The sequence below is a fragment of the Humulus lupulus genome, chromosome 7 (assembly GCF_963169125.1).
Source record: "Humulus lupulus chromosome 7, drHumLupu1.1, whole genome shotgun sequence".
Taxonomy (NCBI): Eukaryota; Viridiplantae; Streptophyta; class Magnoliopsida; order Rosales; family Cannabaceae; genus Humulus; species Humulus lupulus.
Window position 1 is genome coordinate 87,358,601 of NC_084799.1, and position 68,097 is coordinate 87,426,697.

The 68,097-nt window shown below is 42.0% G+C and overlaps 2 protein-coding genes across 3 annotated transcripts; one reads left to right on the top strand and one right to left on the bottom strand.

Moving 5' to 3' along the window:
* Nucleotides 1–39,582: 39,582 nt before the first annotated feature.
* Nucleotides 39,583–43,377, top strand: LOC133788424 (protein DEHYDRATION-INDUCED 19 homolog 3-like). The gene is made up of 6 exons (XM_062225903.1): nt 39,583–40,006; nt 40,658–40,889; nt 41,340–41,482; nt 41,783–41,860; nt 42,351–42,610; nt 43,023–43,377. Exons 2-6 carry the CDS (start codon nt 40,814–40,816, stop codon nt 43,129–43,131), a joined length of 666 nt encoding a protein of 221 aa, XP_062081887.1. The 5' UTR covers nt 39,583–40,006; nt 40,658–40,813; the 3' UTR covers nt 43,132–43,377.
* Nucleotides 43,378–43,634: 257 nt separating this feature from the next.
* Nucleotides 43,635–51,386, bottom strand: LOC133788423 (uncharacterized). Of its 2 annotated transcripts, XM_062225901.1 has the most exons (10): nt 50,922–51,386; nt 49,641–49,917; nt 48,574–48,663; nt 48,227–48,301; nt 47,950–48,027; nt 47,795–47,860; nt 47,606–47,686; nt 45,401–46,918; nt 44,362–45,292; nt 43,635–44,169 (listed from the first exon to the last, which is right to left on the bottom strand). In XM_062225901.1, exons 1-10 carry the CDS (start codon nt 51,113–51,115, stop codon nt 43,913–43,915), a joined length of 3,567 nt encoding a protein of 1,188 aa, XP_062081885.1. In that variant the 5' UTR covers nt 51,116–51,386; the 3' UTR covers nt 43,635–43,912. The 2 variants fall into 2 exon arrangements, with proteins under 2 accessions (XP_062081885.1, XP_062081886.1); XM_062225902.1 differs by lacking the exon at nt 47,606–47,686.
* Nucleotides 51,387–68,097: the final 16,711 nt, after the last annotated feature.

Genomic DNA, 68,097 nt, shown 5'->3' on the forward strand with positions numbered 1-68,097 from the left:
GCTGCCTACAATGCAATTTTGGGCCGACCAACGCTCGTTGCTTTCGAAGCTATCACATCCGTCCGGCACCTCGCCATGAAGTTCCCTACTTCGACAGGGGTCTGCACTATCAAGGGCGATCAGCTCGCTGCCAGGGAATGCTACAACATTTCCATGAAGGGAAAATCTAAACCCGGGCAGGTGGCGATGGCCATTCAGGATGAAGAGGAATCGCAGGGACCCAAGGCGGCCCCTGAGATTGAAAGACCTCGGGTTTCCGAAGACGAAAAGCTCGCCTTAAGCGAGGACATTGACCCCCGAGTAGGCGAGGACAGGTCCGAGCTCCAAGCTATTGAAGATCTCGAGGAGGTAGGCATCGATGAACAAAATCCTTCACGGACGGTGAAGCTCGGAAAGAACCTCTGCGATAGAAGAAAGGCGGATCTGACTGCGTTTCTGAAAAAGAACCTAGACGTATTCGCATGGTCGCACGAGGACATGATAGGGATCAGTCCGAGCGTAATCATGCACACGCTCCACCTAGACAAAAGCGTCCCTCCAAAGTCTCAAAAGCAGAGGCGTTTAGGGACAACCCGAGCCGAGGCCCTTGAAGAAGAAGTAGCCCGGCTCAAAAAATGTGGCTTTATCCACGAAGCCAGATTTCCCATTTGGGTTGCCAATCCCGTGTTAGTTCCAAAGCCCAATGGCAAGTGGCGGACCTGTATCGATTTTTCTGACCTGAATAAAGCCTGCCCCAAGGATTGCTTTCCGTAGCCGAGGATCGATCAACTGGTGGATGCCACGGCGGGGCACAAGCTCATGTCCTTCATGGACGCGTACTCGGGCTACAATCAGATCGCGATGAATCCAGCAGACCAGGATCATACCAGCTTTATGACCCCGACTAATGTCTATTGTTATAAGGTCATGCCGTTCGGTCTTAAGAATGCCGGGGCAACCTACCAAAGGCTGGTAAATAGAATGTTCGCGGATCAGATCGGGAAAAACATGGAAGTGTACATCGATGATATGCTTGTCAAGTCAAAGACTGCCACCAACCACGTCGCTGACCTGGAAGAATGTTTTAACATACTGCGAGAATATGGCATGAGGCTCAATCCTCAGAAATGCACTTTCGGTGTCGCATCGGGGAAGTTCTTGGGTTTCATAGTCAATACCCGAGGAATCGAGGCAAATCCCGACAAGATCAGGTCACTGCTCGAGCTTCCATCCCCCAGGTCGCGGAAAGATGTCCAAGGCCTCACAGGAAGGGTGGCAGCACTGAACCGGTTCATTTCCAAATCGACCGACAAGTGCCTGCCTTTCTACAACCTGCTCCGCGGAAACAAGAAGTTCGAATGGACAGTAGAATGCGAGGGCGCATTCCTCGACCTAAAAACGCACCTAGCTGAGCCACCTGTGCTATCAAAGCCCAGGGTAGGAGAACCTCTTTTCCTCTACATGGCCGTGACTGAGGACGCAGCTAGTGCCGTTCTGGTGCGAGAAGAGGACCAGGCTCAGAAACCGGTTTATTACATCAGCAAGAGACTCCTCGGAGCTGAGTCAAGGTACCCGTTGATGGAAAAGCTGGCGTTCTGCCTAATCATGGCCTCGCGAAAACTCAGGCCATACTTCCAGTCCCACTCTGTACACGTCATGACCGATCAGCCTCTAAGGCAGGTTTTGCAAAAGCCTGAAGCCTCGGGACGCTTGCTAAAGTGGGCGGTCGAACTCAGTCAGTTCGAGATTTTCTATACTCCCCGAACTACCATAAAAAGTCAAGCCTTGGCCGACTTCGTGGCAGAATGCGCGGGATTCCGTGAGATCCCATCGGAAGATTCACAGCAGCTCACCTCCTCAGGTTCATCGTGGAGGATCTTCGTTGATGGCTCATCTAACGAGAATGGCTCCGGGGCCGGAATCATTCTGATATCCCCAGAAGGACATAGATTCCATTCGGCGCTGAGGTTCGGGTTCAAGGCGTCCAACAACGAGGCAGAGTACGAGGCCTTGTTAGCCGGACGTAGGATAGCTAGCGAGCTAAAGGCAAGCTCTGTCCAATGCTTCAGCAACTCCCAGCTCGTGGTGAATCAGGTCTTAGGCGAGTATCAGGCGCGGGGTCCCAAGATGGCCTCTTATTTGGCTAAGGTAAAATCCGAATTGTCTACGTTTGGGCAAGGGTCGATCGAGCAGATACCTCGGGAGCAGAACGCCAATGCAGATGCTCTCGCCAAGCTCGCCACCTCGGGGGAGGCAGAAACCCTGGGGTTGGTGCCAATTGAGTTCTTGGACAAACCAAGCATAGACGGAGATCGAGCAGATATTGAGATGATTGACATCAGGCCGACCTGGATGACTCCCATTGTTGAGTACCTCGTCGAGGGCAAGTTACCCGAAGGGCGCAACGACGTACGGCGAGTCCTTTATCAAGCTCCGAGATATACGCTAGTCGAGGGGGTGTTGTACCGACGTGGGCATTCATTACCTCTCCTCCGGTGTGTTCTTCCAAGTGAAGCGAAGGCCATCCTGCAGGAAGTTCATGACGGATTCTGCGGAGATCACACTGGGGGGCAAAGCCTGGCCTTGAAGATCCTTCGGCAGGGTTTTTACTGGCCGACTCTGTCCAAAGACTCGATCTCATATGTAAAAAAGTGCGACAAATGTCAGCGGTTCGCCGCGGTTGCACGAGCACCCCCGACCGAGCTAAAAATGATATCGTCTCCCTGGCCCTTCGCCATTTGGGGCATAGATCTAATAGGCGCCCTGCCCACCGGAAAGGGCGGGGTCCGTTACGCCGTGGTAGCCATTGACTACTTCACAAAGTGGGCCGAAGCAGAGCCGTTGGCGACAATAACATCGAAAAAGGTGCTAGACTTCGTGGTTAAAAGCATCGTTTGTCGATTCGGCCTACCCAAAAAGATCGTTTCCGACAATGGCACTCAATTTGACAGCGACCTGTTCACCGAATTTTGCGAAAAGCACGGAATTGTGAAAAGTTTCTCATCCGTGGCTTATCCCCAGGCGAACAGCCAGGTCGAAGCTGTTAATAAAACTCTGAAGGCAAGCCTCAAGAAGAGGTTAGATGAGGCAAAGGGGATCTGGCCAGAACAGCTCCCCCAAGTTCTGTGGGCCTATAGGACCTCACATCGGACTCCCACGGGTCACACTCCTTTCTCCCTAACCTTTGGAAGTGAAGCGGTCCTCCCCGTGGAGGTGAAGGTCCTATCGCACAGGGTCCGGTCCTACGAACAAGACAAGAACCACGAGCTCCTATGCCACTCCTTAGACTTGATGGATGAGAGGCGAGAGGATTCACAACTCCAGCTCGCCCATTATCAACAGAAAATCACTCGCTACTTCAACACTAAGGTCAAAAGACGTGCCTTTAGCGTCGGCGATTTGGTCTTGAGGAGAGTTTTCCTGGCCGGGAAAGATCCCAAAGATGGGGTTTTGGGACCAAGCTGGGAAGGACCATACCAGGTCATCGAAGTCATCAAAGAAGGGACGTATAAATTAGCTCGACTTGGTGGAGGGGCGGTCCCGCGGACTTGGAATGCAATCCACCTAAAGAAATATTATCAATAAACATTTGTAAGACCTAGAAGGTCACCTTCCATGTATAAATAAAAATCAAATGTTTCTCGTTATTTGCAAGTGTAATTTTAAAGTAACAACGAAAGGCCCTTTCCCAGTTACTTGGGGGGCATATGGTACCTGGATATATCCAGGTCTCCTTAACGACTTAGGTGTTAATTTTTATCTACGGATAAGAGTCATCACAAACTAAGTCCTATCCTGGTCTTAACCGGGTCATCAAACTTAGAAGTTAACAAAAATTTGTTGACCGTGGTTCTTCTTTAAAGAGCTCGGGATACGGATAAAAGTTAACGCGATCTAAGTTTTTTCGAAATAAGTTCCTGGTCTTAACCAGGTCATAAAACTTAGAAGTTAGCTAAAATTTGTTGACCGTGGTTCTTCTTTAAAGAGCCCGGGATACGGATAAAAGTTAACGCGATCTAAGTTTTTTCAAAATAAGTTCCTGGTCTTAACCGGGTCATAAAACTTAGAAGTTAACAAAAATTTGTTGACCGTGGTTCTTCTTTAAAGAGCCCGGGATACGGATAAAAGTTAACGCGATCTAAGTTTTTTCAAAATAAGTTCCTGGTCTTAACCGGGTCATAAAACTTAGAAGTTAACAAAAATTTGTTGACCGTGGTTCTTCTTTAAAGAGCCCGGGATACGGATAAAAGTTAACGCGATCTAAGCTTTTTCAAAATAAGTTCCTGGTCTTAACCGGGTCATAAAACTTAGAAGTTAACAAAAATTTGTTGACTGTGGTTCTTCTTTAAAAGAGCCCGGGATACGGATAAAAGTTAACGCGATCTAAGTTTTTTCAAAATAAGTTCCTGGTCTTAACCAGGTCATAAAACTTAGAAGTTAGCTAAAATTTGTTGACCGTGGTTCTTCTTTAAAGAGCCCGGGATACGGATAAAAGTTAACGCGATCTAAGTTTTTTCAAAATAAGTTCCTGGTCTTAACCAGGTCATAAAACTTAGAAGTTAGCTAAAATTTGTTGACCGTGGTTCTTCTTTAAAGAGCCCGGGATACGGATAAAAGTTAACGCGATCTAAGTTTTTTTTTTTTTCAAAATAAGTTCCTGGTCTTAACCAGGTCGGAAAACTTAGAAGTTAGCTAAAATTTGTTGAACGCAGATCTTCTTTAGAGAGCCCGGGACACAAATAATGTTAACTTGAACTAAGTCATAAAAATAAAAAGATAAATTGTGACCAAATGCATACAAGTATATATATAAAACTGGCTGAGCAAGATGTCTCGAGGCGGAAACGCCCCACACAAAAAGAGAATTACAATAAAAAAAAAATGCTCAAAGTGCGTAACCGAGGAGCATCCTAAGCCCCATCAGCTGGCCCTTTGGAGGTCGCGGTCTCGCCCTGTTCCGCCGCGGCAGAAGCCTCTCCAGTCTCCGAAGGAGGAGCCTCCTTATTCAGGCGGGCTTGAAGCCGCGGCAACAGGAATGCCCAGAGGTCCGGCAGAATGAAGGAGAAGTCCGCGTCCGGATTGTGGGACCAGCAGTGATAGAATAGGTCCTGTAAGGACTGCTCCGACATGACCCGCTCGTCTTTCAGGGCGGCCTGGGAGGTCTGGACTTCGGCCTTCACCACCTCAAGGTCTGCCCGCGATGCGGCCAGGGAGTTTTTAAGCTCTAGGTTCTCGGAGCGAAGCTTCTCTAGCTCGGATGCGGCCAGGGAGCGTTTAAGCTCTTGGTTCTCCGAGCGGACCTTCTCTAGCTCGGCTTTGGAGGCCGCCAGGGCGTCTCTCGCCTCCTGAGACTCCTGGAGGGCAGTCTGGCGATCTGCTTCCAAACCCTCGAGCTGGGCCTTGGTCCTAACGATGCCTCTATAGGCGGCAGCCATGCCCTGCAAGAAAAGAATGATAAATTAGCAAACTGGAAGGAGAAAGGCGGCGTGTGAGTGTCAAAGCCTTAGAAGAAGGGGGCACTTTACCGTTAAAGTCATGTCCATAGCAGATTCTATAACTCGGACCGGGCTCGTTGTTTCGATGGCCCGGAGCTCCTTCTCCCTGATATTGTAATAGTGGCTGACGGCGTAGCTGGCCGACTCGTACACCGTACCCCGGAATGCTTCGGGCATCTTCTCCAGAGCCCGGGGGTCGACCGGGATACGCACGTCCGGGGCTGCCGCGGCCAGATTCCCGACCTCTATTACCCCGTCCTGGGCGGCCAGTGGAGATCGTTGGGGTGGCGGATGCATGAGTCCTGTCCTAGCGACAGGGAGGTTCGCCCCCGCGACCTGGGATGGCGGGTCTCTCTCCTTCTCCATAGCTGGGGATTTGGTGGAGACCCCGGTCGAGCTCTTGGACTCGCGAAGCCTCTTTAACCTCGGCCCCGCTGGGGGATTCCCACCGAACACAACGCCCCGCAGACTATTCCCGGGCTGAGACATCTCTTCTGCCAAAGAGCAAAAAACACGGTTATTAGCAATCATACAGAAATAAAGGCAATAAGAAAGCAAATACTAAGGGAGCCCTACCCCCCGAGCTGGAAGAGCCTAGGACGATTATCTCACGAACTGGCGAAGGTTCTAAGTCCGGTTCTGAATCGGGGCTGGACTCTTCTACGTACTGCCTAATCCCCGGAGCGTAGACGCCCCTCTGGAGCGCAGGCCACGTGCGTAAATTGGTCCCGTACTCCTCAAAAATGGCCAACCTAAAGGCTAGGGTATTATCTACTACTACGGTACCCTTGGGCCGACTCTCTTGGTTGTCCAGCACGAGCTGGTCAACGCAGTGGAGCAGAAGCGTGTCCAGGTTCGGATTCCTTGGGTGACGATGGACGAGCTGCCTAGGGTTGAACCTAACCAGCCGGGGGTCTGCAGTGGCCCTATCTACGTTCTTAAATAAGTAAGAGTTACCTTGACCGGAAGGACCCGCGGCTGCTCCGGATTGGGTCCTCTCCTCGCTCATCCCCTGGGCGACCTCCAAGCTCCTCTTCCTGTTCCTCACCAGAGGAACTTCCTCACCTTCTTCCTCGCCTTCGTCATCTGCGACCTCCTCCGCGACGATCGGCCTGTTGTCGCGGGCTGGGGGAAGACCCCGGGGCCTTTTCAAATTCAAAGTCTGATTTGGGAAAATCAACTTGCAGAATACCATCGCCTCGTCCGTCACGAGCACGCGGTATTCTTTCTCACTGGGGGGCAGGTTCGCCAGTGTATCGTATTGACCCCCGAGGGTCACGGACTTTTCGGTCCTCGAGTAGATGGCTGCAAGGTTGGTTGAAATCAGAATTGGAATAAGGGACGAGCTAAATAAGATAACTGTTAAAAGGCGAGCTAAATGGAGGATTACTTACGAGGGCGGTTGAAATAATGATGATCGCAGTTTCGGAACCCAGTAGACATAAAAAACTGGTCTTTGAAGTCGTTTGGATGGCTCGGCAGCTCGATCACTGCTGCTGTGTTAGGGAAGCGGGTTAAGTAATAGAACTCGTCGCCTCGCCCCCGCTGGTCCGGGCTGGCTTTGAGGCAGAAGAAATATAGGATATCAGCAGGAGTGGGGACCTCCCACTCATGCTTTTGGAACAAATACCTCAGTCCCGCCAGCAGACGGTAGGAATTGGGGGGGAGCTGAAATGGGGCCAACCCCACATAGTTCAGAAAATCAGCAAAATACTGATCCAGGGGGAGGAAGGCCCCTGCCTTGAAGTGTTCCCCGCTCCAGGCCGCGAACGACTCGTCGAGCGGCGTGCAGCTCCTCTCCCCATCCGCAGTAGGTCGGGCGATCACGGAGGTCTTCCCCAGAGGAATGTTGTGGTTAAGGAAGATTTTGGTGATCTTTGCCTGGCTGGTTATCTTCGAGACGATTCTCTCCGCCTCGAAAAACGCGTCAGGAGCCACCTCGGCCTGCTTCTCCACCGCCGGCCCAAAGTGAGGAATTGGCGAGCTGGTCACCACCGCCTTTCCTTTATCCTTCTGGGAGGCCGAACTTCCCACATTCTTCTGTGGCAGATTTCTCTTTGGAGCCATCTGGTCGCCTATCGAACAAAAGAAAACACTTTAGAAAAGGCGACCCAAGCAGGAGAGTGAAGCAAGTATTAAGTACACGAGCTGGGGTAAGCCCAGCCCGTGGAGAGTGGTGCCACGCGTTCCAAGGAACACGCGCCTATGCCCTCAACAGATCCCAGATTACTCAGAATTCGTGTGTCAGATGGCTCAGAGTAAACAAAAATTGCCTTGGGGGGAAAGTTTCAACAGGCAAGGCGTGGCAAAACCGCTTTTAAGGCGTATTCCCTAAGCTACCCGGTTTTTGCACCCAAAGTTCCTAAGGATCCTACCCAGAAATTGTTCCTAAGAGAGAATCATGGAACCCATGTTCTAAGGCGATGTCCCATGGCAAGTGTGCCCTAATCTAAGAAGGGCCATCACCCTCCATATCCGCGCGACCCAGAAAACCTCTGCATGTGGCTACAGTAAAAATTTTTACCTAGGCTACAGTGGCATGCTTTCAAAAATAAACAGGGACAGAAGACTTACAGTATAGGGTTGGATGGTGAGCGAGGTTGTTGCGCTGGTAGGAGCTTCGTTGGCACAGTAGTCTCCAAGGCCTTGAAGGAACTCGCACGCTTAAGCTTCGTGAACGGAGAAGATGAGAGCAATGGAAATGAGGGTTTTGTTCTTCGGAAGGTCAGAGAGAAAAGAAGGAAATTTGAGAGGTTCTGAATGGTAAGGTGGCCCGTGCGTGGGATGACCACCCCCTTTTTATACAAGGGGGGATCACGTGTAAAAGGCTCCTGGGAGACCCTCCACTCGAAATGTGAAACAACGGCTGGACAGTAGGCTAGGCCATTTAATGCGGTTCTCGTAGAGTGTACCGTCGCCACCCACGGCGTTCCACGTATCAGACACATGCGAAAAGCATGGAATGCGAAGGGTTGTGGGAGAAGTCTAAAAGCTCCTACTGTGGTCTCCCATATCTGACGTCATGGACCACGAGCAGGAGCTTGGGGGGCAGATGTACGCCCTGGCTTTCCCACGGGCTGTTTAGCAGGACGATCCTCGGACTAAACATGATTTAGCCCGAGGCTCCCACAGGCCAGAGGCTTTATCTTCAGGACGGGCCCTTTCTAGCTCGAGGGGATGGAGTTTCCTGCTCCCTCTTGTTGTTCCAGGAGCTGGGAACAACATCCGGCGACCACTGACGGATCAGCTCGGGTTATGGATTGTTCCGACAGCGAGCTTCTCAAGAAGCTCTGACCCTATGGGAAGTCAACACGCAAGATAAACGTGCATAATCCTGCCATCACGTGTCCGATATCCCCCTGACTTCTCGGACACGCAGCAGGAACGTGCGTATTCAGACACCCACGGACGGGTTGGGCCGTGCGGCCCATTGTTTCCTTCCATACTGATTAGACCGCACTTGTGTGTCAGGTTTAGGAATTAATCATGAATATCACAGACTTGATATGACAAATGGAAAGGTCACGGGATGACCTCCCTACCAATTTCCAGGTGCCTTCTCCTATAAATATGGAGACCCTGGGAATTGATAGGGGTTGGAAAAAATAGTCTTGTAAGAACTATATATTTTGTAAACCAATTACCCAGAAAAGATCAATAATATTGACTAGTGGAGTAGAAGGATTTTAACCTTCGAACCACTTAAAAACGTGTTTAAGGTCACCTAGTTCTTTTCACAAAGATTTCATATCTGCGGCGGTTCTACTTTTAAGTACTAATCTCTTTCTCTTCTTCTCTTAATTACCTGTTGCCGAAGAACCGCGTCAACAGGTTAGTACCAGGGATGGAGTTGAATTGAGAGCATTGTATCGAATGGCTTAGTGGAGTTGTAAGAACTCGAGGCTTAGATACTGAGTGAGAAGGAATTCTCAAGAGTTGATCTTTGATCCGGTTAGTACCAGTTAAGGATCAAGGGAAAAGAATATGCAGAAGGCTGTGTTTATAATAGATAAAGAGCACTAGGAGGTGCTGGATTGTATTTTGGGAATTTGTTTAACGCTAAGTGTTTATGGATCAGATGAACAGAGCGTTCAGGGGGTTATTTAATGGAACTCGCAATCGTCTGGGACGATGATATTGTGATGTATTCTTTGTGGAACTTGCTAAGGTCAAGGGAGGCCTTAGAAGGCATGAGTGTCCTTGGATGGGCATGGCATTATATGTGATTTGTGGAAAGAGTTCTGAGTTTCTTTATACAGATCGGAATCAATTGATAGGTTGTTATGACACCTCAGTGAAACAGAGAAAAGATTGATTATGTAACACTTTGGTGAAAGAATTTGACCAGAACTAGAGTAGAGTTTCTGGTGGGTCAATGGCCAGTTTTGTGCTCGGGATTATTATCTCAGAGGAACTAAAAGGAATAAATGACTAAGTGAATCTCATATAAGAAAGTTGAATGGAAGTCTTAGCTGGGTTAACTAAGAGTGTTACAGTGTCTTGTCATATAAGGATCAGACTTGGGGTCTGATGGGCACTGGGATTTAATGAGAGGTTCTGGATGAATCTCATGTCACTTTCTGATTCTCTTCGTTCAGGCATCATGGCGGAGTACCAGAGTATGAAAGTTTTACGATGATGGCCTGAGATGAAGAGGGGCATAATGGAATGTGTGGTTGAGTCCTTAACCTGTTAACAGGTTCAGACAGGGTATCAGGGATCAGTAAGGTTATTGTGGCCTTTGAGTATTGTATAATAGAAATAAGAAAGCATCGCGATGGGTTTCGCGATGGGGCTACCCAGGAAGGTGGGTCAGCATGATTGACTTGGGTCATTTTGGACCAGTGTTGTGAGTAAGATTCTTTTTGGTTATAAGAATAAGTAACACAGTGGATTAGTGTTCAAATCTCTTTGTGAGAGAGATAGTGTACCTTCTTGAGAATTAAAGGCTTATCTTATTAGATGAAGACTTTATTGTTACTTCCAGGTTATGGAAGAGTGAGGGAAGGCGATGAATATATAGATGGAACCCAGTACGGTTCATTGTTCTTAGACTAATGATAATCAGAGGGAGAATTGTCCAGAGTTGAAAAGTACCTTATGAGGTAAGGTATGGTGGAATATGTTCGTCACCCTTTCATTGGAGTGAAATGGGTGAGATGTTATGTCTGGATCATGTGATGGTTCAGGGGACCATAGAGGTTATTAGATGTTAGAGCATGGATGCTCACTTCTCAGACTAGATGGAAAGGTGTTATTGAATTGTAAAGCAGGAACGTGGAGTTCCAGGTAGGAAGCTGTGTCTTCTCAAATGAATCACCATGGTAAGGGGTGATGAGTAAAGGCAAGTTGAGCCTAGATTAGTATGACAGTTTGAGTCCTGGACAGGACTGGTCAGATTATCTTTTGCTGGACCATAGTTTTGGTTCTGATGGTTGTACATTGTGTTATGCATTTCCATGCAGTGGACATGGGTTGAAAGAATTCATAAGTTGAGTTATGAGGTTCTGGGGAACAAAGTGTACCTTGATTTAAGGTATGTTGCAGAAACAGTGAGGTCAAGAGAATGACCTGGGAAACTGGAATCAGTTATGCGGAATTCATAGTCCGAGCTATTCAGATAAATTTCGAGGACGAAATTTCTGTAAGGAGGGGATAGTTGTAATGCCCCAAATTTCCTAATAAGGTTTAGGACCTTGATTAGGAGGCCGGGAGGGCCATAATTGCTTTATTATGCTATTTAATGATAATATGCATGCTTAGGTGTATTAAATATGCATGTGAACCCATTTGTGATTGATTGGGTGATTTTCATATTTTGGCCATTTCGGGCATTTCTGGCATATATGTGAAATGGGCGTGGTGCTTTGTTATTATCTGGTTATGCCAGGGTTACCCAGCACAGGACGATCCTAAGAGGTAAGCTAGTGGGAAAGTCACAACGGGATTTAAGCTTAACTTGGAGTAAGTCAAGGGGTATTTAGAGCATTACCGGGTTATTGGGTAATGGGAATTAACATTTGGTGATAAATTGGGGAGTTAGTAAGACCAGGGGGAAATTCTGGAAGTTTTGACTATAATGTCCCCGGGGGTGTTTTCGGGACCCCGAGCATTAGGTTTTATTGGAAGTTACTTAAGCTTGAAGTAACCTTTTAAGGAAATAAAAAGAACGTTCTGTACATTCTCTCTCCCTAAAGTTCCCTTTACGTCCCTGATCGCATTTTGGAAGGTATCTTGAGTTCTAGGACTCAGAATCAAGCGAGGATCGAGGCATAGTAATCCTAAGGAAGATTAGAAGCTTATTAGCCGGAGGATTTAGTTGGAAACAACTCAATCGGAGGTAATTCAAGTTTAAGTTTTAAGTTTTTGAAAGTTTTTAAGCTTGAATTGGGCTTTGTGAATCGTTGAGTTTTTGGGTTGTTTGAACCTCGGGTTTTGGTGGTTTTGGACCATTGGGGAGTTTGGGAACTTTGATTTGATGATTTGGGAATGTTTAGACATGTTTTTGGGAGGTTTTAAAAGGTTAAAACAAAGGAAAAATGGCTGCCCCGAAGTTGGGCCGCGGCCCTATTCTTGGGCGCCGCGGCCCTTGCCTCAGAGAACCCTGGGGGCCGCGGCCCAAGGTGCTAGGGCCGCAGCCCTTGCCCTGTTTTCACCCCGTTTGCTCGTTTTGACCCTGGAAACATGGTTTTAGGCCTCGGGATCATTCCTACTACCCGGATTAGTGAGGATTGATGTCTTGGAGGCTAAGTTTTAGTTCAAGGGTTGGTTTTAGAACTTGAACTCATTGGATCATCATTTGTGGTTGTGACTAGGTTAACACTAGAGGCTTGGATCAGGATCGTGCTTGTGGCTCATTTGTTGGTAACCTATGCTTGGACCTAAGGTAAGAAAACTGCACCCCATATGTGACATGCATGGTTATGATTGATGCATGTTGAATGTTTAAATGTAAACATTGATAGCATAATGAATGCTTGGCAATCTTGCCCATTTTCATATGATTATTGTTGAGGCATGCTGGATGATTAAATGTGATGCATGTGATGCACGAGAAACATGTGATTAGGGCATGCCATGAATGATGAGGATGAGATTAGTCAGAGCTTGAGTCTCTGCGTTTGTGCATGATCATAATTATGCTAGAACTGTTTAGTAAGCATGCTGAATGCCCTATTCTGGGATAGTTGGCATATGATCCACATTGATAGCATTGCTTACCTGTGCATGGTACTGACTAATTAGTCAGAATGGTCTTAGCGTGTATCACGCAAGCCATCAAAGATGAGGTCTATTTGACTATCAGCATTGAATGACTCAAAGAGCATTAATGCCAGACCGACCCCGAGGGTCGATGAATGAAATAAGCGCTTGGAGGCTAGTGGCTTACTCAGCAGCCACTCTCCCATTTGAATTAGTGACGTGCTTGTCAGTCACTCAGTATGGTTTACCAGAACCTATTGAAGGTTAGAGGCTTACCCAACAGCCACCCTTCCATTTGAATTAGTGACGTGCTTGTCAGTCACTCAGTATGGTTTACCAGAACCTATTGAAGGTTAGAGGCTTACCCAACAGCCACCCTTCCATTTGAATTAGTGACTTGCATGGCAGTCACTCAGTATGGTTACCAGAACCTATTGAAGGCTAGAGGCTTACCCAACAGTCACCCTTCCATTTGAATTAGTGACTCGCTTGTCGGTCACTCAGCGTGGTTTATCAGAACCTCAAGTGTTGCGACACTCATTTGATGAATATTATAAGCGCTTGAAGGCTAGTGGCTTACCTAGCAGCCACTCTTCCATTTGGTTAGTGACTTGCTTGGCAGTCACTCATCTGATTAGGATTGACTGGATAGTCCTCCGATCAGAAGGCCAGGATTTCTTATCCTGGATACCCCAGCATCTGTTTGAATACATTTGTATGCTGAATAGAGCTATGAATGCTAGGCATGCCAGATATGATTTGAAATCATGATATGACTGCTTATGAGCATATGAGTTTTCTTGCTGGGCTTCGGCTCACGGGTGCTTTGTGGTGCAGGTAAAGGCAAAAGAAAGCTGGGCCATCCTTGAGTTGGAGAGCTTAGGTGATGACGTGTACATATGCAGCTGCTCGACCAATACTTGGGCGAGGTTTGAAAGTGGAACTAGGGCTGAACCCTGTTTTGCCGCTTAGAACGGCCTGTTGTAAACACTTTCTTGTAATAAACTCTGAAATTATATTTTTGGGATCCCAATGTATACAGTAAACGTTCTAGTGAAACGTTATATCTTAACCAAAGTTTTTAAGCCCTAAATCGCTAATCACACTTAGTTACACGTTTATGGCCAAATGACTCGATTAGCGAGTTTAGCACTGTTTGCAATGTGCACTGTAGCGGTCCCTGGAGTTGGGGCGTTACACTCTGGCTGGCGAAGAAGGCCATCGGGGGTGTAATGCCCCGAATTCTCCGATGTATTTAACGGCGTGAACAGTAGGCCGGGAGGGCCGTACTTGCTTAATTATGTTATTAATTGATTAAATGCATGTATATGTTGATTATATTATGATATGATGTGAAATGCATGCATATGTGTCCATATTTCTTTATACAGGGGTGTGATGGTAATTTGACCCGTTGAGGGTAAATTGATTATTTATTCACATGTTGGTGATATAATTTGAGACCACATTATAATGTGGGTTTGTTCGAGCTATTTGGTATGAGACGATCAAGGAATGTTAAATATCGGTTTGGTCATAACGGGCTTAAGCTCGGGGCTCGGGGTGCTTTTAATGTTTAGAGTGTTACCGGGTATTAAAGGGTAACGGAATGTGAAACATTGGTGTTTGAGAATATTGAGATTAGCGGGAATTGGGAAGCGTTAATTATCATTGACGGTGTAGGTGGAAAATGTCAAAATTGCCCTTTAGTGGTTTTAGAGACTTTTAAAGACCTAGGGGCATTATGGTCTTTTGGTATATGGATATATATGATGTATGGAAGGCTGTAAAACAGAACCCAAAACAGAGTTCCCTTCTTGTCCTTCCCGTACCTTCTTCTTGCTTCTTCTTCCTTGTGAGTTTTGTGAAATTGTTGAAGGTTTGAGCTTGGGAGCTAAGCCTTGATACTTTGGGAGAGTGTTCCACAGTGGAAGAGCATCATAACCTGAACTTGAGGTAAGATTTAAGCCATTAGTTTCCATGTATGCTCTGTTTTCGTTCATAGCTTTCAGCTTTAGATTTTGGTATGGAAAGTTGGCATCAAGAGGAGCTCTTGGGATGTTTTACTTGGGTTATGATGAGGGATAGTTATGAGTGATGTTTGGAGGTTTAAATGGGTGTTTGAGAGAGGTTTGGGTGGTGTTTAAATTGGGTTTGAAGGGTTGGTTTCAAGGGAAAACGCAAGGGAAGAAAAACAGGGGTTTTGGCTGAAATGGGCGTTGCGCCGCGGCATGGCCAGGGTGTGCCACGGCCCTTGGGAGCTGCTGGGTTTAGGCGCCTCTGTTTGAGGGGCGGGCCGCGGCATGGCCAAGGAGGGTCGCGGCCCTTAAGGCATTTTTGGCCAAAGAGAGCTTTTTGGCTCGGGGATGCAAGCCTAAGGCCTCGGGATTGAACCTACTACCCGGTTGAGTAGTGTTTGAGGTCCCGGAGGTTAGGTTTTGGTTTGGGAACCTTTTATTATTCATTTTATTGATGGAATCCCATGATTTGGTTATGACCAAGTAACCGCTAAAGGACCAAAAAGTCGATCGTTCTCAGGGTTGTTCTTTTATTCGTTCTTGCTCGAACCAGAGGTAAGAAAACTGCACCCCAAATATGACATGCGTGGATATACATGAGGCATGTGATTGTGAAAATATGGACATGGATTGAATATAGAATGCTTAGCATATGTTGCTCATTTGTGCATGGCACTGACTTATTAGTCAGGTTTGGCAAGGATGCTAGTATCAACTGTGAAGCTGTGACTTATTAGTCAGGTTCGGGGGTGGTACTGGGCACTGATCACTTTGAGCTGGCTTATTAGTCAGGACGGCCTTAGCGTGTGTCACGCAAGCCAACAAGTTTTGATCTGATAGATCACCAGCATTGAATGGCTCAGAGAGCATTAATGCCAGACCGACCCCGAGGGTCGATGAATGAAATAAGCGCTTGGAGGCTAGTGGCTTCCTCAGCAGCCACTCTCCCATCTGAATTAGTGACTTGCATGGCAGTCACTCAGTGTGGTTACCAGAACCTGTTAGAGGCTAGTGGCTTACTCAGCAGCCACTCTCCCATCTGAATTAGTGACTTGCATGGCAGTCACTCAGTGTGGTTACCAGAACCTGTTGAAGGCTAGTGGCTTACCCATCAGCCACTCTTCCATCTGAATTAGTGACTTGCATGGCAGTCACTCAGTGTGGTTTATCAAAACCTCATGTGGTGTTTACCCATTTGTTTGAAAGCTTTATGCTCAGTGTGATTATAATGATAATCATTTGATAATGTTATATAAAGTGTTATGTTTTCTTGCTGGGCCTTGGCTCATGGGTGCTATGTGGTGCAGGTAAAGGGAAAGAGAAGCTCACCTAGCCTTGAGTGGAGAGCTGATGTGGTGGTGTGTACGTATGCAGCCGCTTGACCACCACAGTCAAGGTGTTCTCAGAGGAACTAGGGGGTTTACCCTATTTTTGCCGCTTAGGTCGGCGGAATTGTAACTTTACAACAGTAGTGACCTTTTTGTACTGAGAACAGCTTGTAAACGTTTTGTTTAGCTCTGCAGAGCAGTTTGTAATAAAAATCTCCATTTCCTTTTTATTGGTTTTATGCCTTAACCTGTTAATTACACTTAGAGCACATTTTTGACCAAAGGACTCAGGTAGTGAGTCAAATTTTCGGTCCACCGTTCACCGTAACTGTTCTGGGGTAGCCAGGGCGTTACAGGGAGTGCCTCTAAGTCCCCCGCAAAGGGGAAAAACCAGGCTCCGGCAGCCCAGGAAAAAGTGCCTCCGCCACCCCCTGCAATGAATATGCCTCCTCCTCCCCAGCGAGTTCCCAACCCTGCTCGGGAAACGAAGGTGCCCACTGAGACCTTGTCCACCACCACCCCCGAGGTGCGCATCCCAGTGAACCCCCAGGCTCTGGAGAAGATCCCCGACGTCTTTTGGAGAACGGTCTACGAGACGGCGAACTACACCGTGGACCATTACTACAACGCCGCCGAGAGGGATCTACGGGCGATCGAGACGAGGAGCCCGGAGAACGTGATGGAGTCTTCATTGGGGATGGCTCTCACGGTAAGTTGGCCTTGCCATTTATATCCCATGCTCATTATGCATCACATGTTTGTTTGTTTTTTTTCTAAGGTAGTTGCCTTATTTTTTTTTTTGCCTTACAGGGTGCCCTGGCTCTCCATTGGAGCATATCCCGATCCAGGGCTCGGCTCGAGGATATGAGGGGCAAGCACTAGAAAACTTTGGCTGCTATTAAGACTGCCCAAAAGCAAGAATAGGATGCCAAGGATGCCCTAGCGGCTGCGCAGGCTGAGCTGGACACATCTCGCCCCAAGTTGCAAGAGACCGAGGCTACCCTGGCTGCTTTAGCCGCCGCGAGGACTGAGCTCGAGGAGGCCAGGGATGCATTGGACACCATGAAGGCCAAGGCTGAGGAAGCCAAGGCCACCCTGGTGACGGAGAGGGCAGCCGCTAGCTCCTCCATGGAAGCCATGTTGTACCACTGTTGGGTCTACACGCAGATGGAGACTTCTCCTTTATGGGGGCGGATGCATGGGACAGCTTCCTGGAGAAGTTCAAAGCTCGCCTTCAGCAAGAGGTGCCCTCCGAGACCGGGGAGACCTCCGCAGCCGCCGAGCAGGAGGGCGAGGTGGTGACTTCATCGGAGCAGCCTGGCGGGGCCTAGGACTTCTTTTCTTTCCACCCCTCGAACACATATTTTTTTTTTTTGTAACTTTGTATGAGGTTTTCTAACCTCGAGACAATTGGCTTTATCAATTTTTTGCTTTCTAATTGATTTATATCCTTCTGCCTCTATGCATTTTGGTGATGGTCTTAGCTTTTGTTGGTGCTGCGATTGACATTTTATGCTTTTCTAGGAAAAAACATAATCGCTTTTGATCCAACTTCTAAGATAAGTCCTGGTTACATCCTGGACATTACTTTAAAAACTTAGTTCACGTTAATTTTTCATTAATATCTCGTGCTTTTTTTAAAAAAAAACAATGATCAATCAATTTGAATTAACTTCTAAGTTTTAGGACCTGGTTACATCCAGGACATTAATTTGAAAACTTAGTTCGCGTTTATTCTTGATTAATATCTTGTGCTTTTTAAGAAAAACACCGATCAATCAATTTGAATAAACTTCTAAGTTTTAGGACCTGGTTATATCCAGGTTGTTAATTTGAAAACTTAGTTCGCATTTATTCTTTATTAATATCTTGTGCTTTTTAAGAAAAACACCAATCAATCAATTTGAATAAACTTCTAAGTTTTAGGACCTGGTTACATCCAGGACGTTAATTTGAAAACTTAGTTGGCGATAATTTTTATCAATATCTCGTGCTTTTTAAGAAAAACATCGATCAATCGATTTGAATCAACTTCTAAGCCTTTAAGGCGACCTGGTTATATCCAGGATACGACTTAGTTCGCGTTAATCCTTTATCAATATCTTGTGTTTTTTACAAAAAACATCGGTCAATCGATTTGAATCAACTTCTAAGTCTTTAAGGATCAATTTGAATCAACTTTTAAGTCTTTAAGGTGATCTGGTTATATCCAGGTGCCATATGCCCCCCAAGTAATTAGGAAAGGGTCTTTCATGGTTACTTGAGATTACATTTGCAAATATACACAATGATGAAAGAAGATTTAATTCTCATTGCTTAATACACAAAAAATGGCCTTTCTGAGTAAGCCTTACAAGGGTATTACTGATAATATTTCTTTAAATGGATGGCGTTCCAAGTTCGTGGGACTGCTTCTCCGCTTAGCCGAGCAAACTTATAGGTTCCTTCTTTTATGACCTCGGTTATTTGATACGGCCCTTCCCAGTTCGGTCCCAATACTCCATCTTTGGGATCTCTACTGGCCAAAAAGACTCTCCTGAGGACCAGGTCGCCAATGCTAAAGGCACGTTTTCTGACCTTTGAGTTGAAATAGCGAGTGACTTTTTGCTGGTAATGCGCGAGCTGGAGATGCGAATCTTCTCGTCTTTCATCAATCAAGTCGAGGGATGCGCAAAGAAGTTCATGATTGCGCACCTGGTCATACTCCTGGACTCTATGCGAAGATATCTTTATTTTGACAGGAAGGACTGCCTCACTCCCAGAAGCTAGGGAGAAAGGAGTATGACCTGTAGGAGTTCGATGCGAGGTCTGGTATGCCCACAGTACCTGGGGGAGCTGTTCTGGCCAGACTCCCTTGGCTTCGTCCAGCCTCTTCTTAAGGCTTGCCTTTAGCGTCTTATTGACGGCTTCGACCTGCCCATTAGCCTGGGGGTAGGCCACGGAGGAGAAACTTTTCTCAATGCCGTACCTTTCACAGAATTCGGTGAAGAGGTCGCTGTCGAACTGAGTCCCATTATCGAATACGATTTTCTTTGGCAGCCCAAACCGGCAAATAATGCTTTTGACCACGAAGATGAGGACTCTCTTGGAAGTGATTGTTGCCAAGGGTTCTACCTCAGCCCACTTGGTGAAGTAGTCGATAGCCACCATCGCGTAACGGACCCCTCCTTTTCCAGTGGGGAGGGTGCCAACCAAGTCGATTCCCCAGACCGCGAATGGCCACGGGGACAAGATCATCTTCAGCTCAACTGGGGGAGCTCGGGCAACTGTGGCGAATCACTGGCACTTGTCATATTTCTTGACGTACGAGATCGAATCCTTTGACAGAGTGGGTCAGTAATATCCTTGCCTCAAGATTTTCATGGCCAAGCTTTGCCCCCCAGTGTGGTCCCCGCAAAAACCCTCGTGCACTTCTTGCAAAATGGTATTTGCCTCGCCTGGTAGAACACATCGTAGGAGGGGTAGAGAGTGCCCACGTCGGTATAGCATCCCATCTACCACTGTATACCTTGGAGCTTGGTAAAGTATCCGTCGTGCATCATTACGTCCTCCGGGTAACTTTCCTTCGGTGAGGTACTTGAGGATGGGAGTCATCCAGGTCGGTCTGGCGTCGATCATCTCGACCTCTGCCCCGACTTCTTCTATGCTTGGTTTCTCAAAGAATTCCACCGGTACTAATCCCAAAGTCTCCGTCTCCCCGGAGGTAGCGAGCTTGGTGAGGGCGTCTGCGTTGGCATTCTCCTCCCGAGGTATCTGTTCGATGGAGCCCCTTTCGAATGCCGACAGCTCAACTTTTACCTTGGCCAAGTAAGCAGTCATCTTGGTTCCTCGTGCTTGATATTCACCTAGCACTTGGTTTACCACGAGCTGGGAATCGCTGAAGCACTGAACGAAGCTGGCCTTCAGCTCCTAGGCCACCCTTAGCCCGGCCAGCAAAGCTTTGTATTCGGCCTCGTTGTTGAATGCCTTGAATCTGAATCTCAGAGCCGAGTGGAATCTATGCCCCTCTGGGGATATCAAAATGATTCCAGCCCTGGAGCCGTTCTCATTAGATGAGCCATCCACGAAGATCTTCCATGACGCCTGGGCCGAGGTGACCTGGGGTGACTCTTCCACAGGGTCTCTTTCGAATCCTGTGCATTCTGCCACAAAATCAGCCAGGGCCTGGCTTTTTATTACAGTTCGCGGAGTGTACAAAATCTCGAACTGGCTGAGCTCAATAGCCCACTTCAACAGGCGTCTCGATGCTTCAGGTTTCTGCAAAACCTGCCTTAAAGGTTGATCGGTCATGAAGTGTATTGAGTGGGATTGGAAATACGACATGAGCTTTCGGGAGGCCGTGATAAGATAGAATGCCATCTTCTCCATCAACGGGTATCAGGACTCAGCCCCGAGAAGTCTCTTGCTGATGTAATAGATTGGTTTTTGAACCCGGTCTTCTTCTCGGACCAATACGGCACTAGCCGCATCTTCTGTGACAGCTAGGTAAAGGAAAAGGGGCTCTTCTGCCATTGGTTTGGACAATACGGGCAGCTCGGCCAGATGTGCTTTCAGGTCGAGGAAGGCATGCTCGCACTCCTCTGTCCACTCGAACTTCTTATTCCCCCGGAGCAGGTTGTAGAATGGCAGGCACTTGTCGGTGGATTTAGAAATGAACCGATTAAGGGCCGCCACCCTTCCTGTCAGGCCCTAAACGTCCTTTTCGCGATCGTGGTGAGGGAAGCTCCAGCAGCGACCTGATCTTATCGGGGTTTGCCTCGATTCCTCTAGTGTTGACAATGAAACCCAAGAATTTTCTGGATGCGACCCGGAAAGTGCACTTCTGTGGGTTAAGCCTCATGCCGTATTCTCTTAGCATCTTGAAGCATTCCTCCAGGTCAGAAACATGGTTATCGGCAGTTTTCGACTTAACCAGCATGTCGTCAACGTACACTTCCATGTTTTTCCCGATCTGGTTGGCAAACATTATGTTCACCAATCTCTGGTATGTAGCACCAGCGTTCTTCAATCCGAACGGCATGACCTTGTAACAATAGACGTTAGTTGGGGTCATGAAGCTAGTGTGCTCCTGGTCCGTTGGATTCATGGCGATCAAATTATAGCCCGAGTACGCATCCATAAAGGACATGAGCTCGTGCCCCGCCGTGGCATCTACCAATTGGTCGATCCTCGGCAAGGGGAAACAGTCCTTGGGCCAGGCTTTGTTCAGATCGGAGAAGTCGATGCAGGTCCGCCATTTCCCATTGGGCTTCGGGACCAACACGGGATTAGCAACCCAGACCGGGAACTTGGCTTCGCGGATAAAGCTGCATTTCTTGAGCCGGGCTACTTCCTCTTCTAGGACTTCAGCTCGAGTTGTTCCCAAGCGCCTCTATTTCTGGGACTTCACAAGCACGCTCTTATCCAAATGGAGGGTGTGCATGATGACGCTTGGACTGATTCCCATCATGTCCTCATGTGACCATGCGAACACATCCAGGTTCTCCTGTAGGAACTTGATCAGCTCCGCCTTCCTCTTGCCACAGAGGTTTTTCCCGAGCTTAACCATCTGTGAGGGATTCTGTGGATCGATATTTACTTCCTCGAGCTCTTCGATAACTTGGATCTCGGACTTATCCTCGCCGATTCGGGGGTTGATATCCTCACTAAGGACGATATTTTTCCCTTCGGCGCTCTGAGGTTTTTCAATCTCAGGATTAGGCAAAGGTTCTTGAGATTCCTCTTCTCCACCTTGGACGGTCATTGTTAGCTGCCCGGGTTTTAATTTTCCCTGGCAGCAAGTTGATCACCACAGACCGTGCATATCCCCGTGGAAGAGGGGAATTTCAGCGCGAGGTTGCGGATGGAGGTGATGGCTTCAAAAGCTACAGTCGATGACCACAAACTCGAGGAGTTTTGAGACCGTCCGAGGTCCCTTTCCTAAGGTGATCACCAGCTCGATCGTCCCTATAGCTGCTGATCCTTCTCTAGAAAAACCATAAAGCATCATGGAGGTTGCTTTCAGCTCGGCGATAGACAAACCCATCTTCTCAAGCGTCGATCGGAATAGAAGGTTTACCGAGCTCCCATTATCGACCAGCACTCTCCTAACCCTCCGATTAGAGAGCTGCACTGCTATGACCAGAGGGTCGTTATGAGGGAACTGAACGTGGCTGGCATCTTCCTCAGTAAAAATGATTGGTTGCCTCTCCAATCGTTGCTGCTTCGGCAGATGTTGTTCGGGGACGAAGTCCACTCCATTATGAGCCTTAAGTTCGTTGACGTACATCTTTTGGGCACCTCTGCTCATGCCAGCCAAATGAGGACCTCCAGAGATTGTGGAGATCTCTCCTCCTATCACTGGAGGAGGGACTTCCTGATCTATCCGAGACCCGGGCTGATTGACCGGGACTTCCGGAGCTGGACGGGCTGCGGGAACTCTATTCCGCACGTATTGAGCCAAGGGGCCGGCTTGGATGAGAGTCTCGATCTCATCCTTCAGGTGTCTACAGTCATCAGTATTGTGGCCAATGTCGTTGTGGAAATGGCAAAACTTGGAGGGCTCTCGCTTCCCCTTCTGGTGCTTTAACGGCTCCGGCTTCTTCCAGGGGAGGCGAGTAGAGTTTGCTAGGAAGATGTTCTCCCTAGAGTGGGTGAGCTCCGTATAAGTCGCGTAGACCAGCTTAAATTTTTCTACGGACTTATTCTTCTTTGGGCCGTGCTGGTTGCTCTCGATGTTCCCCTTTCTCTTGCCTCTAAACTGGTTATTCTGTGTAATGTTCTGGGTCACTATCACGACCTCCGTTCCCACTCCAGCAGGCTGCTCAGGGACCTGGCTGGTTCCTGCAGCTGAGGCTTGTGCCTCCTCCAAGTTGATCCACCCCTGGGCCCTATTCAGGAATTCATTTACGGAGCTGACTCCCTTCCTTTGTATCTCATTCCAAAGTCCCCCTCCGACGAGGATTCCAGTTCTCAAAGCCATGAGCTTAGAGCTGTCATCTACGTCTCTGGCCCGAGCAGCGACGTTCGCAAATCTGCTCAGGTAAGCCTTTAGAGGCTCGTCTGGTTGTTGCCTTACGTTTGCCAGGGTATCGGCTTTGACACGGGCAGCCTGGGAAGTTCGGAATGCCCTCTTGAAGTCAGTAGAGAAAGTTTTCCACGAGCTAATTGACTGTGTTTTTACTCTATTTGAACCACTGTCTGGCCGGCCCAGTCAATGTGGAGGGAAATATTAAACATCTAAGCTCGGGGCCAATATTGTGGGCCATCATCAGGGTATTGAACATACCCAGGTGATCTTACGAATCTCCATCTCCGTTGAATTTGGACAGGTGCGGCATACGGAAACCGGGTGGGTATGCCGTTGCTGCTATGCTGGGGGCGAAGAGCTCAAGTTTGTCCCCTGAATCATATTCATCTTTTTCTTTCTCTGACAGGAGCTTCCTCGTTAACTCCTGCATCTGAGCCAGGCGCTGAAGGGTTTTGTCCTGATTTCCTTGGTTATTCTGAGGCTGTTCAACAGCTCCGGATCCATTGTACACATTTGGTGGGTTATTGTCCCTCCTATCTTGAGATAGGTTATATGGGACATTCCCGCTGTCGCATACCTCGGACAGGTCTTCCCTTGGGTGAGCACGGTTGCCATTTCCTGCTGGGTCTCCCCTTTGAGAGGTAAGACAATCTCGGAGATCGCCCCTCGGGGTGGCTTGAGGACTTTGTGTTGAGCTTAGGCGTTGGCGTAGGTCTCCACCAGAAAGGTCACTTCGGCGGCTTCCGGTCCAATAACTCCCGTTTGAGAAGCTTGGAGCCCGCCTCTGGGGATGAGGATCCGGGACTTCTCTGGGCGCCCTGCTACGAGGGGAAGGTCCTGCGGAAGGTCGGTTTCTCCTACTGCTCCCATAAGCTGGAATATCTCAGACTGGCCGAGGAGGAGACGGATATCTTAACGGCGAAGGAGGATGTCTGATCGGGGATGCAATCCTGGTCCCGTCAGGGCGGATCAGGTTAGGTAGGGGCTGCTCAGCTCTGCCAACCTCCGGGTTCAGCGCTCGGTGGTCTGAGCGGGGTGCGGGACGGCTGGCCGGGACGGGCTATCGCTGTGAGCCCTCCCCGGACCTCCTTTGAGAATTCCCCAGAGCCCTCCTAGGCGCACTCGAGGGCGGCTATGAGCTGGGAGTTGAAGTTCGGACCGATCGGCTATACTGCTGCTCGGTCCTAGGTAGTTCTTCGAAGGTGGTCTCTCGGTGGTGCGATGAGGGAGTAGGGTTTGATGTCAGGAGTCTGCCCGACCGGCTAGGCCTGGACCGATTACCCCGGCGAGACTTATGAGTCTCGCCTTGCCTCTTTCTGACGTTAACGTCGGTTGTAAGAGGGGGTAGTCGAGCCAACATCTCCTTAATCTACTGGTTAGCTTTTGCCAGCTGACTCCTCAGCTGAGCATTCTCCATTTCTACCGCCGTGTAAAAATCTGGGTTCGGATTAGGTGGCCGGGGTGCCGAACTTCCAGTGTCATCTTGGCCTATTGGCTGCTTGCCTGGCCACTGCTGAACTTCAGGATTCTGATCATCGGAGATGGCGGCATGATGGGCCTCCTGCCCATCATGTTGGTCTGCCTCGTTATCGTGTCTTGAGCGAGTGACCACCATGGTTGGGTATTTGCGATAGCACCAATTTGACAAGCTCTCAATGAAAGCACCAAACTGTTGACGCGGTTCTTCGCCAACAAGTAATTAAAAGAATAAGAGGATGTGATTAGTTCTAAGTAATGAACCATAACAGATGAATGATCTTAGAATAAAATGGTGATACGAATACTTTTTTAGGTGGTTCAAAGGTTAAAATCCTTCTACTCCACCAGCCACTGTTATTGCTATATTTTTGGTATTCTTTACAGGGTATTTCTTTACACAATAGAATCCAACCCTTTGCAACTCCCAGGGTCTCCATATTTATAGGAGAGGACACCTGGGGGATGGCAAGGGGGGTAATCCCATGACCTTCTTACCCATCATGTCACTTCTGTGACATTCATGATTAATTCCTAAAACCTGACAAATTAAGTGTGGTCTAATCAATAGGTAAGGGGGATAATGGGCCGCACAGCCCAATCCAGTCGTGGGTGCTTGAACACGCACGTTTATGCTGCGTGTCCGAGAATTCAAGGATATATCAGACACGTGATGTCTGATATATGCACGTTTACATTGTGTGGTTGACTTTATATAAAGGGTCACAACTTCCAACTCAAGCTCGTACCTCGAGCTGGATGTCTTCTCAGTCTGTGGTGCCCATACTCCTGATCTGACTCCTTAGTAATCTTAGTAAGCCTTTGGTTACCCCGAGCTAAGGAGAAGGGGGGGGGGGGGGGGGGGAGCTGGTGACAGCAGCTCTGATCACGTGACCTCTATGTGGTTGATATAATTACGTCATACCTCACCTCGCTAATAGCCCGTGGAGAATTAGGGCGTACATTAGTAAACAGTCATTGTGGGTTCAACACTTTTTCACTATATTACATGTTTAATAATTGCGTATACTTGCGTATTGGATTTTTCACAACACGGACATGACATTATGAATTCATAAGTAATTACCACTTGATATCCAAACACACCTTGTATTTTAAATAATAATGTAATTACTAAGACATGTAATTACTACCCTAGTAATTACACGGCCTAGTAATTACATAGTTACTTCCAAACATGCCCTTAATCTAACTTAGATGTCCCCTTCGAAATCCCATCAAAAAGGCACAAAACCTTAAGCATATTGTTTACGCGGTTTTTCACCAACAGGGGATTAAGAAATCCAATTAGAGAGATTAAGCTTGATAATAAACCATAAATATAATCTCACCAAATTTTTACGTGGTTCAGTGATTAAAATTCACCTAGTCCACAAGTCAATCTTATTCTTGCTTTGGAACTCTTGAAGAAATTGTTTATGAAATTTTTAGCAGAGCTTTGACATACAAGATGTCGGTCCCTTTTAATGCCCATTCACTTTATATTTATATGTAATTATGATGGACAATATTGGGTAACCGTGCTATAAATGGTAACATACAATATTGGGTAACTTCCCAAATTAATGGATATGTAATTATCCTAATTAAGCCTATTGCCCTTTACATCAGTCAATAAATGTGGATAATGATTGTGTGCATTTATTGCGCATATCGGGGATCTGAGTCTATAGGGATTCTTCGATGTCAATCATTGAACTATCTCGAGCTAGATGCCATACTCGAACTGGATCAGGATGGATTGTCTCAGACAATACTAAGGCTTGGGCTTAGCTAAGGCGATCTGGACACTGGACGTTGGATACTTTGACCTCTGTTATCCGCACTTCAATCGATCTAAAGGATCTTGGGTCGTCCCAAATTCAGTGACATAGCCTCGAGTTGATTGACCTAGAGTTGGAAAGATATCTCTAAATTCTTGCCTCCTATATTTATTTCGTGCCAGTTATACCCTGAGCAAGATAATTGAGCTCGTGTTTTTAGGGTACAACACCTATATCTCGCAAAATCACATAATGTTGCTTTAAAACCCAATTTTCATCATGAAATCCTTCGAATTCACATTAACGTATTTCACACAAAGTTGTAGATCTTTGAAATATCTTTCCAAACTTGAAATTTACCATTCACTGAGCAATGTAGGACCACGATGTTGTGTTGCATACCCAACATTGCGTGCATATGGGTGCTGCGGCCGACGCCTTGGTGGTGTCGCGACCCTATGTTGCGACCTGCAATTACGTCTAAACCTATTTTTCTCCATTCTCACATTCCAACTCCACTTTTGACATTTATTTTTGAAAAAATTTAATCTTAAACTCCTCTATCTATTTATCAACATCCTTGAATTAATTAACATAATTAAATTTCCCAAAAATTCTCTAAACTATAGAATACCTACCAATCCACCATTAAAGTCATGCAAATACCTTCAACCTCAAGAAACCTTCATGATAACCCAATCATACTTTCTCAAATCCATATCGTAACCCTAGACATGTTTCTAAACCTCAATATATCATAATAGTAAACTCATATACCTAATTCACAATTCCTAAACCATCATAGAAATCAAGAATACCCATTAACCCCCATTAATCCATATGAATACTCAAGAACATAAAATTGACTCTTACCTTGATGTGGAAAACCCTAAACACAAATTTCCTTCCTCTCAAATGGATCTCTACAGTCCCAAAAAGATGAAGAGTAAGCCATCTCCTTTATCATTTTCTTTTTCTCATTCTTCTTCTTCTTCCTTCTCCCTTAGGCTTTTAGCCATTCTCTCACTTTCTCTCTCTAGGGTTTGTCTCTCACTCTCTCATTCTCTCTCTAGAACAAAAATTAGAAGAAAATATGATCTAAATTCCTAGCCCTAGGTCATATTTTCTATTTATACTAAACCCAAACACCTTTGTTTGTTGTGTGTCATATATTAATTCGAATTCCTATGAAAAAGAACAATGTGTCTCCATATGAGTTATGGAGAGGAAAGAAGCCAAAATTAGGTTATCTTAAAGTATGGGGGTGCCTTTCTTATTGCAAGAACACGAAGCCTAAAAAGACCAAGCTAGGTCCAAGTGTCATTAAGTGTGTATTTGTTGGCTATGCCTCAAATAATATGGCATATAGGCTATTAGACTTGAAGCCTAATGTGATAATTGAATCAAGAGAATTGTAGTTCTTTAAGAACATGTTGTATTGTGATAGCAAGTCTTAAGAACCCACATGTGTTGGAGAATCTCGTAAGGAGAAATATCCAAAGGTTGATGAGCAACCGATATTGCCTCGGAGAAGCCAAATGCTTAAAGAGTTGAGATCAAATGAGACATGTTCTCAAGTGAAAGCTTTCTAATATAAGGAAATCTTGAAGAAGTTATTAGGAAATTCCTATGTTTCTTCAAGTTGAGGATGATCCCAAAACATACAAAGAAGCTATGTCTTTGAAAGACTCTGCTTTTTGTAAATAGGCAATAAATGATGAGATAGATCAAATTATGTTAAACCACACATGGGAATTGGTTGACCCTCAAGGGTCGAAACAAATTGGGTTCAAGTGGTTATTTCGAAGGAAATATCACACCAATGGCACTTTACAAACCTTAAAGGCTAGATTAGTAACCAAATGGTTTAGACAAAGGGAATAAATAAATTATTTTGACATATATATGCATCGATTGCTAGAAAAACCACAATAAGATTTTTATTTGCCATATCATCAATATATAACATTTATGCTCATCAAATGAATGTCAAAACGATATTCCTAAATGAAGATCTCGATGAGGAGATCTATATGGAACAAACGAAGGGTTTTGTTTTAAGAGGAAATGAACATAAAATGTGTAGGCTTGTTAACTCATTGTATGATTTAAAGCAAGTACCAAAACAATGGTATGAAAAAGTTTGATTAAGCCATTTTTCGGATGGATTTAGACATATTAATGCGGAAAAGTGCTTATACTCTAGGACTTGTGATGGCTATGCCATCTTGGTGTGTCTATATATTGATTTTGAATAATGAGGATAAGAGGCATAATAAAAACAAAGAGGTTTCTACTTTAAAAATGAAGGACCTTGGAGAGGTCGATATCATTTTAGGTAAAAAATTAAGAAGAAATAGTAGGGGTTATGCCTTAAGTCAAGTTCACTATTGTTGACGCGGTTTTTCGCCAGCAGTGTATCAAGAAATAATAAGGCAGATTAGTGCTTAATATTAAACCGTGATGAAAAATAATATGAATTCACTCAAGAACACCGAACTTTTACATGGTTCAGTGGTTAAAATTCACCTAGTCCACTAGTCAATATTATTGCTATTTTTCTCTCAATTTTGGTAGAGCTTTGGTATTACAGAATAATGGTCCATTTTTCCTGTCCAATACTCCCAGTATTTATAAGGAAATTTCATGGACAGGTTTAGGTAACTACGTGAGTCAATCACGCATTTACATAATATTTACATTTAATACAAATAATTCTCATTTATATTGAGATATGATTTGATAATAGAATAAACAGGTTCCCGCTATCTCGGATAATAAATATGACAACCTGGTCATAAATAAATGTATAAAGGGATCCCGAGTCTCTGGGGATCCGCGGGTATGCAATATACTAGAATTACCACAAGCTGGATATCTCCTCCAAGCTTGTGCTTTGACATCTATTTAAAATTATGAGCTCACACTTCACAGCCATTGCATCCTTAGTTCGTGATAAACTCAGGACTCCTTACACCACATATGACCACTATGAATCTCGAGTTGTCCACGTGGATAATAAGCAGACATCATTCTCCTTGGCTATTTTTCCGTATATTTATCTGCCAGCTGTACCCGAGCTGAGTGCATGGACTCGTGCTAAAATCAGGGTACAACAACTATGTTGAAAAAGTGCTTGATAAGTTTAGTCATCTCAAAATCAAAGAGGCAAATACACCATTTGATTAAAGTAAAAAGCTTGAAAAGAATAATGGTAGAGCGATGACTCAACTTGAGTATAAAAGTGCATTATGGAGTCTTATGTATGTCATTCATTGTACAAGAGCGGATATTGCATATGCGGTTAGTAAATTGAGTAGGTTTACTAGCAATCCAAATAACGAACATTTGAAGGCTATTGAGAGAGTTCTAGGGCACCTTAAAAGGACCAAGAAGATAGGCCTCCAATATTCAAGGTTTCCTGAGATACTTAAAGGATATTCTTATAGAAGTTGGATATCAAGTGTGGGAAACAAACTCTCCACCACCGGTTGGGTGTTTATGCTCAAAGGATGAGTGGTTTCTTGGGGGTCCAAAGAAACAAACATATATCTCACACCCAACCATGGAGGATGAGTTTATAGCTCTAGTAACAATTGACAAAGAGGTCACGTGGCTTAGGGATTTCATGAGGGATATCCCAATTTCTGCGAATGAGGTATCGACGATCTTGATACATTGTGATAGACAAGTCACATTAGATTGAGCCTATAATGGCATAGATAATGGGAAATATAGACATACAAGTCTAAGACTTGAGTATGTGATATAATTGATTCAAAGATGGAATCATATGTGAGATCTAATGAGAACTTAGCGGATTCGTTCACCAGAATGCTTAATGGTTTTTCACTTAAGTTAAAGTGAAAATATGAATTTTTGTTGTAGGCATTTATAATTGACTATTATGGGTCTAAATTGATACGATGAGGTATCTAAGCTTCCCCTTAACGTATGAAATCATTTGGAGATGCTTAAGGGTGATTCTAGTTACTCTAGGCAGTGAGGAGGCGACAAGTCACCACAAGGCTTAAAGCCAAAACTAAGTTAGCTTGGGGCTTTCCAAGGAAAGTCTATTTTTGGCTCCAAAATGATGTGTTTAAAAGCTATAATCTTATTGGTTTAGCCTAATTGTAACGTCCCAATTTCCCTAATAAGGCTTAGGGCCTTGATTAGGGGGCCAGGATGGAAAATTATGGAAATTATGTGTTTATGCGATATATATGTGTATCATTGTATGATTATGTGAGTTATATTATAACATGACTAGATATGCATGTTTAGGTGTATTAAATATGCATGTGGGCCCGTTTCTCATCAGAATGACAACTTTCGTAATTTGGCCCATTTGGAGTATATGTGCATATATGTGATATATGTGTGAGACCACATTATTATGTGGATACATTTGGGTTACTCGGCACGAGGTGATCTTAGGGAGAAAGCTAGCAGGAAAGTCACAATGGGAACAATACCGGGCTCGGGATGAGCCTAAGAGTAATATGGTAATTTAGTACATTACTGGGATTGATCGGGTAATGGGAAAGTATTTGGTAATTATTTGAGGATATTGGAAGTAATGAGAATTATAAGACGTTAATTATGATTAATGAGATTTGTGACAAAAGACCAAAGTACCCTTGAGGTCATAATAGGGCAAGGCTTAGGTAAAAGGGGTATTTGGGTCATTTTGTGCCAAAGGTAGTGACTAGTCACTCTTCCATTCAGCAATAGGAAACCCCAAAATAGAGTATTAATCAACTCTCTCTCTCTCTCTCCCCCTCTCTCTCTCTCTCCCCCTCTCTCTCTCTCTCTCGGTCTGATTTTGGAGGAAACTTGAGAATTTTAGAAGCTAAGGCTTGGGAATTGAAGGCTTGCGGTCTAGAGTTTGATTAGCTGCAACTAAGAGGTGGAATTCACAATTGAGATAAGCTATAAAATCTGTTTTTAATGGAATTATGTTTTGGTTTTGGGTGTTCTTGAGCTTTGAAGCTCAAGGTTTGATTTTGAGATTTTGGTGGGATTTTGAGTGAGTTTGAGCCAGGTTTTGTTGGTGTTGAAGTGTTGATGTTGTCCTGGGAATTGAATTATGGTTTTGGGATTTATTTGGGATGATTTTGGTAAGTTTTTGCTGAGGAAAACAGGGGAAAAAGCTGGGTTCGCGGGGTCGCACCGCGGCCCTAATGAACCTAGGAGCCTGGGTGGCTCCCTGATTTGCCCTTGCGCCGTGACCCGTGTTCAGACAAAAGGGAGCTAGGCTCTTTGACTTGAGGAGAGCTGCGGCGCCAGTGAGGGGCGCCGTGGCTCAAAATAGGAATTTTGGCCAAAGTGGGTTTTGAGTGACGGGGACTCAAACTTAAGGGCTCAGTATCGATCCTACTACCCGGATTAATAGAGTTCGACGTCCCAGAGACTAGGGCTCGGTCCAAAGCCTTTATTCGCTCATTATTGATGGGATTCTAAATGATGGTTGTGAGTAGGTTATCGCTAGGGGCTCAGAACCGGGATCGTGCTCGAGGTTCGTTCTTGATATACATTACACTCGGACCTAAGGTAAGAAAACTGCACCCAATACGTGATGTTCTTGATTAGGGCTTGGCCTAGTTGGTAAATATGGATTGGATTAGGGCTTAGGCCCCTGTAAATGTGCATGACTATGATTATGACTGTGATTGTTCGATTAAGCATGTTGAATGCTCTGTATCTGGATAGTTGATTAAATGATATATGTTGTGTCTGCATTATCTTATTGAAAAGACTTGACTTATAAGTCAAGAACGACAATCGTGCGTTGAGCGTTGGTTGAAAAGCATTGACTCATAAGTTAAGGGCGGCAATAGCGTGCTGAGCGCTGGTCAAAATCGTTAAGCCTAATCAAGAGCGCATCATATGTTTGTCCAACCCAATGGTCGTGGAAAATTCAGCGCTAGGTACGGTGGGCCAGCTCCAAGGTTGGTTATACAGAGGATAGGGCAATGGGCCTCGGGGTGACTTATTAGTTTCATATCCTAGGGCTGGGCCCCGGTAGGATAGGCCTAATCAAAAGGGCATCATACGCTTGTCCGACCCAATGGTCATGGAAAATTTAGTGCCAGGTACACTGGGCCAGCTCCAAGGCTGGTTATATAGAGGATACGGCAATGGGCCCTGGGGTGACTTATTAGTCCCATATCCTAGGGCTGGGCCCCGGTATGATAGGCCTAATCAAGAGTGTGACGTGCGCTTGACCGACCCATTGGTCGTGGAAAACTAAAGCGCCAAGTACGCTAGGCCAGCTCCAAGGCTGGTTAGACAGAGGATAGGGCAAAGGGCCTCGGGGTTACTCATTAGTCCCATATCCTAGGGTGCTGAGTCCCAATATGATAGGCCTAATCAAGAGTGCACATATGCTTGTCTGACCCAATGGTTATGGAAAATTCAGAGCCAGATATGCTGGGCCAGCTCCAAGGCTGGTTATACAGAGGATACATCAATGGGCCCCAAGGTGACTTATTAGTCTTATATTCTAGGGCTGGGCCTGTTGGGTTTTATCCCCTTATAAAACCATGTCGGACATGTAGCACGATTTCATATTATCAATAAAAGTAGTAGAAATCATTTAGTTTGAAAATCGTGTTGCTTGCTTGTTTTATTACATGATTACTGAAATAATACAAATATTTATAAAATCCTGAACATATGGATAGTTACAATTATAGTGACTAGGTCACAGTGGATTATAGTTGTAATTATATGTTCAAAAGAACGAGTCTTAAGATTAGATCAGTGCATTGGATTTTCACTGATTAGGCAATCTATGATATGATCTACTTACACATTCAGGGTGTGATGTCTTGTCCAAGGCATCAACCAAGTAGATAAGATCGGATGTATTTAGTTACATCGGACTATGACCGATATTGATTATTGATTAATAAATAAGTATCGTTGTTATCAAATCTAATCAATGTCACAACGTTGACCATATATTAAGTCAATCTTAATTCTGAGTGATAATATTTTGCTAATTATATTATTTAAATCTTTTGACTTGTTCGTTACCAGCTTACCCTATGGTCTAGCCCATACTTACATCTTGGAGATTTAGTAATGTAATTGAGTGGGAGTATTATTCATAGATATGAAATCTATAACTTCTGTATGAGAAGTGAAAAGATGATTTCCTTAATTGCTTTGTTCAAAAGGTTAAATGATTGAGATCTCATTTCTGTGATTAAGTTCATGGAAATATCATTTATAAGGAACTTAGTGGGAGTTAAGGATAAAATACTGATGAGGGGTAAAACGGTAATTTTCACCCAGCTTGTTAGTAAGTCATCGATAGAGGATTGACTAACTGTAATGGTTATAACAATGGATAACGTATTTATGGTTTGGAAAATACGTTCTATGAATTCAAGAGTTCAATTCCAAGTCTATAGTGGAGTCACAAGAAATTAATAAGGTAGTGAAATTATTCGTAAATAAATTCACGGTAACTTATTGGAGCTTGATTTCATGGATCCATGGTCCCTGCATCACCTTTGAGTAAATCATCTAGAATGTCTCAATTAATTGATTTAATTATCAATTAGGATTTTTTAAAGTTGACTAGGTCAATTTTGGAAAATTTATAGAGATATGAGATTTAGAGAATAAAAGAGAATCTTTGGGTAAATTTATTAATATTGATAAATTGGTATCAATATAAATAAATAATATTAAATCAAGTTTCAAATTATAATTAGTTAATTTGAATAAGGATTTAATTAATTAATTAAAAAAATAAATAAATAAATAAATAAATAAAAGGTTTTTGAATTTAGGCCCAGTTGGGATTTAAATTCAAAACAAAGAGATTGGGCCCAAGTCCATTTATGGCAGCCCAAGGCTTTTATTTTTGTTTATTATTTTTAATTAATTTAAATTTAAATAAATCTCATTAAGTTGCATATATAAGGAATATGATATCTAGGGTTTTCATAAGCAAGTCAGTCTCAGTTGATTTGGGTAAGTGAAAACCTATACACTTTAATCCTTTCTTAGCCACTCTCTCTTCTTCTTCTCTTCAAGATCTCTATCTCATGTGTTGAGAACCAGCCCACACTAGTTCTAGGTTGATCAAAGGCTTGGTGAGGAAGACTATGCTGCTGATCTTGTCCAATCTCTTGATAATACTCTGCTACAGAAAGGAATCAAGGGTTAGAGAGATTGAAGGATGGAGTTGTTCCAGTTCCGCTGCGTATTCATAAGTTTCTACATCATTATGTTTATGTTAATTTACGAATCTAATGTTCATATGTATGTCATGTTATTATATGTTTCTATTATGTGTTTGGAAAAATAATCGGAAGCATGCATCTAGATTTAAATTCCAAGATCCTACAGGGCCCCGGTATGATAGGCATAATCAAGAGTGTGAAACACGCTTGACCGACCCATTGTTCGTGGAAAACTAAAGCGCCAGGTACGCCAGGCCAGCTCCAAGGCTGGTTATACAGAGGATAGGGCAAATGGCCCCGGGGTGACTAATTAGTCCCATATCCTAGGGCGCTGAGTCCCGGTATGATTCATTAATCATTTATCTAGGGCAACTGACCCCATATGATGCTATAATCATTTATATATGAATGATATGCATGCATGAGTAGGGTTATTACTGCTAAGCATGTTTATTATGATTTGGCAACATGTTATTAACTGCTTATGAGCGTGTTTAAGTTTTCTTGCTGAGCCTTGGCTCATGGGTGCTATGTGGTGCATGTGAGGGGAAAAGGAAGCTGGATCATCCATGAGTTGGAGAGCTTCGGTGACGATGTGTACATATGCAGCTGCTCGACCACCACGACCGAGGTTTCTCAAAGGAACTAGGGTCAAACCTTATTTTGTCTCTTAGGTCGGCTGGTTGTAACTTTTTAATTGTAATTAACATTTTTAAATGTTAGTTTGGGATCCCAAGTATGGAAGTAAACGTTTTAGTGAAACGGTTATACTTTTTTACCAAAAATTTTAACCCTAAACCATTAATCACGTTTAGTTACACGGTTATGGCCAAATGACTTGTTTAGCGAGTCTAGCACTATTTAAAATACACAGTGTATCAGTCATTGATTAGGAGGACGTTACACTACTGATGGTGCCTACATTATAAAAGGGGTCCTTTAGAGTTGTAAAGATTTGATCACACTTATAAACTCTCTTTCTAACCTCTCTCTCTAGCTCCCTACGAACATTCATTTTCTATAAGAAACTCATCAAGCATTGCTTGACTTCTCATTCCACCATTATAGAAGCTTCAAGCAACTTTGGGAAGGCTTGGAATATAAATTTTGGACAATGAAGATCCTTCATGTGCAATATTTAGGGTTTTACTTTTAAGGATTTTATCTTTGTAACTCTAACTTTATGTTTGGTTAATTAATTGTGTTTTAATCACTCATTTTGTATTTATTCATCATAATATTGATGATTTCATGTGATAAAATTATGTAAAGATCATTCTATCTTTTTATCTTTAATTTTCTCAATTAATCTTTGATTATCAAGATTTGTTTTCAAACTTTGAATATAGTTCTTTAATTATCAAGAATTGTCTTTATACTATGAATATGGTTCTTGATTAATCTCTAGAGTTTGTATTATTGAATTAATTCATTTAGCCATTGTTCTTATATGTTTTTGTGAGCCTTAAATTCCCAACATTTTCATATAATCATAAAATATAATTCATGTTCATGAACATTTAAAAAAATTAATTCAATTTTTTTTATCATTATGTCCTTATGACAAAACTACTAAAATACCATATATAAGAAATCATATGTTACATATTGTGTTCTTGTGAGATGCCCTTGGCGAGCATTTATCTCATTAAGCTTTGCCTTGCGAATCCTCTTCTTTTGGGCGGCCTTTGTCATGATGAGATTATTTATTGAGATATTTTCGCATGAAGGTGAAGGAGTTGGACTTCTCACAAGATGCCTAACAAATAGACTTCTTGCCCTATGCCTTGCAAGTAGCTTTCTCACTCAATGATACGCGAGCATGCTTAGAACTTTTATAGAGTGTCTTGATAGGCGTCCACGTGCATGTCCTATTGAAAAGCTTATGACTTTTGACTTGGGATGATCCACGAGAACTATGACACATGAAAATAAAGCTTGTTCAAAGACCATCGTGACCAAGTGTGAAGTCCAAAAAACACTATTTGAGGCATTTTCTGAGGCCCGAAAGATCTTTTGGTACATAATATATTCAGTTATAATTTAAATAAAAATCTTTTTTATAATTTTATTAAAATATTATCTATAAAAAATTTATTATGAGAATTGTAAAATGGTAATTTGTTAAACTAACAACACAAAAATTTGAAATTTACAAAATAATCTTTGTTTGATTTACATTAAGCGACCTCGGGGTCCTTTATTATTATTTTGCAAATAAACTTTTTTAAAAGTTAGTTTACTTATAAATAATTACTTTTCCTTTTTGAAAAATTATAAATATTTACTTTTAAAAATATACAATTACATTACCTTACAACTAAATCTAAATGCCTATTATAGTAATAGAAAAAAATTGATTAAAAAAATAAAATCTGTAAAATCATTAATAATAATGATTAATTGGTAATATTTTAGATTTCATTTTTAAAAAGGTATTTTAGAATTAAAAAGTATTGATTGAGAAAACAAATATTTTATTGAGAATAGATAGTAAAAAAACATTGGAAGCATTTATCTTATGCAAGGTATAGTAATAATAATAATAGTGGTGGACCAATCCCGAGTATCTAAAAGGAATGGACCTTCTCAGCTACCGCTGTAAACCAAATGATTTCGCCCTTTGGAAGGTTATTATCAAGGTAAGAGAAACTCTTGAAACAGGTCTGGGTAGACGAATTGGTAATGGAAGAATAACTTCCATTTGGTATGACAACTGGCTCCCGTCAAAACCCCATAGACCTACCCCGATACTGGATGCCACTTATGGGGTTAGTTAGGATAAACAATTCATTGATCAAAGCTCATGGAATGTAAACCAACTCCGCCAATGGTTCTCTTCGGAAGATGTAAAGAGAATCCTCAACGTTCTCTTACTTGAAGTTGAAAGGGAAGATAGCTGGCTTTGGCATCCGGACCCTTCAGGAAAATACTTTATAAAATTAACCCTTGCCTTACCTCACTTTGAAGCTTCCCGGGATATGGAGTGGACCACAATATGGAAAAGCAAGTTGCACCAGAGGCATAAACACCTTTGGTGGGAGATCTTGGCTGATGCTCTTCCTACAAGATCCAAATTAGGTGGGTTCTTGGACATCGACAATTTATGTTGCAACTTTTGTGGGTCAGAGGAGGAGACCTCCTTCCATGTCTTTTGGAAATGTAGGTGGACTACTAAACTGTGGTACATCAACCTCCATGGGTTGAGAACATAAGGAATTGGTCTTAATAGCTAGAAAGAGTGGTTTGCCCACTTCAGTTTGAACAGTAGTCTTCCGAACCACCTACCTTTTGAGGATTTCATCCTTCAAGCATCAACTCTCATCGATATAATATGGCTTGAGAGAAACGAGATTACTCATGGAAACTCTCCCAAGCTGTTCTCAGCTCTTTGTAACCGCTTCAATGAGAGATACCATGAAGGCAAATGGGCAGCCTAGCCCACGTGTATTGAAGCCCTGACATGGCATCCACCACTGCTTGGGTGGATATGTACCAACATGGATATTGCGGTCTCATCAAAAGGAACTATGCTATTAGCTGTGTGCCGAGAGAGCTCAGGAACAATTGTCTCTATTATGGTTAATAAAGTGTTAGTTTCTGATCCACTTCTTGGGGAGGGCATATCTTTGGTCATGGGAGCCCAACATGCTTGCTCCTACATGGTCAATTCTGTTATTTTCCAGAGTGAATGCGCTGTGGCGATTCAAGCTTTAGCTAAGAGGGACCCAATGGTTATCTCTTCACTGGAAGATACAAGATCACAATTCCTCAAGTTTTGTTCAAGGCTGCATCATTGGGACATTACAAAAATCAAGAGGGATGCCAACTATATGGCTCATAACATGGCGAAATTTTATTTTCACTATGATCTTCATGTAGAGGTGGATTGGAGATCATGTGGTGGCTCGGTCCTGAACAATTATAAGGCCTGGTACCCGCCTTAAGTTACTACTTGCTGCTGGGAGTATTGCTTCAGACCCTTACTATTTTGTTCTAGTCTTTTTATTGCTTCGCTTATGATGTTTAGTTGTATGTTACTACCCTTTGTTTGAGGTTTTAACACTTGTGTCTGTAGTTTATTTCCATGTTTCAGCTCTATCCTGGGTGTGTTGTACCCCAATTATTAGATTTGTTTGGTCGAGTCTATCTTGCTTCCAGGATCTTTGTTGTGATCCCTTTGCTTTGTTTGCTTGATGTGTGTGTTGAGACTATTGGCCTTGGTTGTGCTTCTTGTATGTAGGGATGGCAAAAAAACCCAGTGGATCAGGACAGGTCGAAGCCCCGACCCGATAGGGTGCCCCTGATCCGAATATAACCGGGGCAATAACGGGGCGGGTCGAGATCCGACCCGACTCGCTAGCAATTGAAGCAGGTCAGATCACGACCCGACCCGGTTGTTGTTGTTGTTTTTTTTTGTAATAATTTTCTTTAAAAAAAAAACTAATTACTACCACTATATTTAGGGTGATCCACGATTCAAATATATATATATATATATAAGACAAAATATATTTAAGAGAGATAGATGAGAAAATTGATATTTTGCTTTGAAGTATATTAATTTTTTTTTTAATTTTAGTATGCAAGACCATTTATAAAAAAATTTAAGCAACTCCTTTATGTCTAGTATGAGAGATTTTTTTGCCATTTATTTTTATATTGTAATATATTTTAAAAAATTAGTTTTTCTTTTATTAAAGAAAAAAAATAAAAAATCTTACTGGGATCCGGTACTGGTTTGACCCGACCTGTATCAAATGCCTTAACGGGGCGGGTCGAATCGGGTTAGAACATAAATTTAGCGAGTCAAGGCGGGTCCGCCCCATTTCCAACCCTCGTATGTTTTCTCCCCTTATTTTATTTAACGAATCTCGTGTAGCCTTGCTTCTTCAAAAATAAAAATAGAGGTGGACCAGTGAGTCAGTCATTCATACGTATATTTTTATTAATTAAAGGGTTGGTTGTCTTGACTGTTCATTTTGGACGCTTCTGATATCAACCTACATTTTGGGTCCCAACCCAATTCCAATCACATCATTTTTTTTATTTTCCCCAAAACAAAAAAACAAAATTATTTATTATGTTTCCTTTTTTTTTTTATTGTATAGAAGTGAGAGAGTAATTGATTAAATTTTTGTAAATTTCACATAGATCGTCATCGTCTTCCTCATCATCTAGCTAACCCCTCTTCAAGCTCAAACCCTAGGCCAATCCCCTTCTTCCTACTGCTACTGCTGCTGCTGCTACTCCGCCCTCTCTTTCGAGCTATATTTCTCACCATCATCTTCGTCGTCTTCATCCCCAATTGGTTGGTAGGGTTTCTGAATCTGAGATCAGAGGTTAGTGAATCGCCTGAGTCGCATCCTTTGAAGATCTATCTCTCTCGACATCTTCATTTTTTTCTCTCGACTTCGCGAAGCCTCGCCGCCAACCAGGTGCCAGACTCTCCTTTGCACATCTCTCGCCCTCTCCTCGTAGATCTCTCCGCCAGGCGCCGACTCCAACCGCTGGTAGTGTTTCTTTCTTAGTGTGTGTTTTTTACAATTCTTGACACATATGTTATTGTTTGATTTTTAAGCATGTTTTGTAACACAAAATCTAGTTTTTATTTGTTGGCTCTTCTTAAAGAATGATTTTCTGGTGGTATATGTATATGTTGATCCGCCCATGATACTAATTACCAAAGTAGTAAAGCCCCAGCTAAAAGATATATTCTTGGATGAATATTTTTTTGTTACCGATTTTGGAAAAAACCTCTAGACTATGCATAGTTTGTTTTGGGACTATGAAGTAAGTTAAAAGGCTGCCTTATCTACATGAGAGAGTACCATTGTTGATGTATTTTGACGATCAAGCATATGAGTATTTATTTATGTGTATCTATCTGGCTGTCCGCTAACAGCTAATGGGGTAGAAATTTACTTGCATTATGTTTTTACACTCCTCTGATAGTGATTCAAATAAAGTAATTTTCTTTACTCAATAGGGTAGCGTTAAGACATTTATTTTAATGTTTTAAGAACACATTTAAAAGTTGAATTTTTGTTGTGACTTTGTGGGATTGTCGAGAATTTATTTTATTTTTCACTGTTGCTGTTGTGTCGTTTATCAAGTGATTCTGGCTTAACGTTAGTAGAATATTTTTGGTTTTTGTTTTAAAGGAGAACAGGGAGCCTACCAAAGGAAGAAAATGTCACCCTTGGACTTTAGCTGGTAGGGTTTTTTAAGTTTGAGATCAGAGGTTAGTAAGTTGTGCTTTCGAAAGAGAAAAAGAAGAAGAAGACCACAAATAAGTGCTTGCATTTCAAGAATTAATCATGGACAGTGATTCGTGGAGTGCTCGACTTTCTTCTGCATCTAAGCGATATCAATCAGCTCTTCAATCACGATCTGGTCAGCACAATTAACCCCTTTTTATTCTGTTAACAATAGTTTTGTGTTTGGTAACCGAGAAAGAAAAAGAAAAGTATTTTGTTTGATCCATTTCATGGGTTGATGTAATGACACTTGTTCATTGAGGTTAATGCTAGTTTTTTGGATTAAAGGAGCTCTTTCCTTTTTTGAATCTGGTTTTAATTTGTAATAATTGCAATTAATAAGTGGGATATCATGGTTTCACTTGATATCTCCAAAATTTGGTTTAGTGAATCAAATTTTGTGGACTGCCGTAGTCCGTCCCCGTCCCGTCTCCCCACCCACACACACACACAACAACAAACAGTAGGAGTCCTGAATTTTTCATTTTCTGAGTTTCTTTGTTAGTGTTTATCTCTGTTGGGCTTCTTTTGTGTTAACAGAATTTTTAGAATTTCCACCAACTGAGATTTATTTCGTTGGTTACAGATATGTTTATGGGGTTTGAAGAAATTGATGGGGATGATGACATAAGGGAGGAGTTTCCATGCCCATTCTGCTCAGAATATTTTGATATTGTTGGATTATGTTGCCATATTGATGAAGAGCATCCAGTTGAGGCAAAAAATGGGGTATGTCTCTTTTCCCTGTCTGTTAGTTGTCTATATTTTTTTGTGCTGCGATAAAATATTTCTTTTTAGTCGTTATTATGAGATTTCTGGTTACTCGTGTATCTTTTTCTTATTGGTTTATAAAGGGTGCTTTACGAAATATGTTTATCATTTATTTTCTTTGAGCAATAAAACCCTTAGTCAACTCCGAGAAAAGGTTTATGCTATTTTTTTTAATGGAGCTCATGCCCTAACCCGCAAGTCTTAATTACATGCTCACTGAAGCTTTCTCATTCGTGATTTGATGTCATTTGTCTGCAGGTATGTCCGGTTTGTGCTATGAGGGTTGGGGTAGATATGGTAGCGCACATAACTCTACAACATGGAAACATTTTCAAGATATCCTTATCTTAAAACTTGCTATGGTACTTATGATTTTGTTACTCTTTTTGCAAATTGAAATTTGTATTCTAATGCAAGTAGAATTGCCTTTAAAATCTACATTTATTTTCTTGAATCTTGATATTATATAATATGGAGTCTAATAAATATGCATAACTGGACTTTAGCTCTGGTAATTTGTGATATAAGATTTTTTTTCCCTCATGCTTCTGAAAAGTAGAGATACTATTCTTTTACTCTCTTCTTTCCCTCTTCTTCAGTCTACCTTAACTATTATTCACTTTCTTTTACTTCCTTTTGAAAGATGAGTTAGCTTGATAAGCATCTGATTTTTTGCTCCATTAATATAGTTCTTCTCTACCATTTAGACTTTCTTCCTAGTCCGCAAACCAAATGAACAGTTCTTCATTTTGTCCAATGGTCACCATATCTTTGTTTAAAAGTATGATGGTGTTATAGTACTTTGAATTCCTTTACCAGTACTTACATGCAGCGCAAGAGGAAGACAAGAAAAGGTGGATCTCACTCAACAACGCTATCTTTGTTGAGGAAAGAGCTTCGGGAAGGAAATTTACAATCCCTTTTCGGGGGCTCATCTTGTATAGTGTCATCGTCAAATGTTGCACCCGATCCATTGTTATCGTCGTTTATCTTGCCCATGGCTGATGATTTTGGCAGTGTTCAACCCCCCTTTTTGTCTGAAACAAGCTCAGCAAAGAAAAGTTATGTTGAGAATGTAACAGAACGGTATGTTAATTAAGTCATTAACTATTTGTTTATTATCTTCCCTTGATGTGTCCTAATATGCTATCATTGGAAATTCAATTTATTGATGGGTCTCAGTAAGCCAGTTTCTTTCATGTTGCATTGCAGAAAAATAAACCAGTATGAGAAAAATACTGCCCTTCTCTACTTATTACATCTGATTTGATAAATTCAAAAGACTTGTGTGATTTTTGTTGTTCGCAAAAGCCACAATCTTAGCCACCATCATACTTTGTGAAAGTACATTTTTGTGAGGAGATATTGATGTTGTGAATAAATAATTCTTTGATGGTTTGTTTTCTTTTAACTGCCGTTTAATAAATTTTTAGTTCACCCATAAATTACTAGTTAGCAAAACTAGGTCTAATTCTTTGGGGTTTTTTTTTGGTGACAGAAAGGTGCAGCCAGCTCCTCTTTCGGTTAAGGACAAGGAAGAGAAGGCAAAAAGATGTCAGTTTGTTCAAGGGATGTTGTTGTCCACCATTCTTGACGATGGCTTATGAAGTTCATAATGGTTGCTCCAGCACCGGAATGAAACTCTCACAGCCAACTACACTGCAACTTATGATATGCTTGTAGTGTATGTCACGTTTTTTATATATATATATATATAAATATTATATAAAAGAAAAAAAAGCAAGAGTGGAATAAGTTCTAGGGATGAGTGTAATTTATGTGCCTTCTGAACTTAAGTTTCTAGGCGTGAACAAACTCCCGGTATTTATGTATTGTTTCCAGCTTATTATCAAGTTAAAATAGAAGAAAAATAATTTCCTTCCAGACTCTGCACGGTGTTTTTTTTATTTTTGGCTACTAAAATGCGCATGCCAATAGATCTCAAAATCATCGTTGATGATGAAAACTTTTAATATGAAGAGTCGTTAACTTTATGACAAAACTCTGTTTTAAATTGTTAATTTTTTATTTCTCATATAAGAAATTCAATAGAATCATTCAAAAAGAGAGAACGACAGAATTCTGATCAGCAACTCACAGCTTCTCCCTCTTCTAGTTACCTTGGAAAACAGATGTCTGAACTCTGGCTATAAAATGTGTTACATGGTAGGTTATCAAATTCAACAAGTTTAAATAAAGGGTATAAGAATTCATCCTATCTAAACAATTACAGGACTTGGTCCATTAAGAATAGGGATGTTCATGTTCAATGTAAGTGGGGGATTAATTCTATAAACATAGTTAATAAATTATTGTATAAACCTCTAACCCAAAGAAGAAGATGAAGAGAAAAAAATAATGTCCAAAAGGACACCCTTCCATCAATTTTTAAAGTCCTAAACTCAACCATTGTTCAGACAATTTTGTATCCAGGATCTTCTTCACTACGTCCCCTACAAAAGAATCGAAACATGTGGAGCAGCAACCTCTCATTAGACTTGCTTTGCCACCTGCCATTAATTCTATGTGGCCACAGATGGGTGGTGGGGGCACAGCAACAACCTCGTTGCTCCTGTACTCGAGCTCACATGCTGCTAAAATGGTGTGTGTTGAACTCCTAGCTATGTCCTTAAACGTACCTTGGGCTGAATCAAAAACAACAAAGCCCCAATGAGCTTTTCTATTGCATACCAACTAGGAAGTTAATTAAAAAAACTATAATGTACTTTGATAATGAAACCACAAACACCCATATGAGGCTAAAATGGCAAATGCAAACTTCACATACACCCTAAACTTATATGATGTCATATTATCAAAATGCATAATGAACATACCTAAATTAGTGTCACGTGACAGGTTCTTTAAATGGTTTTTGACCATTGACTGCAGCTGTTCCTTTGCATTGTGAAGATCACCATTCTCTCTGTCATAACCATCGTTTGGTCTATTGCTGCACTGTTGGGACTGCTCATAACCTGATAGTGAATTCTGCTCTGCAAGTCCAGGCCACAATGTCCCATTGGCAGATACAGTGGTTGGTTCCTGCCCCGTTTGCCTTCTTAATTGGTTTATTCTTGGAGACGGAAGATAAGTATCTTGCACTGTGGGGGACAAATTTTCACGTAATCTTTCCTGAAAGAATGCATGATATGATACTCCCATGTCTTGTGTACTTGCACGTTGAATTGTTGGTAATCTTCCTCTATCAACTGGAGAATTTAAATCATTGACCAAAGGAACACCTGAGTTCCCTTCAGCCCTATCATACACATGGTTCATTCTATTCACAGAAAGCAGCTGTTGGATATGGCGGTGTATCAACCTTCTTCCTGATAATGTTGGTGCCCCATTTCGGGATAATGGGGAAGATGCTTGGAATCCTCTGAAGTGATATCTAGGAGATGATAGATTCCCAACTCCTTGTGAAGAAACTGAATTAAGGTCTAAGCCTTCATTAATGTAATTTGTGATGGGTGATGGTCTATTAATATTAGACAAGGTGCTGGCTGCTGCTAACTGATCAGATAAACGACTTTGAGCAAGGGAACTTGAGGATCCAAGAGCAACAGGTCGGCAACCTTCACAATACCAATTACCTTCAGGTACTTCCCTCCCAAGGCCAACGCAATAGGTGTGCGCTGGTGAATCGCAGAGATCACACAGTAACATGAGGCCATCATCCCCACCTTCATGGCATTCAGTACAAATTACATTCTCATAGGGATCAAGATAGCTCCTGAGTTCTTCCTCGGACGGTTGATATACCTGTATAATTCAATGAACTAATTCAGTTTAAACTAGATATTGTTAATCCCACATCAATGAAAGGTAATATTCAATAGGAGGTGCTAATATGAGAAAGTAATGTTTAACCTGATCACGCTCGGGTACTGATATCACCACCTCTCTCAAATCAACTCCTGCCGCATATCTTGCAGGCTTACTAATTGTAGCAAACCTCTGCTTGCACAAAGGACAACGAGATTCCACTTTTGCCCATTCGATGATGCAGGTAAAACAGAAATAATGAGTGCAGCAATTTAAGGTTCCCCTCACTTTTCTTTTATCTTCCTCTGAAAGGCAAATTCCACATACCTGCTTTACAACTTCAGCTTTTACTTCCTCTACCTTTTCCTTACCCTTCCTTCCGGTAGATTTTCTTTCCAGTGGCAGAACCACATTCTCCACAATTTTATCACTCACCATCACGGATGAGCTTCTCAAATTATTTTTTCCACAAAACTCCCTAGCTTCTCTCACTTGCTCTCTCTCTTCCTCAGATATGGTGTATTCATAATCAGAAGAGCCAGAGGACGCAAAATCTGAATCTGAGGGAAAAACAAAGCGCCTCCTTTTCCGACCCTTTTTTATTGCACTTGTCTCTCTCAAAACAAAGTCATTGTCTACAAAATCTCCATCATCATCATCATCATCACATCTTACATTCCTTTTAAACCCGCATTTCCTTTTTACCTTCCTTCGTAATGGCCTCTTTGAAACCATGGATTTCCTCCTCCTTTTCTGACCCTTTAAAGGAACCTTTTTCCGCAACACACGCTTGCGTGGTTTTGCATTATTCTTCTTCTTTATCACCCTTGATTCTTCTTCCTCTGAACAATCATCATCATCTGGTGTAAATTCCTCGTCGTCGTCGTCATCATCATTATTGGGTGTAAATTCCTCATCATCGTCGTCGTCATCATTGTCATCCTCTTCTTTGTAAGTAACCCTTCTCCTCTTTTGTGATGGTTTAACCCCCTTTTTTGGCCTACCTGAGAAATTGGTCTGCACTTTTGATCTAATTCTCTTTTTGACCTCTTCCACATCTTCATCCTCCTCCTCCTCTTCCTCTTCCTCCTCTTCTTCCTCTTCTTCTTCTTCTTCTTCTTCATTATTGGGTGTGAATTCCTCATCGTCGTCATCATCATCTTCTTCTTTGTAAGTAACTCTTCTCCTCTTCTGTGATGGCTTGACCCAAATTTTTCGCATACCTGAGAAACTGCTCTGCACTTTTGATCTAATTCTCTTCTTGGCATCTTCCATATCTTCATTCTCATCCTCTTCTTCTTCTGCTTCTTCTTTTTCCTCATCTTCCTCTTCTACAATAAATCTTCTAGGGCGGCTTCTAGAGCGGCTTCTGGATTTTGATCTGCCAACATTATTCACTCTTTTCACTTCCCTTTCCTCTTCCTCCTTTTCCTCAACAAAATTATCATCTTCTGATGCAAATTCATCCACTAAAAAGGGATAATCCTCATCTGAGTTACCAGAGACTTCATTATCCTCATCTGAGACAACGTAATCCTCATCTGAATCATCAGAACCTTTGTCCATCACTGGAGCTCTCTTTCTTAATTTACGTTTGCTACTGACCTTCCCACCCCTAACCATCTGTTTCTCACAAAGAAAACAAGTAGTAGTCAAAATTAACGTATCAATTTCCAAGAAAACTCATATATATATATATAAATAGTCAAAATTAACGTATCAATTTCCATTAAAACTTAAATATTAATGGACAAAATTAACGTTTCAATTTCTATTAAAACTCATAAATGTAAACATTACTGGATTCACCAACCCAAATCCGCATATCAAATCTAATTCTTATTTCTGAAACTTTTAAAAAAAAAATGAAATAGCAGATTTTGAGGTTCCCCATGTTTGTTTTTGAGGCTCTAATTACATAGGTTAAGACAAGACCGTCAAAATTGATGTGCAAATAATTCGCTAATCAATCATTTCCTACAGTGTTTCATTATTATTATTTAAAAAAGAAACACACATTTCTTTTTCTAAAAATTAAATTACAAAACTTATAGGAAATACAATACAAATACATTTTATTTTTTAACATCCCCGATACTCATCAGTCTTTGTAGAGTTTCAATTTGTTTCAAATTCACATAACAAGCAATCTTCAAAGAAACTTTTTTTGAAAACAAGACTATATTTTCAAAAAATTTACCCCTTGGAGATCAAATAAATCTAAAATCGAAAAGCCTAGAAATGGAAAGCGAAGATCACACATTTAAATACAAATATATTGCCATTTCAAAAATTATTCAACAAAAAGACCTTTTTTAGTTGCTTGAGACCCTCCTCGACTGTTGTTGCAACATTCTGAATGTTGTAGTCTATCCTATCAATAACAGTACCCTGTTTGAGGAGAGAAATTCAATTGATGACGAGGAATTTCTGTTTGAAAATAGTATGCAATGTTTTCTTGAAAAAATAAGTGTTTTAAAGTTAATGGGGGTATCTAACCTGGTCTATCACAAGTACTGACAGATCCTTCATAATCTGAGCAAGCTCATTTACAGATTCTACCACCTGTAAACAAGGCAAAAAGAGTAGCCAATTATGACAGAAGCACTAGATCAGTGTCAATGAAAACACTTAGTGCAGAGAAGTTCACTTGCCCGTTGGATCTCTCGCTTTCTTTCTACTGAGAATACCTCACTCTTTTTAAGTTTTGCAAGCTGATGCTCATCGAACACCTGTCCACACATTTGTATCACTAATAACTTTCAACTCAAATAAAACATGGATTTAAAAAATATCAGTTATCCAGTCAGTATACTCAGAGATAGAGCAACAGATATTGACTTTGTCAATGGAATCTGATCCCCATATTTGAAATGGTTAACAAGATCTGAAAGAAATATAAACAAATAAAGAAAAAAATATCCAGCATACCATGTAATCCAAATCTTCATCTTCCACTCTAGATCTACTTCCATTTAGATTCATATCTATATATACTTCATCACCCTACATCAAAAAGAATGCAGCATACTTTGTGAGCTTTGAAAGCGATTTACAATTCAGTAATTCTTAACAATAAGAGAAAAAATCACCATATTTTAAATGCAGGAGCATGTATACGTGACTCATTTAATTGTTTTTAGTACATGACGAACAATTCCATGCTAAAAAGATCATACATAAACTTCGGTAACATGCAACGGCCATGGTCAATGCATGTTAAACCATAGCTCTTATATAATCATATACATAGATAAATACAAAAATTATTTACTGACCTCTTTTTGCCAACTGAGGCACTTTAAATAAGCAGACTGTTTCTTTCTTAACTCCACTGAGAGGTTCTTGAGATCAGTAGCAAGAGAGCGCTGCAGACGAAACATGCACACAAAACCATAGTCCAGCTTCATCACACTATCCTCTTAATTTCAGATAATCTGATTTGATTTTATGTGTTTACATCACAGTCAAACAAATGTGAATTTCCAACAGCTGCTAGATGTTAGGTACATATATAACACGGCCTCTGTTTAATTTCTCACCACTATTGAGGAAGGAAAAGATAAAGAAACAGTGTTTACAAGTACGCAAAATGAGTGAAGAATAATGAAAAAATCTCTAGAGCACTTTCAACTAACCAAAGTATCTAAAATTATTCAACAACCTCTTGATATATTATGTAGTTATAAAGGTAAGTCTGACTCTTAATAATAGCTTTTCTCTTGATGATAGTGTAACTAGGGCTACGAGTCCTTATTGAAAATTAGTTTGTTAGAGATTCAAAGATGCCAATAACTAAAGCGGGCACAGTTTTGTTTAATGTTAAATTAGACAAGTTGGCCCTAAATAATTAACTTAATTAAAACAACCATAAAACGAAACAAACTCTAAGAACCTTGCAAGCTACTGATGACATGATAAGACCAAAAGCTCTAAAAGCAGGTATACATTCATGCTAGTGGCCATGGTAGCATTTTGAACAGTGTGAAAAAAGAAATAGCAAAGGACAAGCAATAATATATCCAAGTATTGTTGAGGGGCACCCTATGGTGCCCAACACTATTTTGTGTCATTCCGCTATTGGTGCAATTCAATATTAGGTCCACATATTATATTTTATTTTATATTAAAATATGTGGACCCGATGTTAATTTGCACTAATCATAATATAGGGTGTTGAGCACCGTAGGGTGCCAAATAGCAATGCTCTAATATTTTGGGCTTTATAAAGCATACAGAATAACCTCCACAAAATATAAAATTGAGAGGCAAAGAAATATCAATATTGTTCTGCAGAAACTAATTAATCAAATTGAATTGCTCAAAGATTGAAACAAAGCCATACCTGCACATTTTTTCTAACATTTGAATCTTCAGATGGCCCAGCTGCAGAAAGTCTTTGTAGTCTCTTCTCTGTTTTTCTTATCAAACCAATTATCTCTTGTGTAAGGGCTTCAATTAAGTGTTGATCTTCTTTACCACCTCTTAAAGATGGCATTAAGGCCTTTGCATGGGCATTTGTTAGCTCAGCCACTTTCACGTGCGCATGTTGCACATTTGCTGATATTTCTTCAGATACATCTACCCAAGCTGGAGGTGGACCAACAGCGAATGCACCCCTACTGCAGTGATAAAAACATAAATCCCCCCATGAAAGGAATTCCTCAATTTAAAGCAACATGTACTTGTATTGTGTTTTTCAATAATCCAGTCAATACTTATATATAGGAAATATTATCAGTCAAGTTCACACATCAATCTCCAACTCAGCATCTGGCACCTGACTATACTGATGCAGAAAGGGTTTCTACAAGCTACAATTGACTTGAAATCAAATCGGTGGCCTTTAGTACAAACTATTTGGCTCCTATTCAATTGATGAAATTTTTTCGTATAAGAATTAAATGACCCATGACCAGTGACGGGAAAAGTTCCAAATGAGATTTTCCGGCTGCCATTGGACATGTGGGTTATTAAATTGAATTGTTTGAATGATCATTGAAATACTATAAGGGTTTAAAATCTAATGCACCACTCCCAACATCAATTGTCCCATGTTCTACAATCTTGGGCATGCATAGCAAAACAACAGAACTGACCAAAATTGAACATAGATACTACAGGAAAACAAGTTCTACCAAATTTTCGACTTTTTTTGCTTTTCCCTTTTACATTTTCCATTTATTCATGTATTAAATTAGAAATCAAGTCTTAACGAGTCTGTACTTAGTGAAATTGGGAAGAGAAACACAATGCTTTCTACTTGTCAATGCTTCATTTTTTTCATCGATCAGTAAACGTGCCCATAAATACTGTATGATATTTAACCAACAAGTAACTCCATAGATTTTAATTCTTCCAAAAACCTAACTAAATTTCGAATTCGTGTTCCTTTTAAATGAAAAAAAAAAAGTTTAAAGACCCATAATCATTAAGCAGAATTGAGTTCAAACACGTTTTGCTCCCTTTAATTTCACAAAGTGAAGTTTTAATTCTTCTAATTCTCTAAAATTGTCTCTATCGTCAGCCACACAGAATAATTTACTTGCATTACATTTAATAATTTCTACAGAAAATAAACAAAATCTTCCACGAATTGGAGAGAAAAAGTGAAAGAGAACGAGACCTTGAATTACCCGGATCGTCAGTACTGATCGGAGCATAAGACCGATTCGGATTCAGGAGCGACGTATTCGTCAACTCAGTCACCTGTCCGCCACCGCCGGAACTCGTAGAAGCCGATGAGCTCGTCGGAGCTCGGACGCTCTTCGAAGCATCCCTGTACTTCCTGAACAACAAGGTTCGATTCCTCGTCGCCATGTATTTTGATTGGAATCAGATTCAAAGTCCGAAAACAAACAAAAACAAAAAGTTATGGATCAGACGAAGAAAACAATCTCGATTCAGGTCTCGCCATGATGGATCGAGGTAACAAGAGAAAGTGGAGAACTTCACGTGATCAGCCGCGGGTATCGGAGAATGTCACAGTACGGACGGTGGTCACGTTCTCCGGCAAGTTGGAAATGTCCAAACGAAAAAAAAATTGGGAGAATTTTCGAAACTTTTATTTGAGGTTTAAGTTAGTTGAAAACTTGAGGTTGGGTCTCTCCCTAGCTTATGCTGTAAAAACGATTAAAAATCGGGGTCAATTTGTAAATTTCAATATTAATATTGGTCCCATGTTTAAATACGGTTGATGAGAAAGGAAAAAAAATTAAAAAATCGTAAATAATAAAAATTAATTTTTTTATCTCTTCTGTATAAAATAGAAAATGTATACATAAATATAAAATAAAAAGTGTATATATAAAAAAATTATTGTTTATGACCCTTTAACATAATATTTTAAATATTTAACTGCAACGCTTCTTAATTGTCTATCTCTATTAAAATACTAATTTTAATAATAACTTCATAGATTAGATAATCTAAATGAAAATATAACGGTCTTTTATTTAAAATAGATGCAGAGTTTGGATTCAATATTCAAAACAAAAGAGAATTTGATGCAATCTTAAAAATAAATAAGTACATCCCACTGATGGAATTAACATAATGAAAGACTTTAAGACTTTAAGGCATTATAGCGTTCTCGATCGTTTTTTCGTTCAATGGCTCCCCGCAGCATACATATATACTTATGGGAAACTGACTCAGCTCACCATGTGCGCCAAACAAGTCTACCTAGTGTTTACCTGCAAGGGGGAAAGTAAGGGAGTGAGCTAAAAGTCACTAGGAAAGTACAAGCAAGACATATAAGCATAAACGACATGTCTTATACATTCTTAACATACTCTTCTTATAGCAATCACTATCAACATAAGTCATAATCATAAACATGAGGCTATTTGCGACATAAGCATAATCTTACATCATAAGATCGTAATCATAATTATAAGATCATTTGCAACATGAGCATAAACATACAACGTAGATCATAAGCATACAACAAAAGATCATGACTCCCTTATTGTCAAATGATCACATGTGACTCCCTTTTGGTCACTTCCATGGCACCCTTTTGTTCATAATTCACATGGCGCCCTTTTGGCCATGAATTTCCCTAGCACCATTTTGGCCAAAATTTTAGGCACACCTGCCTTTAATAATGTTGCAGCACTAGGTTAAGCAAACGCAAACACATTCATACATATCTCATAACCAGAGTTCATTGAGGAACATAACCGAAAATCTAGCTAACTTTCTTACATTCATAATACCCTTTTTGGTCAACTTTTGTGACATCCTTTTTGCTATAGTCTTCACATCAATCACCCTACATATACCTTATCATAGAATTGTTGGTATTAAAAGTGTAAATCAGAGATACGCAGCGAAATTTGGGTTTTTTAAAATTTTATCAATACCAATCAGGATCATACATATTAAGTATCCACGAATCTTTTTGTATAAATCAACGATCTTCCAATTCAGATTCTGAAAGCTCACACCTTGATCTTCCAAACCAATCCTCAAACACACAAGGACGTGTGTGGGCACGTGTAACGCCCTACTACCCAGGGACCGTTACACTGTGTATTTTAAATGTTGTTAAACTCGTTAAACGAGTCATTTGGCCATAATCATGTAACTAAATATGATTAACGATTTAGGGTTAAAATGTTTGGTCAAGGATACAAATGTTTCACTAAAATGTTTACTATATACATTGGGATCCCCAAATACATTTAAAATGTTAATTACAATAAAAGATTTACAATCAGCCGACCTAAGCAGATAAATAGAGTTTAATCTTAGTTCCTTTTTAAACCCTCAGCCGTGGTGGTCGAGCAGCTGCAAATGTACACATCATCACTTAAGCTCTCCAACTCAAGGATAGTTCAGCTTTCTTTTACCTTTACATGCACCACATAGCGCCTGTGAGTCGAGGCTCAGGAAGAAAACTCAAACATGCTCATAAGCAGATAATAACATGTCACCAAATCATACTAAGCATGCATAGCAGTAATAACCCTATTCATGCATGCAGGCAAGTACAAATGAATGATTATGGGGTCCTGCACCTTGAATAGATGACTATTAAGTCAATCTGGAGTCCTATGCCCAGAATAGATGATTTTAAGTCAATCTGGGGTCCTGTATCCTAAATAGATGACTATTAAGTCAATATGGGGTCCTATGCCCTAAGCCATGTAACGTTCCAGTCACCTAAGCCTTTTAGCCCTGGCTCTGAGTAACTAGCCTTAGACTAGCCAAGCGCTTTAGTTTTCTTAGACCAATAGGTCGGTCAAGCATTTAATGCCCATGTTGATTAGATCTAATAATTTCGACCCACGTTCAATACGCTATTGTCGCTCTTGATTCATAAGTCAATTCCATACGACCAGCGCTTAGTACCATTGCTGATCATGACTGATAAGTCAGAGCTTCATGACTAGTACTAAACACCATTGTCGTTTCTGACTAATAAGTCAGTGTCATTCACAAGTAAGCAATGCTGCCAGGCATTTACAATGCAACCAATGTCCATATATAGAGCACTCAACATACCTCATCAATAATCATGTATGTCACATACTGGGTTGACTTTTCTTACCTTTGGTCCAAGGACAGGTCACCAATAAACAACCATCAAGTACAATCTTGTTTCCAAGCCCCTAGCGACAACCTAGTCACAACCATAATATAGAATCCCATAAAAAATGAGTAAATAAATACTTATGGATCGAGTATTGGCCTCTGGGACGTAAAATCCTACCTAATCGGGTAGTAGGATCGATCCCAAGCCCTTAGAGTTAAGTTCCCGCGACTAAAATCCAAACCTGGGCAAAACTGCACAGGCAGGCCGTGACTTGGCCCTGAGGGTCACGGCGCGCCTCCTTGACAGAGAGCCCTCTACTTGGGCTTCAAGGTGCAAGCCGCGACTTGGCCCTCTAGAGTGGCGGTGCACTCCCCAACCAGAACCCTCCTGGTTCTGGGTTCACACAGGTCACGACTTGCTAGAACAAGGTCGCGACCCAACCTTGAACCCAACCATTTTCTACATTTCTCCCATTTAAAATCCTCTAAAAACCTATCCAAACATATCCAAATCTCAAAAACAAAGTTCCCAAACATCCCAATGGCCCAAAACCATCAAAACCCAAATCTCAAACCATCCAAAAACTCATCAAAACATAAAATCCAATCAAAGCTTAAAACCCAAAAACTTAAAGCTTGGATTACCTCTGATTGAGTCATTTCCCAATTAAATCATCTGGCTAATAAGCTTCTAATCTTCCCTAGAATTGTTATGCCTCGATCATTGCCTGAATCCGAGTCCTCAAACTCAAGTTTCCTTCGAAAATGCGAATGGTGTTGAAAAGGGAACGGGAGAGAGAGAGAGAGAGAGAGAGAACGTTCTGAACATTCTTTTTTATTTCTGACAGGTAACCTCGAGCTTAAGTAACCTCAAGCAAATCCTAATGCTCGGGGTCCCAAAAACACCCCCGGGGTAAAATAGTCAAAATTCTCATAATTCCCTCCTAATCTCACTAACTCACAATATATCATCAAATAATCATTCGCATTACCCAATATCCCGGTAATGTGCTAAATACCCAACATACCCCTTGACTCACTCCGAGTCAAGTATGGGTCTCATTGTGACTTTCCCACTAGCTTGCTCCCTAGGATCGTCTCGTGCCTAGTAACCCAAACATATCCATACAATAATGAAGTACCACACACGTACCACATATATCCCAAATATACTCATAACTAACCCAATTACAAAAACTTCCCTTTCAAACAGAAATGAGCCCACACACATATTTAATACACCTAAACATGCATATCAAGTCATATTATACTATAACTCACATAATCACATAATGACACACACACACACACACACACATATATATATATATATCACATAATCACATAATTCCATAATTTACCATCATGGCCCCCTAATCAAGGCCCTAAGCCTTATTAGGAAATTTGAGACGTTACAACTACCCCCTCCTTACAGAAATTTCGTCCTTGAAATTTTATTTGAATAGTCTAGAATATCAATACCGCATATCTAATTCCAGTTTCCAGGTCGCTCCTGTAACGACCCAAATTCGCTAATAAGGCTTAAGGGCCTTGATTAGCGTGCCAGGAGGGCACGATGGGAATTATGTGTGATTTTATGAGTTAAATGCATGGTTATGATTTAAAGCATGTTATTTGACTATTTATTTATCTTAGACGCATGTATATGTGTATTAGTATGCATGTAGGCCCTGATTGTGTTTGAAGGGCATAATTGTAATTTTAGCCCGCCGAGGGCATATTTGTGATAATTGTATTCCGTGATTTGTACCATGTGAGTGTGGTGTTATTTTGTGATGCACGTGCCAAGACGGTCCTAGAGAGCAATTTAACTTAAGAGTCACAACGGGATTTCTATACCCGGCTCGGGAGGAGCCTAGGGATACCTCGGGAATTTTATGGTTAAGTTGAGATTTAGCGGGTAATGGTTATTGGAGATTTAGTAACCTGGGTAACCATTAGTTACTGCTGAGAGTAACAAGTTCTAGGTAGAAAATGGTAGAAATGAAATAGAAGTAAAAGGACTTAAGTGCCCTTGAGGTTTAGTTGGGAAAGGATAGGCAAGGAGGGGTAAAATGGTCATTTGGCTGGGAAATTGATTTATGGCAGCTGGGTTATAGGGGGTACACGGTTTGGGGCTTGGCATTGATTGGTTTTGATAAAAACCAAAGAGAAGAAAAACCAAAGGGAAGAAAAGTTAGGGCAATGAGAAGAAGAAGAAGAAGAAGAGAAGTGAAGGAGCTGAAATTTTGAGACTTAGGAGATGAATCAAGGGAGCTTGGGGAAGGGATTCTCTACTTGAGGTAAGGAGTTTATTCACATTTAAGACTTGATTATGTTATGGGTTAAGAGATTTGAGCATGGTTTAAGTTTGAACTTTGAGTTTTTAATTTTCTGAAATTTAAATCAAGGATGTGGATTTTGGGGATTTGATTGTGTGTTTGATTGCTTTGATGATGTTTATGGGTTGTTAGATGGGTCATATGAAGTTTGGATTTGATTTTGGGGTTTGGGTATTGGTTTGGTATGAATTGGGAAGGTTTTAGCTCGGAGAAAACGCAGGAGAAAACCCAGAATTCTGGGTCTGCGAAGGCGTGCCGCGACACAGCTTTTTCGTGCCGCGGCGAGGAGCCCCTGTCTGATGGGTGCCGCGGCACAACTTTCTTGTGCCGCGGCACAAGGCCATTTTCAGGGCACCAAAAGTTGCATTTTTGAGCTTTTGCTCCGGGGGTTCGGGGGATGTTTCCGGTGAATTGTTTTAGGGATTTGGGAGTCCCGAGAGTGCGGGATTGGTCCCGGGAAGTGGTTTTGGGTTGATTAGTATTGAGGGATGTTTCTTGTGTGTTGTGACTAGGTTGTTGGTGAGGCTCGTGCTTGAGGACCGTGCTCGCGGCTTTAGTGCATCAGGAAGCTCGGAATACAGGTAAGAAAACTATAACACCCGTAGGATAGGGCGTGGGCCCGTAGTGTGATGGTCGGGCATGGCCCTTTATTGCATGTTGCATGATGAGATGATTGTAGGGCGTGGCCCCGGATTGTATTATGTGTAAATGTTTAACCTGAAATGAACCGTGATGTGTGTGAATGTTTATTTCGAATGTACTATATATGTGATTATGATGAAATGTACGGCGTAAGCCGGGGCGGCCGTGGGCCGAGTACGGCGTAGGCCGGGGCGGCCGTGGGCCGAAAGTAACACCTAGCACATGGGATGCTATATATATTCAGGGTGGGACCCAAGGGATACATGAGTTATCCTCGCGGTGAGAACCGATACCCCAGGCTTCGGTAAGGCTCTGGGGCGGCTTGGCCGTGTTTGCTTAGTCTAATGATTGACTTGTTTATTGTGGATTATCTGTTATGATAAACTGTATACATTGCATATGTTATGTTCTGCATGAGTTTTTTTGCTGGGCTTCGGCTCACGGGTGCTCTGTGTTGCAGGTAAGGGCAATGACTGAGTCAACCAACCATGAGTACGGAGAGCGTGAAGCGACGCGTACATGTTTGGCCTGCCCGACTGCTTTGGTTAGGGGTTTATTTGAAAATGGCTGTAATAATCTATGATTTTTATGATTTATCAACTGTGAACTCATTTTTAAGATGTAAATAGTTTTCAAACCTTATTTTGGGATCCCAATGTTTAATATTATGAGTTTTATTGAAACAACGCATTTTTCTAATATTACAGCCTTAACTTTTAATTAGTCACACTTTCGTTTCAAAACCTCGGTTAGCGAGATCTTTGCACACTGATTTGTCTTAAAACTCACTAAGTAACGGCTCTAAGGAAGTAGGGCGTTACAACTTGGTATCAGAGCGAGCCAAGGTTTATTGGTTCTGGAGATCGACCGAACATGTACGCTCGCTGTCAGTGACAAGCTCGACTCAGGGTTGGTTGGTGTGATTGATTGATATGCTGAACATATGTTTGAATGCCCTGTTTGCCTGCTTATTTATATGGAGCATGAGGAATGGGATGACATATGCATGAGATACTGATAGGGCCTGGCCCTTGACTGTTGCATGTTGAGATCAATGTGTGCTGAATAACATTATTATGCATGTGGATGAAAATTGGCATAATGGTTCGCATATTGAGCGTATGTGGTTAGTTTTCTGAATTAAATTCATATGTATATCATGGTGGACTTGACCTAGTATATGCTTGGGTGTGCATTATACCTGTGGATATTTGGACCTAGTGGTGGTTTGGTTCAGAGTAGGAACCCCAGAGTTCAGGTGTTGGGTCAGTTTTGACAGGTGGAATTGTGTTGTTGGTTCCTAGAAGGGTTTAGGGACCTAATATTGTGTTGAAAAGGGGGTTTTAGATATAAGTTGGAGTTGAAATCTCCAGTTACCCCTGAGTGTAGCAGCAGAGGGTCACTAGTGTGTGGGTAGCTGTGGAGTTGTTAGTTGAGACGGGATAGAAGAGCAGCAGATTTCTCTGGGGAAATAGCTGATTTCGATGTTTTAACAGTAAGGTGGCCAGTGTTGGTCTACTGTGAGGTATGGACAGATAAGGGTATTACATGAAAGGCTTAAAGGGTGTTAACCTCGGGTTTTGAGGAGAGTTCGAGTTGACAAGGAATTTATCAATAGATGAGCAGAGTTAATTCCACCCTTGGTTAAGAGGATGAGAGATCCTGATTAGAGGGTTGTGTTAAACATTGAGGCAGGGAGATGCCTGGATTTGGTACTCGGGCGGAGGTACTGGCTTAATGGGTTGGAAAGAACCTAGTTGATGAATGGTTAGAAGAGATTTTAAAGACATGATTAGAACCGTGGAGACGGGCAAATGTGTGAGTCTGGTTTGGACTGTTAGGGGTAACAACAGCGTAGATCAATGGGTTTGGTGATTTGGATAGTTCATTTCAGAAATTTATACAGATGGATGTATCTGGGATTGGTGGCGACCCATTTAAGGGCATGAGATCTGAAATAGCCTAAGGCATTTGGGCTGCTTTGAGGAAAGAGTTTTTGTCTGCATGTGGATGGCGGAGAGGGCCATATTGTTTGAGGAACTGATGGTTGATGTATAGAGCATGAGTGCTAGAGCCGCAAGGGCGGTGCTTCCTTTGATGGAATTAGTGAAGATAGATTCGTGATAATCAAGTTGAAAGAACCCCGGATAATGTTGTGGCTTTTGGATTGCCAAGAAAAAGGGGAAAAGTCTGACTGATAAGACGGTACTTTTGTTGATAGAACGCAGCGAGGTTGGATTCTCGATTGTTGAGATAGAAGGACCCCAGACAGTGCTTGGGCACCTAATTTGAGATTTGAAAGAAGCCTGATTGAAAAGGTAGATATCGAGATGGCGACAGGAACCAGGAGGTTAATTGGTATGCATATGAGGAAGAGGATGCCACCTGAGAGGAGGTCAGGTGAGGGCATGACTTCTACGTAGAATGACTCGAGATGTTGGGATGGATTTCCCATGGTGAGGGAACGGAGAACCAGAGTGCAGCGATACATTCAAAGTTCGAGGCCGAGTCCTCAAGGGTGAGTATGTATCTGACGAGCTTATGCTTTGGTCATGTAGCGAACTGGAAGGATTCGGTGTTTCGAATGCTCCGAGAGGGTGATGGACATAGAGAGGGTGCCTCTATGGTGCCATTCGAGAGGCTGAGGACAGTGATACTTATTGAGAAGGAATTAGAAACTCTGGCAGATGGATTGTTGAGGATGTCATCCGGAGTACGTAAAGGAGACGGAGCTGATCAGTGGGAAAATTATGTGGGTATGCAAAGGAAGATTTAGGGAATACTTCAAGGTCAGACTACGGATAGGATTGGTATAGGGAATGTTGTAAAAGACGGTTTTGGACGACAGAAAGTCTATCGAAGCAATTGAAGGAATCTGAGCCTGGTGTAGCCAGTGTGTTATACTGCGGGGATTGTTGGCATCGTCGGGTTTGAACGAAAAGTACAATGTTGGGTACCAGTGGGGACGATGTCTCCAAGAGTTGATCTACGACCTGGTTATTGCCAGTTGGAAACCAAGGATAGAGACATTTCGGAAAATTTTCTATTCTGCACCGGGTTGGGAGTGAGGAGTTGGTAACAAAGATTCTAGAATGGTTCAAGCTACAGCAGCACAGGTAAGTTCTTTAGGCTGAGAATGCGTGAACGGTATGGGTAAGTCCCTTCAAGCTCACGAGCAGTACATGTGGATTACTCCCAGACGGAAATGGTGAGCAATGATTATGCGAAAGACGTTTGTACCCAGAAGGCAGAGTCTCAGGTAAGGTTCTACGGATTGTTGGTTGAGAGTCGTCAGGAGTACTAAGATTAGAGCTACAAGGAGGAAGGACAGGTAAGAGAAGAATTGATCTGAAGCCGCAAAGAAGCTAATGAAGAACGTTCGAAGAATTGAAGGCATAACAAGACTGGTAAGCGCGTCATCTACTGCACGAGCATCTCCGGGAGACAACTATATCAGAGACGAGGGGAACAGTAAACTCGAGGTTAGACGGACTGAGTGGTATCAAATCAGAAAGAAATTCAGAAGACAGGGTGTGATTGTTTAGTATCTGCTAATGCGGGAGTATGCGTGTGATTTGGTTAAGTAAAGAGCGATTTCATAAAGGACCTGATCCATGGTAGGGTTATGGAAATGTGGGAGTGCATCACGGATTGTGCACGCCCAGGCGCAGTTGGCGCGAGGGTGGATCGAACCTTGCGGGAGGCGACAGAATGGATCATGGTTGATACACTTGGAACGTTAAGTCGACTGTTGTGTATGGCATAAGGTACTTGAGTTTTGGGTATTAGTAAGAAGGTTAACGTTGAGGCCCAGTTGTGGTGAAAAGTAACAGACTGATGATCAGTGTTTGAGTCTCGATTGGACGAGGGGAAATTTAATTGGAGGCGGAACTCCTAGCGGTAAGGCGCGTGTCAGTCGGGGAATAGCGCCATAGATGGTATTGGGGTGGTCAAAGCAACGACTGAGATTGGCATGATGTTAATAGGTAAGGGTTAGCTGGTGAGCGTCACTGAGCTATGGAACCCGAAGTGTCGGCTTTGGTTGAAGCAGAGAAGGACCCTGCTAAGGTGGTACAAGTTGGAATACCAGAAATGGACGAAGGATCCAATTAGATTCGGGTTGTGAATGAGAATTCTGAATGGACATCATTCCACCTCCTAGGGTACGTCGTACCGGGAGGGTCGAGCGGGTGCCGGAATATAGCGTTTTCCTTTGGACCCTGAGGGGTTAGGTGATGTGGTAGTGTATCATGGGAATAGACCACTTTAGACCTTGAGTAAATTGTTTGGACATGAAAAGTTTTAACTCAGTTGAGGGAGTTAATGTTGTTGGGTCAAGTGAACTGGGTTCGAGATAGAACGTCGATGATACGGAATTGAGAGCCTATAGTATTTTAAATTTTTGGAATGGATTTAGAGGACAAAAAGAATAGAGTGGGAACCTGGAACTATCAGTTGATTGCAAGTAAAATGCCAGTCTGAAAGTTTATCAGATATCTTAAGGGATTGAGCGCTGAGTAGGCGAATACTTGAGGTATTAAGGGAAGTGTAATCCCTGAGGAATTAGCCGTGGTGGCAGTTGCTGGTGTCTTGTTAATGTAACGCGACCTAGGACATGGTAAAAGGTGAAGGATAGTGGATACTACTATTTGGCAATGGCTCAGAGAGGAAGCCAGAGAGGCTGTTGGAATTCTTAAGGCAGGAGTGTCTGCCTATCTGAAAGAATAAAGAGCTTGTGAATTGTTAAATTATGAGGAAATAAAGCTCCGGGAGGAAAGAATTGTATCTCTGCGTAATAACAGACGAGGATCTGTAAGGTGTCCAGAGAAAGAAGGGAGAGTTCGGACTCTTGATTCAGCATAAAATTTCGAAGTGGTACTAAGTGTTAGGCCAGCGGAGCCTACAAGCTGATCCCACCTTGTAGAGGTGATGACGTTTGAGTATCTATGGAATCAGGAATAAGACAATGAATTGGTCATTGTAATCTAGGCAGACCCTGAGGCTTCAGCAGGGTTGCGGTGTAAGCGAGAGGCTATCGAGTGTATGGCCGTTAGACAAGATCTTGTGGGGCAAGATTGTTGCGCCTGGAAGAGAGTTGTTGGAAACTAAAGTAAAGGCGGTGGACCTTGGGATTCAGGGTCAGAGTTGCGGGTTTGCTGACTGATGTGTTTGGATAAATTTCGAGGACGAAATTTTTATGAGGAGGGGATAGTTGTAACGACCCAAATTCGCTAATAAGGCTTAAGGGCCTTGATTAGCGTGCCAGGAGGGCACGATGGGAATTATGTGTGATTTTATGAGTTAAATGCATGGTTATGATTTAAAGCATGTTATTTGACTATTTATTTATCTTAGACGCATGTATATGTGTATTAGTATGCATGTAGGCCCTGATTGTGTTTGAAGGGCATAATTGTAATTTTAGCCCGCCGAGGGCATATTTGTGATAATTGTATTCCGTGATTTGTACCACGTGAGTGTGGTGTTATTTTGTGATGCACGTGCCGAGACGGTCCTAGAGAGCAATTTAACTTAAGAGTCACAACGGGATTTCTATACCCGGCTCGGGAGGAGCCTAGGGATACCTCGGGAATTTTATGGTTAAGTTGAGATTTAGCGGGTAATGGTTATTGGAGATTTAGTAACCTGGGTAACCATTAGTTACTGCTGAGAGTAACAAGTTCTAGGTAGAAAATGGTAGAAATGAAATAGAAGTAAAAGGACTTAAGTGCCCTTGAGGTTTAGTTGGGAAAGGATAGGCAAGGAGGGGTAAAATGGTCATTTGGCTGGGAAATTGATTTATGGCAGCTGGGTTATAGGGGGTACACGGTTTGGGGCTTGGCATTGATTGGTTTTGATAAAAACCAAAGAGAAGAAAAACCAAAGGGAAGAAAAGTTAGGGCAATGAGAAGAAGAAGAAGAAGAAGAAGAGAAGTGAAGGAGCTGAAATTTTGAGACTTAGGAGATGAATCAAGGGAGCTTGGGGAAGGGATTCTCTACTTGAGGTAAGGAGTTTATTCACATTTAAGACTTGATTATGTTATGGGTTAAGAGATTTGAGCATGGTTTAAGTTTGAACTTTGAGTTTTTAATTTTCTGAAATTTAAATCAAGGATGTGGATTTTGGGGATTTGATTGTGTGTTTGATTGCTTTGATGATGTTTATGGGTTGTTAGATGGGTCATATGAAGTTTGGATTTGATTTTGGGGTTTGGGTATTGGTTTGGTATGAATTGGGAAGGTTTTAGCTCGGAGAAAACGCAGGAGAAAACCCAGAATTCTGGGTCTGCGAAGGCGTGCCGCGACACAGCTTTTTCGTGCCGCGGCGAGGAGCCCCTATCTGATGGGTGCCGCGGCACAAGGCCATTTTCAGGGCACCAAAAGTTGCATTTTTGAGCTTTTGCTCCGGGGGTTCGGGGGATGTTTCCGGTGAATTGTTTTAGGGATTTGGGAGTCCCGAGAGTGCGGGATTGGTCCCGGGAAGTGGTTTTGGGTTGATTAGTATTGAGGGATGTTTCTTGTGTGTTGTGACTAGGTTGTTGGTGAGGCTCGTGCTTGAGGACCGTGCTCGCGGCTTTAGTGCATCAGGAAGCTCGGAATACAGGTAAGAAAACTATAACACCCGTAGGATAGGGCGTGGGCCCGTAGTGTAATGGTCGGGCATGGCCCTTTATTGCATGTTGCATGATGAGATGATTGTAGGGCGTGGCCCCGGATTGTATTATGTGTAAATGTTTAACCTGAAATGAACCGTGATGTGTGTGAATGTTTATTTCGAATGTACTATATATGTGATTATGATGAAATGTACGGCGTAAGCCGGGGCGGCCGTGGGCCGAGTACGGTGTAAGCCGGGGCGGCCGTGGGCCGAGTACGGCGTAAGCCGGGGCGGCCGTGGGCCGAGTACGGCGTAAGCCGGGGCGGCCGTGGGCCGAGTACGGCGTAGGCCGGGGCGGCCGTGGGCCGAAAGTAACACCTAGCACATGGGATGCTATATATATTCAGGGTGGGACCCAAGGGATACATGAGTTATCCTCGCGGTGAGAACCGATACCCCAGGCTTCGGTAAGGCTCTGGGGCGGCTTGGCCGTGTTTGCTTAGTCTAATGATTGACTTGTTTATTGTGGATTATCTGTTATGATAAACTGTATACATTGCATATGTTATGTTCTGCATGAGTTTTTTTGCTGGGCTTCGGCTCACGGGTGCTCTGTGTTGCAGGTAAGGGCAATGACTGAGTCAACCAACCATGAGTACGGAGAGCGTGAAGCGACGCGTACATGTTTGGCCTGCCCGACTGCTTTGGTTGGGGGTTTATTTGAAAATGGCTGTAATAATCTATGATTTTTATGATTTATCAACTGTGAACTCATTTTTAAGATGTAAATAGTTTTCAAACCTTATTTTGGGATCCCAATGTTTAATATTATGAGTTTTATTGAAACAACGCATTTTTCTAATATTACAGCCTTAACTTTTAATTAGTCACACTTTCGTTTCAAAACCTCGGTTAGCGAGATCTTTGCACACTGATTTGTCTTAAAACTCACTAAGTAACGGCTCTAAGGAAGTAGGGCGTTACAGCTCCCTCGACCTTACTGTTTCTGTACCACACCTTAACCAAAGGTATAGTTTTGTTCCTCAAAACTTTGTTCTTTCTTTCTCATATCTGAGCTGGCTATTCTTCACAGGATAACTTAGCCTCTAATTCCAGATCCTCATAACTCAACATATGAGTCTCATCTAACACATGTTCCTCAACATGAAAATATGAAATACATTGTATACGCTCGATAGTGCCAAAGCTAAGGCCAATCCATAGGCAACCTAACCGATCCTATCCAGGATTTCCAACGGTCCTACGAATCTAGGGCTTAGCCTACCCTTATCTCCTCACCCCTTTTCATGGTTATAATCTACGAAAGATACAGTCTTCCACTTGGAACTCCACATTCCCTCACTTCAAATTAACATAACTTTTCTGTCTATTCTGAAAAGTGAGCATTCAAGCTTTAATCTTTTCAATAGCCTCAATGGTCTCCTAAACTACCTCGAGATCCAAATATAACATCTCACCCATCTCATCCCAGTGAATGGGCGATATACATTTCCTGCCATACAACATCTCATAAGGTGCCCTTTCAATAACTAGTTAACTCCCTCTGATTTACCATCAATCTGAGGATAATAATCTGTACTAAACTCCAACTATATACTCATCGCCTTCTGCAACTTTCCCCAAAACTTGGAAGTAAAAGCAGGGTCCTCATCCAATAGACATCGAATTCCATGAAGGCGTACTATCTTTCTCACATAGAGGTTTGTATACTGATCAACTGTATTGCTCGTCCTTACTGATAAAAGTGAGCTGACTTTGTATACCTGTCCATAATGATCCATAATGACCCAAGCCGAATCATGCTGGCCCATTATTTTGGTCAGCTCCACCACGAAATACATCACGATGTTTCCTTACTTCCACTATGGAATACACAAAGGTTGTATTGGCCTTACTGATTTCTGATACTCTGTCTTGACCTTTTAATAGGTTAGGAACTTTGCCACATATTCAGTTACGTCCCTCTCCATCCCAGGCCACCAATATAAAGCTTTCAAATCCTGACACATTTTCATGATGCCTAGATGAAGAGAATAAGGGGTAGTATGAGATTCATCTAGAATCTCCCGTTTAGTCCCAGTGTCCATCCGATTCCAAGTCTGATTCCTATACCTCAATAAACTCATACATGGCACTGCAAAATCCTTAGCTAACCTAGCTAAGACATTCTACTCAACTTTTCCCATCTGTGGTTCACTCAACTGCTTTCCTTTGATCCTCTCTACAAGAGTAAACTTAAGCATAATGTTGACCAACTAACCCACTCATAACTCTGCTCCAGTTCTGGTCATATCCTTTAATTAACATGATGCATAGGCAATTACCTTTTTCTATCAATGAGGTAACAATCCTCGAGAATTCTTTCACAAAACCCATGTAAAATCCTGCCCATCCAAAGAAACTACTGACCTCTGAGGCATTCTCTGGCCTTTGGCAGATCTTTAACTGAGAGTATACCACAATACCGTCGATCAAGATGATCACAAATCCAATTAAGATAATCTTAGAATACCTTGTTCATCTGATCCATTAAAACAACTAGGGCATAAGTCAAATCCACAAGACATAACTCAGCACTCATAGTGCCCTTATTTGATATATAAGGTAGTCTTATGCTTATCCTTCCAAGCTACATCCGTAGGTACCATATCAAAAGCAAACTTGGCCAACCCATCAAATTTGTTAACATACTCTGTTATTGTTGCATTTCCTTGAACTTGGTTCATAAACTTATTTGTCTTAGCAGTCTTGAATGCGTCACAGTAATATCTTTCATTAAACAACTACCTAAATTCTTTCCAGTTCATCGCAGCTGTATCTCGTGTCTGGGATACCACTTCCCACCACATCCGGGCATCATCCCGCAATACATATGTAGCACATATCACCCTATTGTGACCTACCATCCCCATACTATCAAGGATGGAACTAATCATGCCCATCCATTGCTCAGCTCTGAATGGATCTAGGCCTCCCTAAAAAACTGGAGGGTAATATTCTTGGAATCTTCCACACAGAAATTCCCACCTGTTCTCAACCTTAGGCTGAGCCAATACTGGTGCCACTCCTGGCATAGCAAAGGAATGGGTGTTCCCTGACAGATATTGCTGCTATTTTAAACAATTGATCTCTTCTTCTTGCCTCTGCAATCTTAATTGCATATCTGTAAACACTTGCTGCAAATTCTGAGGGGCAGGTGAAGAACTCAGGCCCTGGCTGTAATTCACAGCCTCGGTATAACTACCACCAGGTCTCATTAACTGCCTCAGGTACATAACCTCTGATTGAATCTGCAGTCAATAACTTGACCCATTAAACATGATGAGTATATTCAAAAGCCTTCCCCACGGGAACAATCACACAACACCACATTCACAAACCATTGCAGTGCTAGAAACACGCCACAACATTCATGCATCAATTCATATCCCCTGCTCTTCCAACATACATACCATGCTCTCAACTCTAGCATGCAAATAACACATTCATATATTCAATGAGCAGGTAATCACATAATCATATCAATATTCAAGGGCTAAGCCCTAACAAAATCTCATGCTCCCTAATAAGATATGCAGGTAAAGCATTTATATTCTATTTAAGCAGTTAAACACATAACCATATAAATAGTTACCATACCCTGAGTGAAGCTTGTCTTTAGTGACGAATGTACATGCCCAACTTGTCTATATGAACCCTTAACCTTGGCTCGCTCTGATACCAAGTTTGTAACGCCCTACTACCCAGGGACTGATTAGTGGTGAAAAATACACATTTATTGATTTTAATAGTCAAAATAAATTAAGTTTTAATTAATATTTTCATGGAATTAATATGATTTATTTTATAAATGAAAATATTTGATTATGATTTAATTTATTGTTATTTTTTAGGAACTAAAGTTGCATTTTGGCATAAAGAAAAAGAAAGAAGAAAGAAAGAATCAAAAAGTGAAAAAAAAAAGTTGAAAAAGTGGCATTTTTGAAGGGAATTAGGCCAAAAATGAGCCAAAACAAGCCCAAGCCCAAGCCCAAGCTTGCCACCACTTGGACACGTGGCGCGCCTCAATTGGCTGCACTTGGTCAACAATTTCAGCCACCTTTCAACCCAATTTTTGTGGGTTTTGGGTATTGCACCTTTCCATTATGAGCTCTTAAGCTCATATTTTGTAGTGTTTTAGAAAAAGGGCAAAATGACCATTCACTAAAATAGCTAAGTTAAAATTAATAATAAGATTTGATTTTTCAAAATCATTTTTTATTATTAATATTTCAAATTTATTTTGTAGACCCCATTTGTAATTTAATTTTATTTTAGTCATTTTCTCTTTCTATAAATAGGGACTCTTCTTTCACATTTGGTATGTAATTTTTTAAGTAAAGAAACTATAGCAAAATTTCTACTCACTTTCTTCTCATATTTTCTTCTTAGAATTTTGTGAGAATCATGAGCATAATGGCCTAATCTTCCTAGGAAGGTTATGGATGATTCCATATGCTAGTGATGTTATTTTGCTACTTTGATTTACTATGCTCTTAATATAATGTATTTGAGTTATTTATGTTCTTTCATCCTCATCTCTATTTTTTTATCTTTATTTACTTGCACTAATAGTATATAGGATTAGTCATGCTCTTTCTATGTGCTTCTAATTAGTA

Excerpts from the sequence above, each read along its gene's own strand:
- LOC133788424 (XM_062225903.1), top strand. The coding sequence starts at position 40,814 with ATGGACAGTGATTCGTGGAGTGCTCGACTTTCTTCTGCATCTAAGCGA. Across the intron at positions 40,890-41,339 it reads AGCTCTTCAATCACGATCTG|ATATGTTTATGGGGTTTGAA; the intron begins GTCAGCACAATT and ends CGTTGGTTACAG. Across the intron at positions 41,861-42,350 it reads AACATGGAAACATTTTCAAG|ATGCAGCGCAAGAGGAAGAC; the intron begins ATATCCTTATCT and ends ACCAGTACTTAC.
- LOC133788423 (XM_062225901.1), bottom strand. The coding sequence starts at position 51,115 with ATGGCGACGAGGAATCGAACCTTGTTGTTCAGGAAGTACAGGGATGCT. Across the intron at positions 48,664-49,640 it reads ATGTTAGAAAAAATGTGCAG|CGCTCTCTTGCTACTGATCT; the intron begins GTATGGCTTTGT and ends TTTCGTCTGCAG. Across the intron at positions 44,170-44,361 it reads GTCACGTGACACTAATTTAG|CCCAAGGTACGTTTAAGGAC; the intron begins GTATGTTCATTA and ends TTTTTGATTCAG.